Source organism: Rana temporaria, chromosome 4 (genome assembly GCF_905171775.1).
Source record: "Rana temporaria chromosome 4, aRanTem1.1, whole genome shotgun sequence".
Taxonomy (NCBI): domain Eukaryota; kingdom Metazoa; phylum Chordata; class Amphibia; order Anura; family Ranidae; genus Rana; species Rana temporaria.
Genome location: NC_053492.1, coordinates 38,974,363 through 39,034,441, shown reverse-complemented (window position 1 = coordinate 39,034,441; position 60,079 = coordinate 38,974,363). Strand labels below are relative to the sequence as shown.

General features: G+C 43.2%; 1 protein-coding gene across 2 annotated transcripts; it reads left to right on the top strand.

Moving 5' to 3' along the window:
• Window positions 1–9,902: 9,902 nt before the first annotated feature.
• Window positions 9,903–56,462, top strand: LOC120936139 (cytochrome P450 2C5-like). Of its 2 annotated transcripts, none has more exons than XM_040348275.1 (10): window positions 9,903–10,010; window positions 24,011–24,204; window positions 27,066–27,228; window positions 30,367–30,516; window positions 33,848–34,008; window positions 34,466–34,642; window positions 37,112–37,253; window positions 46,211–46,395; window positions 51,045–51,186; window positions 56,085–56,462. In XM_040348275.1, exons 2-10 carry the CDS (start codon window positions 24,025–24,027, stop codon window positions 56,261–56,263), a joined length of 1,479 nt encoding a protein of 492 aa, XP_040204209.1. In that variant the 5' UTR covers window positions 9,903–10,010; window positions 24,011–24,024; the 3' UTR covers window positions 56,264–56,462. The 2 variants fall into 2 exon arrangements, with proteins under 2 accessions (XP_040204209.1, XP_040204208.1); XM_040348274.1 differs by lacking the exon at window positions 9,903–10,010 and adding an exon at window positions 12,816–12,939.
• The last annotated feature ends 3,617 nt before the right edge of the window (window positions 56,463–60,079 follow it).

Genomic DNA, 60,079 nt, shown 5'->3' with positions numbered 1-60,079 from the left:
TTTCTAAATAAAGTTGAGATAAATTGGAGCACTGTAAAGGATTTGTAAATCCTTCAGATCTATACAGTAATGCCGCGTACACACGATCATTTTTCCGGTTGTAAAAAATGACGTTTTTTTTTATTGTCATTTAAAACGATCGTGTGTGGACTTCAGAGCATTTTTCGGGTTCTGAAAAACGGGCAAAAAAAAATTCGAACATGCTCTATTTTTTCACTACAATTTTAACGTTGTCGTTTTTAAGGTTGTAAAAAATGGTCGTGTGTGGGCTTTAACATCGTGAAAAATCTGTGCATGCTCAGAAGCAAGTTATGAGGCGGGAGTGCTCGTTCTGGTAAAACTAGCGTTCGTGATGGAGTAAGCACATTCATCATGCTGTAACAGACAGAAAAGCGCGATTGTCTTTTACTAACACAAAATCAGCTAAAGCTGCCAAAAGGGTGGCGGCATCCGAATGGAACTTCCCCTTTATAGTGCCGTAGTATGTCACTGCGCTTTGCTAGACGATCGTGTGTAGGCAAGGCCGTTTTAATGATCAGTTAAAAAAAAAAACGTTTTTTCTAGACCCTTAAAAACGTTGTTTTTTACAACCCGAAAAATTATCGTGTGTACGCAGCATAAGTAAAACTTACACTTATTCATGTGTATAATGAATTGTGCTGCGCTGTTTTTAGACTGTAATGTAACCTACTAGAACTGTGCACAAGATGGCAGTAGAAACAAAACCTTCAAACTGCAACTGTGATGAACGATATCCAAGGCGAATGAAGAACTTACATAGCAAGTATTGAGTGATGAATCAATCAGTGCTCATAAACATCAACATATCATTAACCACTTAAGCCCTGGACCATTATGCAGCTAAAGGACCAGGCACCTTTTTGCGATTCGGCACTGCGTCGCTTTAACTGACAATTGCGCGGTCGTGCGACGTGGCTCCCAAATGTCCTTTTTTTCTTACAAATAGAGCTTTCTTTTGGTGGTATTTGATCACCTCTGCAGTTTTTTTTTTTTGCGCTATAAACAAAAATAAAGCGACAATTTTGAAAAAAATTCTATATTTTTTACTTTTTCCTATAATAAATATTCCTCAAAAATATATATAAAAAAAATTTTCCTCAGTTTAGGCCGATACGTATTCTTCTACATATTTTTGGTTTGCGCAAAAGTTTGTGCAAAAGTTATAGCGTTTACAAAATGGGGGATAGTTTTATGTCATTTTTATTAATAATTTTCTTTTACTAGTAATGGCGGCGATCAGCGATTTTTATCGTGACTGCAACATTGAGGCGGACACATCGGACACTTTTGACACGATTTTGCGACCATTGTCATTTTTACAGCAAACAGTGCTATAAAAATTCACTGATTACTGTGTAAGTGACACTGGCAGGGAAGGTGTTAAACACTAGAGGGTGCTGAAGGGGTTAAGTGTGTCCTAGGGAGTGATTCTTACTGTGTGGGGGGTGGGCTAGCAGTGACACGACACTGATCACTGGCAGTGAAGGGGTTAACATGTAGGGGGCGCTAAAGGGGTTAAGTGTTCCCTAATGTGTGTTTCTTACTGTAGGGGGGGCGTGGCTGGGCGTGTGACATCACTGATCATCGTTCCCTATGACAGGGAACAGACGATCAGTGACAGGCTCACTAGGAAGCACAGGGAGAGGTTTGTTTACACTTACCTCTCCCTGTTCTTCAGCTCGTGGGACACCGACGACGATTGGGTCCGCGGGTCCTGCAGATGTGGTCACGGAGCACAGAATCGGGTTGTGAGCACGCCGGCGGCGGCGGCGAGCTCGCGACCCACACCTGGGCTTCTTAAAGGGGACGTACCTGTACGTCCATGTGCCCAGCCATGCCAGTCTGCCAACATATTTAGTCGTGCGGCGGTTAATATAGTGGGAAATCCATGTAATCCTGGGATAGCAGGTGTAAGGGGTGAAAAGGGGTGCTCCAATCTTAACCGTGTAGACTTTGAAATAAATAACAGGTGTCTCTTCATTCCATGCAGTGACACCTCTATGTGAAGTGGCCTCTCACATTACTGCTGTAAGGTAACATCATGGGAAAAAATCGATAATTCCAATATCCTCTGTAGGTCTTTGCATGGATAGCTGATGACTTCTATATGCCCTCTGTTTTCTTTTAAGGGTCCTCCTTCCAATGCTTTAGAGATCGATACTTGGTGGTGGATGGTGGCTCCTCTATACTGGGCTTTCACATTCGCCCAGAGCGGGATGCAGAGGGAAGAAGGGGAATGCGTATTGTAAAATGTATTATTAAAACCAACATAAATGACAGATAGAAAAGGGGAAGGGGGCACCATATGGTGACCCACAGGTCGGACTTTAAAGGCACAATGGAAAGTATACAAAAATACACAATATTTATTTAGAGTAGTACATGGTACATAGAAAACATATATAAAAATAAAAAAACACATATGTAGAATATATGATAAAGTGTGAGCCCCTGTGCCTCAACGCGTTTCACTGTTTGGTTTCGTCAGGACACATTCAGGGATCGTTGGAAAAGGAAAACCGGGTCTCACTATCTTATGGGAAGAAAGTAGTCTTATCCATAGGATTACAAAAGGATTGTATCCAAAGTGTTTAGGATATTCAAAGGAGCCAGTAGCTCATATATTCCACACAGCAGATGCTGTGGCTGAAATTACTCCAAAGGGTGTAGAGAAGGAGGGTATCAGATGAGAAGGGGAAACAAGGAAATGTATTTCAAATGGTAACCGATACAAAGTTCATTATATCCTTTGAATTAGAGGTCAGATTTATATGTATGGCCACTGGAGCGAAGGTACACTGCATACAAATAGAGAGACGGCATAGAGTCTATACGGGTCTAACCACTTAAGGCCATTGAGACTGGCAAACACACCCGTTATACCCCCTCTTTTTGTAGAAGAGATGCACGCTCATCACTGTCTCTCTATTTTTATGAAGTGTACCCCCTTTTTCTCTATATATTTAACTTTCTATAGATGTGGCCATGCGAGTGCTTTCCTTCAATTTACAACATAAATGACACTCACATTGAGCAAGATGATTGCATTTTCCCAAAGTGTTTCCTTAGATTGGCGGCCATTTTCCCAGGGATGATAGAGAAAATGCATACACATATAGGGTTGGGAATCACAAACAACTGTAAAAAGGGTAATAAAGCTGAGACAGTCATCTAAAACACTGCTGAATGAAGCAGAAGGTGGAGAATAAATTAAAAAAAGGGCTATTATTACACTTATCCCTGCCATCCCTCTAACATAGAAGAGGTATGTAGGGGTAGGGAAAAAAGGAATTTGTATTCAAAGGGGTAGATCCACATACCTCCGCTGCGCCCGGCGCAGATGTGAGATACGCTACACCGCTGTAACTTACCTGGCTTTGGTTTGAATCCTCAATGAATTTGCGCCGTAAGTTACGGCGGCGTAGTGTATCTCTCGCGGCGGATTTCAAATTGGGTGGGTAGGGGGTGTGTTTCATTTAAATGAAGCGCGTCCCCGGGCCGAACGAACTGTGCATGCGCCGTCCCTAAAATTTCCCACCGTGCATTGCGCTAAATGACGTCGCAAGGACGTCATTGTTTTCAACGTGAACGTAAATGGCGTCCAGCCCCATTCACGGACGACTTACGCAAACAACGTAAAATTTTCAAAATCAGACGCGGGAACGACGGCAAAAATACTTAACACTGAGTACGCCACCAGATAGCAGCTTTAACTATACGCCGGAAAAAGCCGAATGGAAACGACGTAAAAAAAATGCGACGGCCGCTCGTACGTTCGTGGATTGTCGGAAATAGCTAATTTGCATACTCGACGCGGATTACGACGTGAACACCACCTAGTGGACGCCGAAAAATTGCATCTAAGATCCGACGGCGTACAAAGACGTACGCCTGTCGGATCTAACACAGATGCCGTCGTATCTTGTTTTATGGATACTAAAACAAAGATACGACGTGCACAATTTGAAATTAGGCGGCGTGTCAAGAGATACGCCGCGTCATTTCTTTGAGGATCTGCCCCAAATGGTTTTACCTCTATTGGTGAGATGCTCCAATACTGCTGGCAGGCTGCAAACCTCTGTCAGATGAGGCCAATTATATGTGAGGTTGGTTTAACTGAGGGGGTTTTAGGACAGGAAGTGTGTTAGGAATACAGAACACTTCTTCTCCCTTCATCCAATGACACAAGGAGGAGGTGATCTGCAGTCGAAAAAGATGTAGCAAGGTCCTGTGGCCCAAGAAGCCTAATGGTGACCTCAAGGGTTAGGGAGAGCTGACACCCTCCCTTGTAGAGTGGGTTATCAGGCATGGTGGATGTGATGCAAGAGGAATGATGGGCGCCAGTCACTTTTAGAATGCAAATAAGAGATTTATTGTCTCTTAACAGAATTGGGGAGAGAGGGTTAGGGCCAGGACACCCTTGAGTAGAGGCAATGGTAATTGTCAGACTCCGGGACTTCTATAGGTAGTCAGTGCAAGACCTGAAAGCCAGATAACACTTCTGTATAGGTAGGACCGCTGTCTCCTATGGCAACTAATCTTGTAACAGTCACTAACAGTAGTTATCCATAACTCTTGGTAACACGGAACAGTCTTTTTACTTATCTCACAATATCCCACTGTAGATCTTCACTTACTGAGCTCCCAGTCTCTCACTAGATTTCCAGATCCCAGTCATCACTGGATCCCTTGAGCTCTTCCACAGCTATCCCGCTGTATACTCCTCAAGCGTCACCCCTGCTATCCTGCTGGGTCCCTGGCTTTGCACCTCTTGATGCTTTGCCAATTCTTCACCGTCCAGAGCCCATCCTAGGCAGGGTGCACGGGGTGCTCCGCACCCAGGCACCGCAGAGGTGGGGGCGCCGAAGCTCCAAAGTGCTCCCCTCCCTCCCTCCTTGTCTGTGTCCAGAGGTGGAGCGCATGTAGATGGTGCTGCGGTTCCCCATCCCGCTTGCTCTATCCGCTGGCAACTGACAAGAGCGCATACCCAGAATCCGGGCTGGGTACCACAGCGGAGCCTAGTACCGGTACTAGGCTCCACTAATTAATTCTGTCCAGTGCGCATGGAGCAGTCTCCTGTCTGCCCCACCCCCTCTGTGTGTGTCGGCTCTTCTCCCATAGGCGGTGTGGTGAGAGGCTTCTGGGTTGGCCAGAGCTTCTACCAATCATCCCATGCACTCCCAGAGATGCTCTCCGAGTGCCACCCTCCAAGTAACCAAAGATGCCACATATGCCCCGCCCCCTTGCAATGTGCTTCTTCTCTTAGCGCGCCCAAGCTACAGGGATCTATTGGACAAGTAGTCTAGTACTGATCTATGGGGACACCTGATGTGGGGGGCTCTGATGGGGGACACCTGCTGGGGGGGGGCTCTGATGGGGGACACTAATGAAGACTTCTTAGGGGAGCATCTCTGTGTCGTAGCCATAGAAACATTTGTAAAGGGGAGGAGTTAGTAAGATGGCCACACCCATGTGGAGGGGCGGCAGAAATATTTCTGCACCCAGGCGTCTGTGACCCTAGGAGCGGCCCTGTCACCGTCCCCGGCTGGTGAGAAGACTGCTCTGGTACTTACTTCAGCTTACTCACAGTAGTCTACGGTAACAAGGTAGATGGTCCCTTAAGGGTGACAGCTTCCTCCTGGTTCCTTGTCCGGCTAAACCTTCTCAACTCGGTTGGACTCCAATCCTGCAGTCCCAACCCTATGCTGCTTCTCCTGCTCCTGGATAGGCCTCAGGCAGCCCAGCAGATAGGTGTCCCTGGGATAGGCCTCAGGCTTCCAGCCCAGCAGCCTAGGGCGACATAACATAGTCCACCCAGACAGATGTCCAGGTGGCACAGAACCCAGATCACATGACTCCACACCAAATTAATAGGCTCTCCCAGCGGCCCAAGGAGTTTGAAGAGACCCTTGCCCATTGGCTGAGACACCTCGTCCATTCATGTAAGAAGATGTCCACTGCTGCCTTTGTGTTCTGTCAGATTGAGAAACCTATTGGAACGCATAGTGGCCATGTTGGAATGCATGGCGCATGCGCAGTAAGCATTTTTTTTGCTCAGAACGTCACTTCTGTTACAATATTTACTCCAGCTTGGTGAGGTCTCCATTTATGGGGTAAAGGTAAGGGGAATTGTAGCTGGGGTTGGCCTGACAGATAGATGGTAAATATGGAGCACCTGTTATACAATAGTCATGTGAAGTTACAATGTAGTATCTTTTTATGGAAACTGCTAATTAAAAAGTGTATACATAGATTCTTGCAAATCAACTTAAGGGAGCACTTTTATATTGACTATCAAAGTAGGGTGTCATTTCTTAAGTGACCACCTATGTATTGGCGGAAGTTTACGTTGACCACCAGTGTAAATAGATATTTCTCCACTGACCATTAATGTAAAGGGGCATTTCTGCATTGACACCTGCACCTTTTTACTGACTTCCAATGTAAGGGGTAATTTCTTGAGTGATCACCTGTATTGGGGTAAGTTTTCATTCACCATCAGTGTAAGGGGGCATTTCTCCACTTATCACCAATGTAAAGGGGTCTACTGACCACCATTGTAAAGGGGCATTTCACCACTGACCACCAATGTAAGGAAGCATTTCTCAACTGACTACCAGCATAAGGGGGAACTTTTTTTTACTAACTACCAGCATAAGGGGGCACTTTTTTACTAACTACCAGCATAAGGGGCACTTTTTTTTACTAACTACCAGCATAAGGGGGCACTTTTTTACTAACTATCAGCATACGGGGCACTGTTTTACTAACTACCAGCATAAGGGGGCACTGTTTTACTAACTACCAGCATAAGGGGCACTGTTTTACTGACTACCAGCATAAGGGGGCACTTTTTTTACTAACTATCAGCATACGGGGCACTGTTTTACTAACTACCAGCATAAGGGGGCACTTTTTTACTAACTACCAGCATAAGGGGGCACTTTTTTTTACTAACTCCCAATATAGGGGGTTCATTTCATGGGTGACCACTTGTATTTAGGCAAGACTCCATTTTGCACCTAATGTAAGTGGCATTTTTCTACTCACCACCAATGTAAGGGAGTATTTCTCCACTAAACACCAATGTAAGGGGAAATTTCTCTGCTGAACATCAATGTATGGGGATAATTTTTGACGGTCCGCCATCATAATGGATGACTTCTCCACTGACCACCATCATAAGGGAGCACTTTTATAGACTGCCAATGCAAGGGGTTATTGCTTTCATGATCACCTCTGAATTGGAAAAAGTCTCCATCACCCACCAGTGTAAGGGGGCATTTCTCAACTAACCAACTAACCCACTTCAAAATGTGTTCATCCTTATTTGCATCTCAGTGCTACTGGTCTCCCCCAGCCTCTTTTAGCAACCTCCTATCTTCATGTACTCGCTCCAGCCAGTTTACTGATAGAAAGCTCAGTGAACCATGTCTACTCAATTAGCAAGATTCAGAGAGACGGGCGCATCTTTAGTTAGGCGTAGCGCATCTGATATGCGCTACGCCGACGTAACATTGAAAGGCAAGTACTGTATTTACAAAGCACTTGCTCCCATATGTACGCCGGCGTAACGTAAATGGGCCTGCGTAAGCCCGCCTAATTCAAAGTAGCAAGGCAGTGGGCGTGTTGTATTCAAATGAATCGTGACCCCATGTGAATGCATGGCCGAATGAACGGCGCATGCGCGCGCATGCTCAGAATCACGTCGCAAATACTCCCTACGATACGACGGCTCAATGCGTACGTGAACCTAACTTACGCCCAGCCCCATTCACGTATGATTTACGCAAACAACGTAAAATCCGACGGCACTTCCAATGTCCGTACCCTAAACGAGTTAGACCAGCTTTTTGGTGGTTTAACTTTACGCTGGAAAAAAGCCTTACGTAAACGACGTAGATTACAGCGACGGGCGCAAGTACTTTTCGTGAATCGGCGTATCTAGCTCATTTACATATTAGACGTGTAAATCAACGGAAGCGCCCCTTGCGGCCAGTGTAAATATGCACCCAAGATATGACGGCGTAGGAGAATTACGTCGGTCGTATCTTGGCAAAATTCAGGCGTATCTCATTTTAAGAATAAGCGCATAGATACGACGGCGCACATTCGGACTTACGATGGCGTATCTACTGATACGTTGGCGTAAGTCTCTCTGAATCTGGCTAATAGTGTTTAAAAACTACCGATACAGGTCTTTATGGGGGTAGCATGTGACCCAGTGACAATGCAGCAGCATTTATGTTGATCCTATGATTAAGTGACGTTGGTTGTCACGATACGCGTGAGGAAGAAGGAGGGTGCTGGTGACGTCATCCGCTCGTGGCCTCAGAGCAGAGACACATGCTGCAGTTACATGCTGTTCATTACAGCTTAATTTTGTGAGTGATACTTGTTTTTATTTATTAAAATGCCATTGATTTTACACTATGGAGGCTTCCTTATTCTCCTTTTGAGTGCCTGTACTGGGACCTTGTGAGCCTTCTATTTTGGGATCAGATCTGCTGGCTGACGCTGGGACATGCATTGAGCAGTATTCCTATAGTCTTGTTATAAGCCTTTTTAAGGTAAGGTGCTAGTGAATACACTCATCTGACACTGTGGAAAGCTTGGCGTTTGTTGTTTCAATCACGTGTGCATGCTTGGTATCTTGCACTGAAGTATCTATGGACTTTTTGGAGAACATTTGCACTTAGAAAATCTTGATGATCAAATTAATTCTTTCTTGTGTTCAAGATTATTTTTCTGCACTGGACACGCTGTTTATTTATTTATTTTTCCATGACATTTTTCTGTGTCTGATCCTGTCATGGTCTTACCTCCTTGCAGGCTTCTTATCACTGACATGTGCTAGCAGCCATCTTGCTTCCTGGGGTTCTTATAACTTACCACACCCTGCGGCTCCTCCTTCCCACTGGGAGGAGCTGGATGCCTTGCATATATATATGAGGGCTGCTGCTGCATTTCCTTGCTTGGTCCTCTTGTTTACACATGCTCCTGAGATTGTGCTGCTGCTCTTGGTTACCGACCCGGCTCCCACGGACGATCATTCTGGCTCCTGATCCCCGGCTTCATCTCACCAATTCTCTCTTGTATATGGACTCCGGCTTGGCTGACTCTCAACGGTCATTCCTGGCTATCGACCCTGGCTCCGGTGGAAGACTCTGCTGACTGTTGATCATCCAATTGGACTTTAACCTTGCTGTTTGGTTTTTAATAAAGCCTTCCTATTTCATGTATCTGTTGTTGTACGTCTGATTCATGCTTCCGTGACAGATCCCTTGTGGATTATATTGGGACATGTTTTCACTGCATTAATTATTATTGATTGGGTTCTTATTCCCCCTATGCATGTTATTGGACATTTCTGTTTTAAGGAATTTTGCCTACACATTTTTATTGGACTTTATTCATTATTTATTCTATTTATTTTTTCACTATGCACTTTTTTGGATTTAGCACTTTATAGATTTCTACATATTTATGTATTATTATTTTTTGAGGTCTATGAATTTTTATTCTGACCACATTTAAACTGTGCTTACGTTGGCACGTTGGGTTACCTATTAGGTAATTTTATTATTAATTCACTCTCATTACCCTCCACATGAACTTATTGATGTTGGGCGGTATTCTTGATTTTAGTGGAACACATTTAGACACACAGCAAATGGTGGATATACTCACTTGAAATTGAATTTTATCACTTGGAAGATCATTATTTATTTATTAACATGAATTGTTATTAGTATTATTTATATGTTATTCACTTTATTATTTGCAAGCACCATTACACCCCCCCCCCCCTATTATATTTATGTTGTATAGGTTTCTCATGTGCTGTAACTTTAGACTTCCCTGCCGAGAATGTGCCCTTTTGCTCTACTACAGGTTATACATATATTTCCTTATCACTTCACATACATTGAAATGGAGTCATTGTGAGTTACTTGGAGGTTGAAGTGTGTCTCACCGGTAGCATTAAGGTAAGACTCTCACATCGCTTATGTAATTTACAGGTAGAATTTCACTTTATTTTTTATGCTTTTTATATGTTCATTTTATGATTTTACAACAACCAATTGGGATGAATGAACTGATCCATGTAGGTCAAAGTAGATCCAAACTGAGCAGATTTGCAATGAGAGAGAGGACATTTGTGAAAAACTGCTGATCTGTTTTTTTTCTTTGAAGTCCAACTTACACAGCCTTACATTAGGGCTGTATGTACATTGCAAGGATTAACCACTTAAGACCCGGACCAAAATGCAGCTAAAGGACCCGGCCAGTTTTTGCGATTTGGCACTGCGTCGCTTTAACAGACAATTGCGCCGTGGCTCCCAAACAAAATTGGCGTCCTTTTTTCCCCACAAATAGAGCTTTCTTTTGGTGGTATTTGATCACCTCTGCATTTTTTTTTTTTTGCGCTATAAACAAAATAGAGCGACAATTTTGAAAAAAATGCAATATTTTTTACTTTTTGCTATAATAAAAATCCCCCAAAAATATATAAAAAAACATATTTTTTCCTCAGTTTAGGCCGATACGTATTCTTCTACCTATTTTTGGTAAAAAAAATCGCAATAAGCGCTTATCGGTTGGTTTACGCAAAATTTATAGCGTTTACAAAATAGGGGATAGGTTTATTGCATTTTTATTAATAATTTTTTTTTTTACTACTAATGGCGGCAATCAGCGTTTTTTTTTCGTGACTGCGACATTATGGCGGACACTTCGGACAATTTTGACAAATTTTTGGGACTATTGTCATTTTCACAGCAAAAAATGCATTTAAATTGCATTGTTTACTGTGAAAATGACAGTTGCAGTTTGGGAGTTAACCACAGGGGGCGCTGAAGGGGTTATGTGTGACCTAAAATGTGTTTACAACTGTAGGGGGTGTGGCTGTAGGTGTGACGTCATTGATTGTGTCACCCTATAAAAAGGATCACATGATTGATGACGCCGCCACAGTGAAGGACGGGGAAGCTGTGTTTACATACAGCTTCCTCACAAGAAGTCATTCTTACAGTGGTGCTGTTTTATCCTGTTTGCGGGGCCTGCCTTGATCCCCTCCTACCATTTGGGACTTTTTTTTATTATTTATACCCCTATTATGCTACTAGTATTGGGGTTCAGTGACTTTGTTTCTCTTTATTAAGCACTGGCACTGTGTTGCTGGTTTGTTTCATTGGCGCAATTTATTTTGGTACTATGTTATCTGTGTTTATCGCTTTTAATTGCTGCCTTTGATCTTTATTGATGTCATTTATATTTGTTTAGCGCAGTCTTTTTTTCCTTATCATATTTAAGAGAACCTGTCATGCTTTTTTCTATTACAAGGAATGTTTACATTCCTTATAATAGGATTAAAAGTCACCCAAATTTTAGTTTTTTTTTTTAACAGTGTCAAAATAAATAAAATACAGTAAAATAAATAATAAAAAAATGAAATCGCCCCGTACCGGCAAACTTGCGCGCAGAAGCGAACACATACGTGAGCAGCGCCCGCATATTAAAACGGTGTTCAAACCACACATGTGAGGTATATCTGCCATCGTTAGATCGTTAGGGCAATAATTCTAGCTCTAGACCTCCTCTGTAACTCAAAACATGCAACCTGTAGAATTTTTTAAACAGCGCCTATGGAGATTTTTAAGGCTGCATTCAGGCTGCATTCACACCTGAATGCGGCGTATTTTACCGCGATTTGCCGTGACAAATTGCAGCGTTTTGTCCCGCGATTTGCTGCGACAAAACGCGGCGTTTTGTAAGTCTAACATACGCCGGAGGGGTGATTAACATTGTCGGCTATGCCGAACGCCGAAAGCCGACAGAAAAAAGGGTCTGGGACTTGTTTTGAGCTTCAGGCGTACGGCGTTTCGGCGTGGAGATGTGAACCATCTCCATAGCCGACAATGTTAAATCACCCCTCCAGCGTATGTCAGGCTGCAATAGCGTCACGCTACAGACGACAAAACGCCTAGGTGTGAATGGAGCCGTACACCTGAGCGTTTTGTCGCTCAAATACGCTAGAGGGAAAAAAATACATTATACCCTATGGAGATGGTTCACATCTGCACGCCGATACGCCTGATGCCGAACGACTGAAGCTCAAACAAGTTCCGGACCCTTTTTTGTCGCGCGTATCGGGCGGTTTGGGCGTATTTGAGCGTTTCCATTTCCCATAGAAAGTACTGGAAACGCTCGATTCAAGCGACTAGCGCGACAACGACGAAAAAAACGACCGAACGACCGACGCTCAGGTGTGAATGCAGCCTCAGGGTAGTAGTTTGTTGCCATTCCACGAACGGGCGCAACTTTGAAGCGTGACATTTTAGGTATCAATTTACTCGGCATAACATTATCTTTCACAACATAAAAAAAAATGGGCTAACTTTACTGTTGTCTTATTTTTTAATTCAAAAAGGTGATTTTCTTTTGCAAAAAAGCACGCTTTTAAGACCGCTGCGCAAATACAATGTGACAAAAAGTTTAGCAACAACCACCATTTTATTCTCTAGGGTGTTAGAAAAATAATAATATAATGTTCGGGGGTTCTAAGTAATTTTCTAGCAAAAAAAATGTTTTTAACTTGTAAACGCCAAATCTCAGAAAGAGGCTCGGTCCTTAAGTGGTTAACTATCAATCAAAATCCACTTTACGATTTGTGGCGTAGCTTGTCGACTAATCAATCAGAAGAGATAGATCGGAAAAGAAATTGATAACAGTTGTGTGCAGACCGAAGACTGAGCAGTACACGCACTACAATGACGTAAGAGGAGGGAGGGAGGGGGGACAGCTGCTGAATCCAGCACACAGAGGCCTCTAACATGCCGGAAGTGCTAGAAAACCTTCAATGATTGTAAAGAGAAAAAAAAGGAAAGTCGCTTGGATTAACACGCTGACAAAGACGTGAGTACACAACATACACTACTACTGCGGACTGACTGTAGATAAGAGATTTATTAATAGCATGCAATGCCAAATTGCAGTGTCTAGAGTGAGCAGGATACTGTCCCATATTAAAAGTGATATAGATTCGCCCTTGTACAAAGTATTATTAGGACCTCATCTAGAGCACACCGATAAAGGCTAGGTTCACCTTTTCCAGAATATAGCCAATGCAAAAAAAAATGCTCAGCTTTGTAAGGACGGGTTCACACATGTGCAGCCGCGGTTCCCAGCATGGGGTCCGATGGGTTCCTGTTCACTGGTTCGGGTGCAAATCAGGTCCGAATTGTTTTGCCTGAATTCGCACCTAAACCAGACCCAAACATGCACAGGACCCTTTTGGAATACGGACCGTGGCTGCTAGGGTAGGGTGACCAGACATCCCCAGTTTCAGGGGACAGTCCCCTGATTGAGGACATTGTCCCCGGACCAAGTCTGTCCCTGGTTTTGTCCCCAGATTGGATTTAATAGGGGGCAGGGGCAATTTCAAAGACACTGGGGTGGATTCAGTAAGCAATTGCGTCTGCGTAACCATAGTTACGCAGCGCAATTGCTTAGTTGCGCTGGTGTAACGACTTTTCTGTATTCAGAAAGCTTGTTACGCCGACTGCAGCCTAAGATATGACTGGCATAAGGCTCTTATGCCGTCGTATCGTAGGCTGCATTCTTACGATGGCCGCTAGGTGGCGTTCCCGTAGTGGTCAGCGTAGATTATGCAAATTGGATACGCCGATCCACAACCCTACGCGCGCCCTGCGTATGCATTTTACGTCGTTTGCGTTCGTCGGGTTCCGCGTAAGGCTGCTCCTGCTATTAGCAGGGGCAGCCAATGCTAAGTCTACCTGTCGTTCCCGCGTCGCGATGTTTGAAAATTACGTAGTTTGCGTAAGTGAATCCAGCGCCATTCACGTTCACGTTAAAGCATATGACGTCCTTGCGACGTCATTTGCCGCAATGCACGTCGGGAAAGTTTCCCGACGGAGCATGCGCACTACGTTCGGCGCGGGAACGCGCCTAATTTAAATGATCCACGCCCCCTACGGGATCATTTAAATTACGCGCCCTTACGCCGGGCAGTTTTAGGGAGTGCCCACACAAATTACGGAGCTACTACTACTTTGTGCTACTACGGAGCACAAATTAACGGAGGTGCAGCGTTAAAACGGTACACTGCGCCTCCGTAAGAGGACGCAAGTCGTACCTGAATCCACCCCAGTCAGTGCAGAATTAAAATAAAAAAAATTGAATTACACCCCCCCGCTCCGCCGTGCCTATAGGGGGGTTGTATTTTTCTCATTATCTGTGCCCCTTTCTGATGATCATGTGCTGGTCGGAGCGGAAGGAATATTTATTCAGTTTGGGCGCATGCCCATTCAGCTCCACTCGCATGTTCTTCTGCCTTGGCTCAAATCCTGGCCAGCCCCCTGCCTATCTCCTTGCCTTCCCTGGCGGACTGATCTTCCTCCACTCCCCATCCAGTAGTAGCCGGGGCCCGAAGAGTAAGACTTGAGAGGCTGTGAGGTGGGTGGCGACGGGCAGAGAGTCGTTGATTGCCGCCATTACTAGTAAAGAAAAAATATGTCCCCGGATTTCATTTTAAAAGTCTGGTCACCTTATGCTAGGGTGACCACGTGTCCCGGATTGCCTGGGACAGTCACGCATTTTGCAGGTCTGTCCCGGGCACCTTCATTTCAGGACAATACAGTGTCCTGGAATGAAATGGACACAGCCACCCCCCAAGCCAAACTAATGCCCCCAAAAAAGGCTACCACACAGGGCTCAAGTCCTGCGGGAACGTGCACTTTTTTCACAGCAGGAACGCAGTTCCCTTTGCAGGACTAGAGCAGCCGAGCCAATCCTTCACTAAGCGGCGATGCCCAGCTCGAGTCACTGTCAGGGGCAGGCGAACCTTAGGCCTCGTACACACGGGCGGACAATCCGATGAAAACGGTCCGCCGGACCGTTTTCATCGGACATGTCCGCTGCCGGATTTTGACCAAATTCCGCGTGGACAGCGAACGCGGTGACATGGCCGTGCCGTCGCCGCGACGATGACCCTGGAAGGTCAATGCTTCCACGCATGCGTCGAATCACTTTGACGCATGCGAGGGCCTTCGGCCGAGCGGACATGTCCGGTAAGTCGTACAGACGACCGAACATGTCCGACGGACAGGCTTCCAGCGGACATGTTTCTTAGCATGCTAAGAAACATTTGTCCGCTGGAAACCTGTCCGATCCGCCGGAAAATTGTCCGGTCGGCCGTACACACGACCGAACATGTCCGCGGACCAGTTTCAGCAGACATGTTCGGTCGTGTGTACGAGGCCTTAGTAATCCTTTATGTTACTGGCCGCTTCCTGTATATGGATTAATCGGGTATAGAGTCATCGGGTTTTCCGTCACTTCCTCGATGCCGCAATGTCTCCTGGGAGCTTTTGTCATTGTTCCCAGGAGACATTGCGGAGGTCTGCCGCGAGTTATCACAGGATTTAGAAAGAACTTGCTTAAAGTTCTTTCTAAATCCTGCGATAACTTGCGGCAGACCTCCACAATGTCTCCTGGGAACAATGACAAACATGCGGTTTAGTAATTATGCATATGAGCGTATCATTTTTATTTTTTTTGGTGGGGAAGTGGATCTTGGGTGGGAGTTCCCACACTTTTTTCCCAGGACTTGACCCCTGCTACCACATCACTGCTTTACTCACTAACAGTACTTGTCCTGGCCGGGAATGCCTGGAGGAGCACAGTCCCCGCCCCCTGCTTGTGATTGGAGAAATCATAAATCCGGCCTCTTGTGTCCAATCACTGTGCTGTGATTCGCTACAGCACAAGCTGATTTTTGGGAAGGGGGGTGTCCCTGAATGGTAGTTTGGAAATGTGGTCACCCTAGTTGTCACCTTTTTCTTCAAGTCAAACCCGAAAACTTTAGCGGCATGCAGATATTTTTTTTTAGAGTATAAACTATACGTATATTTTGCAATTAACCACATGCCAACCAGCGCATGATGATGTACGCAGGCACAATGGCTCGGCTGGGCAAATAGGCGTACAGATACGTCCCCTTTAGATCGCGGCACTGTGGGCTTGTGCCCGCTGCGGTCTCCGTGACCGTTCCCACGGGACCCGCAAACTTGATGTCCACCGGTGTCCCACGATCAGGCCACAGAGAGGCAGAACGGGGGGATGCATCTCCCTGTTCTGCCTAGTGACAGGACACTGATCGTCTGCTCCCTGTCATCGGGAACAGTGATCAGTGTCGTGTCACTGCTAGCTAGGGTGACCACATGTCCTGGATTGCCCGGGACAGTCCCGCATTTTGCAGGTCTGTCCCGGGCACCTTCATTCCAGGACAATACAGTGTCCCGGAATGAAACTGAAACAGCCACCCCCGGGCCAATCTGATACTCCCAAAAAAGGCTGCCACATCACCACTTGTCCTGGCCAGGAATACCTGAAGGAGCACAATCCCCGCCCCCTGTTTGTGATTGGAGAAATCATAAATCCAGCCTCTTGTGTCCAATCACTGTGCTGTGATAAGTTACAGCACAAGCTGATTTTTGGGAAGGGTGGGGTGTCCCTGAATTGTAGTTTGGAAATGTGGTCACCCTACTGCTAGCCCATCCCCCACACAGTTAGAAACACTCCTTAGGACACACTTAACCCCTTTAGCGCCCCCTAGTGTTTAACCCCTTCCCTGCCAGTGTCATTTACACAGTAATCAGTGCATTTTTATAGCCTTGATCGCTATATAAATGACAATGGTCCCAAAATAGCATCAAAAGTGTCCGATATGTCCGCCATAATGTTGCAGTCACGTTAAAAATCGCAGATCGCTGCCATTACCAGTAGAAAAAAATAGTAGTTAAAATGCTATAAAACTATCTCCTATTTTGTAGGCGCTATAACTTTTGCGCAAACCACTCAATATAAACTTATTGTTTTGTTTTGTTTTTTACCAAAAATATGTAGAAGAATACATATCGACCTGAACTGTGGAAAAAAAACATTTTTTTTTTATATTTCTGGGGAATATTTATTTTAGCAAAAAGTAAAAAATATAGCTTTTTTCAAAATTGTCGCTCTATTTTTGTTTATAGCACAAAAAATTAAAACCGCAGAGGTGATACCACCAAAAAAAACCTCTATTTGTGAAAAAAAAAAGGACGCCAATTTTGTATGGGAGCTACGTCGCACGATCACGCAATTGTCAGTTAAATCAACGCAGTGCCAAATCGCAAAAAATGCTCTGGTCAGGGAAGGGGGTAAATTCTTCTGGGGCTGAAGTGATTAAGTAACATTTCTAATCATATGAAGTTAATCACATTAGTCCCCCTTTACACCAGAGTCCACAGAGTTACCCTTTTACATCTGAATCCACACAGTTATCTTATACTGTAAGGGACTCTGAAGTAAGGGATGCTCTGGGAACCCTGATTTAAGGGGAAACACAGAGAACTTGGATGTACGAAGGGGACTCTGATGTAAGGGGGAACACTGTGGTTTCGGATGTAAAGGGGAACTCTGATGTAAGGGGTGCTCTGAGAACTCTGATTTTCCTTAGTGTACTCATTCAGAGGCAGGAGAGAGAAAGGGGGAGATTTCAGTCATATAAAGGGATGGATGGTGACCGCATTCACCCCTTGGCAGTCAGCATCTCTAATCAGATGTATCTGAGGCTACTGGACTTCAAATTTCCCACCCCACTTTCTGAGCCACAGCGCCAAAGATTAGAGTGTTGGCAGACAACTGCAGCCAACAACCCTGCTGGCAAGCCATAGCCCAGTCTGAATAATGTGTCGGGGTTTCAGGCAGTTTGAAACCCAGACACATGATTTCAAACCCGAACTGTCTGGGTGAATCCCGGACAGTGGCAACCCTAGTGGCTACCCCGTGTGAAAGCACTCAGGCTTTCACACACGGGAGGCATGAGAGGCAGTTTTCAGGTGCTTTACAGGTGCTATTTCTAGCGCTAATTTGCCTGAAAACTGCCTTCGGTGTGAAAGGGGTCTAACATAATGAAATGAGCCTAGGGTGTACATGTGTACTGTATGTAAACAATTGCCTATTTTGGGTAAAAATTTCAACTACAGCCCTTTAATTGTATAAAATCTCTAAATTCAGAAAATACTGTATATATATTGTTCTGGGAGTATTCAGCAATTTTATAGCAAAAATGCTCATTTAATACAAAATGAAAAGTTTGCTCCAGAGGGGAAGTGGTTACTTGGCAAAGTCACCGCTGTCATTGTTCAGTGAAATCTGAGGCTGCTTAACCTTTGTCCCTGCACTTTCCTGGAGAGCAGCATTGGCAGCAAGTACTGGGGCATGGGGTGGGACCAACAAGTGCTCCAAGGTATAATAAACTTCTAGCTTCTAGCACACTAACAGATATATATTGGTAAATATACAAATAAAACAAGTGCTACGCTTAACCACTTGCCGACCGGCTCACGCCGATATACTTTGGCAGAATGGCGCAGACAGGCATATCAACGTACCTGAACGTCGCCTTTAAGATGCGGCATTGAGGGCATGTGCACGCTGCACCGCCCCACGAGCTCCATGAGTGTGATCGCGGTTCCCGCAGACTCCATGTCTGCGGGGATACCCGCGATCGTCTCAAGGAGAGGAAGAACAAGGAAATGCTATTGTAAACAAGCATTTCTCCATTCTTTCTAGTGACAGGACACTGATCACAGCTCCCTGTAATCGGGAGCGGTGATCAGGGTCATGACACACGTAGCCCACCCCCCCCTACAGTTAGAACACTTCCATAGGACACACCTAACCCCTTCAGTGCCCCCTCCTGGTCAACCCCTTCACTGCCAATCACATTTACACAGTAATCAGTGCATATTTATAGCACTGATCGCTGTGTAAATGTGAATGGTCCCAAAATAGCGCCAAGAGTGTCCAGTGTGTCCTCCATAATGTCGCAGTCACGATACAAATCGATGATCGCCGCCATTACTAGTAAAAAGAAAATATTAATAAAAATGCCATAAAACTATCCCTTATTCTGTATGGCCCAGATTCACATACCGCGGCGCATAGTTATGCCGGCGTAGCGTATTGAATCTACGCTACGCTGATGTAGCGCAGAGCGGGGAGCACAGTATTCACAAAGCACTTGCTCCCAAATGTACGCTGGGTTCCCTCGGCATAACTCGTCGTAAGTGGCAGTGGGCGTGAGCCATGCTAATGGGGCGTGACCCCATGTAAATGATGGGCCGAGCGCCATCAAGATACGAATAACGAACGGCGCATGCGCCGGCTCATGGACGTGTCCCAGTGCGCATGCTCAGAATCATGTCGGAACGAACGCCTAAGATACGTCGAATCACTGCCTATGACGTGAACGTAACCTACGCCCATCCCTATTCACGTACTACTATGTAAACGACGTAAAATACGACGGCTGTTCCCTGGTCCATACCTTTGCATGAGTTGCGCCTCATAGATGGGGAATAACTATACGCCGGACGTTAGCCTTACGTAAACCGCGTATATTAATGTGCCGGGCGCAAGTACGTTCGTGAATCGGTGTATCTCACTCATTTGCATATTCAAATCGTAAATCAATGGCAGCGCCCCTTGCGGCCAGCGTAAATATGCGCCCACGATACGACGGCGTAAGAAACTTACGTCGGTCGTAGGAAGCCTATTTTCTAGTTCTGTGGGCATGGCGCACAGATACGACGGCGCACATTTACACTTACCCGGCGTATCTCGAGATACGTCGGCGTAAGTGCTACGTGAATCCGGGCCTTTAACTTTTGCGCAAACCGATCAGTAAACGCTTATTACGATTTTTTTACCAAAAATATGTAGAAGAATCGGCCTAAACTGAGGAAAAAAGTTTTTTTTTTTATATATATATATATTTTTGGAGGATATTTATAATAGTAAAAAGTTAAAAATATTGCTTTTTTTTTCAAAATTGTCGATTTTTGTTTATAGTGCAAAAAAAATAAAAAACAGAGGTGATCAAATACCACCAAAAGAAAGCTCTATTTGTGGGGAAAAAAGGACATCAATTTAGTTTGGGAACCACGTCGCACGACCGCGCAATTGTCAGTTAAAGCGATGCAGTGCCGAATTGCAAAAAGTGCTCTTTACCCATTGGGTTAAATAGGGCAGTATTAGTCATATGTCACATCGATCGAGAAACATGACTATACTCGCTTGCTTCTAACAGTCATTTGTTATTATTATTATTGAAAATGAGAGCATAAGGCCTCGTACACACGATAGGTTAACCAGAGCACAACGGTCTGATGGACCGTTTTCATCGGTCCAAATCGATCGTGTGTGGGCCCCATAGGTTATTTAACCTTCGGTTAAAAAAAAGCCAACTTGCTTTAAAATTTAACCGATGGATTGCTAACCGATAGGTCAAAACCGATTGTTAGTAGGCACAACCATCGTGTAAAAATCCACGCATGCTCAGAATCAAGTCGACGCATGCTTGGAAGCATTGAACTTCATTTTTTTTCAGCATGTCGTTTTGTTTTACGTCACCGCGTTCTGACACGATCGTTTTTTTAACCGATGGTGTGTAGGCGCGACGGACCATCAGTCAGCTTCATCGGTTAACCTATGACAACGGTCCGTCGTTCCGTTCTCATCGGATGGACTGATCGTGTGTACGCGGCTTAAGTTTTTTCTTTGTATTCAATTCTGTAACCTCAATAAAAAAAATATTAAAGTTGAAAAAAAAAAAGAAAACAGACACAAGTCCATCTAGTTCAACCAATAAAAAAAAAAAAAAAAACATATAATTTCATATACACAATCCTTCACCCACAGTTTTTCCAGAAGAAGGTGAAAAACCCCAGCAGAGCATGATCCAATTTGCTACAGGAGGGGAAAAAATCCTTCCTTATTCCTCCGAGAGGCAATCGGATTTGCCCTGGATCAACTTTACCTATAAATGTTAGTACCCAGTTATATTCTGTACATTTAGGTAATAATTCAGACCTTTTTTAAAGCAATCTACTGAGCTGACCAGAACCACCTCTGGAGGGAGTCTATTGCACATTTTCACAGCTCTTACTGTGAAAAAAACATTCCGTATTTGGAGGTGAAATCTCCTTTCCTCTGGACGTAAAGAGTGCCCCCTTGTCCTCTGTGATAACCTTAAAGTGAATAACTCAACACCAAGTTCACTATATAGACCCCTTATATATTTGTACATGTTGATCATATTCCCCCTTATTCTCCTCTTCTCAAGAGAGAATACATTCAGTTCCTCTGATGCTTCCCTATATGTGAGTTTCTCCATGCCTCTTATCAAGTGAAAAACTAGCAATCATAAATCACAAAGTGAAAATATGAAATGTCCAAAAATAGTGTAGTTATGCAAAAGTCCACCATCCAAATTGGAATGAGTGGTATTGAGAAAAAATAATTACCAACTACAATGGGGTGCAGATCTTCCCACTTAGAGATACCACACCACAGTGATCCTCTACTGTATGCGCAATAAATACACTTCCAGAATGATTTGACCCTCTGATTAAGAGAAGTCAATATGTGGTGGTCCACATGCAGAAGAACATCATATGTGACGAACTGCGTAGGGTGGAGCCAACATTTGTGACGTCATAAAGCACCTAAGGCCCCGTACAGACGAGCGGACAGTCCGATGAAAACGGTCGGCCGGACTGTTTTTAATCGGACATGTACGCTGGGAGATTTCGGTCTGATGGCTGTAAACACCATCAAACCGAAATCCGCGCGGACAGAGAACGCGGTGACGTAGACCACACCGACGTTCTCTATTGCGCGAGATCAATGCTTCCACGCATGCGTCGAATCAATTCGATGCATGTGCTGGATTTCTGTCCGCTGGTTAGACGTACTAACCAGCGGACATGTCCACCGGACAGCTTCCCAGCGGACATGTTTCTTAGCATGCTAAGAAACATTTGTCTGCTGGAAATCTGTCCGCTAGCCTGTACACACGATCGGATCTGTCCGCTGACACTGGTCGGCGGACCAGTTTCAGCGGACATGTCCGGTCGTGTGTACAGGGCCTTAGAGTGTGGTAGCAGCCCGTTTGATTCCCAAAACTGGCTTTTACTTTTTGAAGGCATTACTGTATTTGGTTTATACTTGTCAGTATCTTGGATATTTTAAATAACATTTTTTTAGTCTAAACAGACCCCTGATGTCTCATGTTTGAGACAAAGTAAGTGACTGAGGACAGATTCATCAGTCCCGTCTCTGCAGCCTCAGTTGCACAGAATGAATAAACAGGAAAGCTCTGTACAAAGCTTCCCGTTAATTCATAAACTGAAGTTTATTTAAACACAGTTTATTATGCCTCGGCTATGAATGAATAAAAAACAAAACAAAAAAGTCAGTGATTGGTACCGATCACTGATTCAATTCATTAAGACAAGGAAGGGGCTAGTAAATGACAAATCTACCGCACCCCTTGCTGTGGGGGTGGGGGGGCCAGGGAAGCATGTCATATAGAGGGAGCGGTGCCTAAATGTAGCCACTGAATACCCGCTTCTCCTCCTCTTCCTCCCGCAGACATTCAGCAGCTACATAGAGAGATCAGTTCCTCTACATGATGCTGCCCCGCCACCCTCCTATCCAGGTGTACAGGGAGGCTACGTGGGTCTGGGGCCAGGTCGCAGTGGCAACCTCTGTACATACGCCCCTGGGCATCATATAATTGTCTACTCTCCATTCATTGTGATAACAATGGGCCAGATTCTCAGAAGAGATACGACGGTGTATCTCAGGAAACACCGTCGTATCTCTGTTTTTGACCCCGGGTATCTATGCGTATGATTCCTAGAATCATTTTCGCATAGATACGGCGTAGATCCGACAGGTGTAAGTCACTTACACCGTCGGATCTTAGATGTAATTTGACGCTGGCCGCTAGGTGGCGTTTACGTTCAGTTCTCATTTGACTATGCAAATGAGCCTGATACGCCAAATCCTGAACAAATTTGCGCCGCGTCGTCGTCGTTTACGTTGTTTCCGTAAGCGTAATGTTATCCCTGCTATATGAGGGGTAACCTTACGCCAGTCCGCCGTATGCCATGTTAAGTATGGCGTCGGGTCAGCGTCGTCTTTTTCCGTCGGTTACGCCGTTTTTCTAAGTCGTCCGCGAATACGACTTTACATTAATGACGCTCACGTCGGCGTCATTGACGTTTTCCGTCGTGAGCTGGAGCATGCGCATTGGGCTATTTCCCCCCCCGGCGCATGCGCAGTTCGATCGGCACGGGGGCACGCTTAATTTGAATACAAGCCGCCCCCTTTGAATTACACGGCCATACGCCGGGCCATTTACACTACGCCGCCGCAAATTACGGAGCAAGTGCTTGGAGAATACGGCACTTGCTCCAGTAAGTTGCGGTGGCGTGGTGTAAATGGCTTACACTACGCTGCCACCGATTCTATGAGAATCTGGCCCAATGTCTTAAAGTCCTAACTTCATTATGTAGAGCAACAATTCTTTTTATCCGATCCTCAGAGAGTTCTTTGCCATGAGGTTCCGTGTTGAACTTCCAGTGACCAGTATGAGAGAGTGAGAGCGATAACACCAAATTTAACACACCTGCTCCCCATTCACACCTGAGACCTTTTAACACTAACAAGTCACGTGACCCAGGGAAGGGAAAATGGCTAATTGTGCCCAATTTGAACCTTTATACTTAGGGGTGTACTTACTTTTGTTGCCAGCGGTTTAGACATTAATGGCTGTGTGTTGAGTTATTTTGAGGGGACAGCAAATTTACACTGTTATACAAGCTGTGCACTCACTACTTTACATTGTAGCAAAGTGTCATTTCTTCAGTGTTGTCACATGAAAAGAAATAATAAAATATTTTCAGAAATGTGAGGGGTGTACTCACTTTTGTGAGATACTGTATATTTGGCTGGTTATCTGGAATTCAGCTTCAGAAACCCTTGTTTGTTGTGCTGCATCAAACAAATCAATGTCTTGTTTAATGAGTTGATAAATTGAAAATCTTATTTTTATTTTTTTTATCCCAACCAGACCTTACTGGCAAAATGCAGATCGCTGATCCAGTTACATTTTTTCTATCAATTATTCTCTGTGTATTGCTGGCCATTGCCTTATTTGGATGGAAAAGAAGGACCCCCAACTTTCCTCCTGGACCCACTCCTTTACCGATCATTGGAAATATGCACATCCTGGACTCGGAGCAGCCGTATAAAACCATGCATGAGGTAATGCTGACTCCCACAAAAGATGCAGAAATAACAGATAGGTAGAATCCCGAAATATAAAAGGAAAAAGAAGAGATGTGACCTGACTCAACTGCAGTGACAATCCTCCATCCCTAATATACATACCGTATTTTTCGCTCCATAAGACACACTTTTCCCCCACCAAAAATGGGGAAAAGTGCCCCTGCGTCTTATGGAGCTAATATTGAGCAGGAGTCGCTGCCGCCGCTCGCTCCGGGCACACACACAGGACACACCACCTACTCGGGCTGCCCTCTCTCACTCCAGCTGACCAGAAGACGGCCCACCCAAGGCAATGCCGCGTCGCCTCCATTTACGGCGCTGCTAGCATGACGTGGGGTGACGCAAGAGTCCGTACGGCCATACTCGCCCATACTCATGATGTTTCTGGGAACGCCTCCTCCCGGGCTGCTACAAGCCAATGGTGGCAGAGGGAGGCAGGGCCAACTGCCAGAATGAATGGGATGGGCAATGAGATGGAGAAGAGGCGTGTGTGGTATAATGCTGAAATATGCGGTATGTACATTATGGGAGGATTTTTATCAGAGTATTTATGTGGAGATCGTGCTAGGTACTTGGATAGATGGAACAAGACACGGCTAACTACACTGTTTCTCACCTTTTCTTAGTTCAATAACTTTGCTTGTATTATGACAAAGGTGTGTGCATACTGTCCTATATATCCATAGGAACATGGGAGACATCCTGCTATAGATCTACACTGTATGGCCTCATCAGATTATACTCACATAAACACTGATGTATCTTTATTTATTATAGGAATACCACTGGCTAACATACTGTCCACTGGCTAATGTACATTTTATTTGCCAGTCTTCTGTATGGGTCAGAATTTTTTTTTCTTTGTTTCCTCCTCCAAAACCTAGGTGCGTCTTATAGTCAGGTGCATCTTATGGTGCGAAAAATACGGTATATGCAAAAAAAAAAAGAAGAAGAATGGGACTTTAATTGAGGAGCATCGCTGCAAAAGATAGTACATAGAGTATAAAATAAATTTTACGATCAAAATCGAACAGTTCAAAATCATGAAATGCTTGATACAATTTTTTTTATAATAACACCATATGTAAAGGAGCTGACACATAAAAATACAAATAAACATGATTGGTAAAATAAATGTATATAATACTCATACATAATCATATATACACATGCAGATACGTAATAGATGTAGATTGTGGGAGCCGAACTGTCTTGGCAGCCTAAAAAACTTGATCCTGTCAACTCATCAGAAGTATGATGCAAGAATTAACTGTAAGTTCAGGTAGATAAACAAAAAATAATATATAATAATAACTAATATCCTTTGTGGGGACAGGGCATGCTGGAGGAACTTAAGGCCCCATGCACACGAGAAGCAATTACAAACACCTCTAAACTCACGTTTTCAAAGGCAAAAACCGGCGTTTAAAACGCCTGGTTTTGCCGCGAATTGTGCGGCGTTTTGCGGCGTTTTACCGCGTTTGCGGCTGTCAGTGCTTATCTCAAAGACATTGTAGACCCTCCCAAAGTTTAAAACGCAAAAATAAAACGCTTCTGAACCCAAAATTTTGCATCTGAAAAAACGGACATAAACCCAACTGCTTTAAAATGCCAAAAAACGTGATTGTGTGCATGGACACATAGGATAACATTAAATGTATTCAGGGGCAGTTGAAAAAAATGCCCAAATGCCTCTGAACTCGAGTTTGTGCATGGGGCCTTAAAGAATCAGCAGAATACTCCAGGCTTATTTAAGTTTAAAATCCTAATAGCTGACGGGAATCTGACCCACGAGAGTAGAAGGAAACAATAGACAAAAGAACTCAAACTGTACAAGACTACAGGATTGTTTAACCTCCTTTAACTCCCTGTTCCTGGTACACCGGCCCTCACAACTGTACTCATCATACCAGATGGACACTGTCCATCTGGATTCATGCCCCAATAGCACCATTATTATAACACACTCAATGGCAAGAGATCCAAGTCCTGGCCAACTGACCAATACCACCCTTACCCACCCCTTCCTCTTTTTATTTTTTTTTCCACATTACCCCCTCCCTCCAATTTGAAAGAACCTTTGACAGACCCATCATTGTTGTTTCACCCACAGGACTGGGTTTAGTCCCTCCCCAAGAAGGATTTTTTTGACGTTATTTGACTCTTGTTGTATTTGAGCCACTTACCGAAACACCCTTAAGCCCCATACACACGAGAGGATCCATCCGCTGAAAAATCTCAGCGGATCGGTTTCAGCGGATAGATCCCCTGGTGTGTACGTTCCAGTGGATATTTATCCGCGGATATTTCCGAATTCCAGCAGATAAAAATTTGTAGACATGTCTACAAATCTATCCGCTGGAATCGGCACCAGCGGATCGATCCGGTGGTCTGTACAGACTCACCGGATCGATCCGTCCGAACACATCCCTTGCATGCGTCGTAATGATTTGACGCATGCGTGGATATCCTTATATGACAGCGTCGCGCACATCGCCGCGTCATCATTGCGGCGACGGCGCAACACGTCACCGCGATGGGAATTCGGTGCGAATTTCAATCCGATGGTGTGTACACTCCATCGAATTAAAATCCGCAAAGGACCGTATCCGCGGATAAATCCTATCGTGTGTACCAGGCCTCACCTGTTTCAACCACTCTGGACGACATTCTGCATTATGTTTGATGTATTCTATGTTTTGCCGTTAACTACTGTTGATACTCTTTAACAATAAAGATCATTGTATCATCTTTATGATTGTATTTTTAAAACCTTTGATAAAATTATTTAAAACAATGTAAATTATTTATACTATTTCCATTTGGTCTAATTGCAGCTCTCTAAGAAGTATGGTCCAGTATACAGTATCAAGATAGGAGAGGAAACAATGGTGATCCTTTGTGGTTATGAGACAATAAAAGATGCATTGGTAAATCACGCTGATGAGTTTTCCGGAAGGCCAATAATACCACTCTTCCAAGAAATCACCAAAGGACATGGTAATCTGAAACTTTCAAAACTTTATTTGCATCTACCTGTTTTTATTTACGCCTACCACGACGATTACTTATGAAAATGCTCCCGATACATGAAACTGATACTTTGCTGTGTGAAAGTTTACATAGGAGCTGTGCGGGAAACCTCCCTGTATGACGGGTTACACTTAAATCGACTCCCTATCCGACTGTGGACATCTGCGGCTGTGGCTTGGGCTCCTTCTGCCTCTCCCATGGCTTCTTTTTCCGCATTTCTAGCGGCTCTCTCTTCCCAGCCTCCAGCGGTTAGAGTCATCTCCTTGTAGTGCTGACAGTACGGACTACAGTGATTCTAATTGGTCAGCACCTTTACATGAATGGCGCTGATCAATCAGAAGCTGTCTAGCCCGTACTGTCAAGAGAGGAGAGAAAGCGACAAGGATTTCAAATGCCAGGACCCATGAAGTGGCTTTTCAGAGCCTGACAGTGTTGGATGGCAACAATCTGAGAGCAGCTGGAAATACAGTGAACAAAGCCATGGAAGAGGCAAGAGGTGCCCAAGCCACAGCCGCACATGTCCACAGTTGGATCGGGAGCCATGCAGGCCTCGTGTCTGTTTATCTGTAACAGGCGCCGTTGCGCTGCCTGTTCTCTGTTATAGCAGGCGCTTTCAGCGCTATAATGCGTTCTGTGCTGGAACGCATATGGTGCTTGCGCAATGACGTCATCGCCCAACGCCGTGGTGCGTTCCAGCTTGGAACGCGGAAGTGCGCCGCTAATCACGGCGGTTCCCTTGATTTCAGTGCTGATGCACTGCAGCTGTTACCGGCCTATAAAGGCATTCAAGCTACAGTCAAGCCCTGTTCTATTATTGTCAGCCGTATCGTACAGGCCACGCTACAACAAGGGGCAATATTATGGCCAGCTAGCAAAGACCTTCACTGCGTCCAACCTGCCATCGCTGAGGACAACCTAAGTTCTTCCTTGCTGATGCCCTACACTATGGAGTCCCTTGCTGCTAAACACTGAAGCCCTGCAAACGGATAAGTAGCAATTGTATCACTTGTAGTTCTACAGAAAGATCTGCTGCATACTTTTCACCTAAAACAATTGCTGTCATTTATGGCTTTTGGCTATTAACATACTACTTGGGATAGACTGTTGTGTCTACGACTCTTTGCAAAGGAATATCTTAAAGGAACATTTACTCTATTATTACCTCAGCAATAATTGCCTGTCATATGCAACTATTAGTTGTCTCTACAACACCTATTTACTACGAGCTATACTCCTATTTACTACGTGTACTATCAAAGTACCTGTGTTATAATTTCCTCCCAGATGCAACTATTAGTTGTCGCTACAACTCCTATTTACTACGTGTACTCTCAAAGTACCTGAACTATAATTGCCTCTCATATGTAATTATTAATTGTCTCAACAATGCCTATTTATTACGTGCTTGACATAAGTGCTACCTGTTTATGGGCCTATGCCCTAAGTTGCGGAACATGTTCGCCTAAACTTTTCTATGCTGAGGGTTGACGCATTTCATACCTTCTCCCTTAGTGGCCTAATGCACGACGCTATGTAATACTGATAATCGCTTGCATAAAGTTGTGCATTGGAATCTTTAAGTGCATACTATAATTTTAAACGCTAAGCTCTGGTTGCATGTTGTAATGCATCCAAGCTCAGTAGCTCAACGCCTTTCTTTATGTGAGTGACGCCTGGGGCCTAATACTGAATTTTCACATAAAGAAGAACATTAAAAACCTTGCTACTGCAGTTGTGGTTCACTCCCGTTCCCTAGAGCTGTTACATTATTCTGCCACAGGGCCCAAGGATGGGTCAGGCAGCGTCTAAATCTACTATTGCATGTTGGATTCGAGTCATTATTTAGGCCTATGGTTTCGAAAAGAAGATTCCTCGACTAAAGCAGTTGGTTCTTCATGGGCTGTGCATCACCAGGTCTCCATGGCTCTGATCTGTAAGGCCCCGTACACACGGCCGAGGAACTCGACGTGCCAAACACATCGAGTTTCTCGGCCAGTTCAGCCTTGAAGCCGCCGAGGAGCTCGGCGGGCCGAGAGCTCACATAGAACAACGAGGAAATAGAGAACATGTTCTCTATTTCCTCAACGAGTTCCTCGGCGGCTCCATCGGGCCGAAAGTGTACAGACGACAGAGTTTCTCGGCAGAATCAGGCTCTGACCGAGTTTCTCGCTGAATTCTGCCGAGAAACTCTGCCGTGTGTACAGGGCCTCAGGCTGCTACTTGGTCTTCGGTCCATACATTTACTAAGTTCTTTTTTAACACAGCTTACCTGTAAAATCCTTTTCTTGGGAATACATCACAGGACACAGAAAAGCCACCCCTATTCAGAGTTAAAAGTGGGACACGCTTTGCTACAAAACTAAGTTACTCTCCATTTGGGAGGGGTTACATAGGGGAGAAACTCAATTCTAATTGGGTTTGCCAGTGTCCAGTCACCTGTGGTGACTACATAACCCAATAAGTAATTAAGGCTCCGTGTCCCGTGATGTATTCCCAAGAAAAGGATTTTACAGGTAAGCTGTATTAAAAAATCCTATTATTGGTGCATCCCTAATATATACAGTATATATGTGTGAATCAAGAGAGAAAGGACCCAGCCCTATTCTCCTCTTCTTCAAATAGAAATAGACCCAACAGGATTTTTAGTCTACAGGAGCAATTGTCAATCTTAGGTCTAGTTCTGGGCTTTTTTTCTAAAGTGGAGTGCCACCCAAAAGGTTCAGTTTAAAAAAAAAAAAAAAAATAATAATAATACATATGTCATACTTACCTGCTCTGTGCAATGGTTTTGCACAAAGCAGCTCCGATCCTCCTCTTCTCGGGGCTTCTGCCCCTGTGGTCATTGGAAAGAATTTCCCGCTTACAGATAGCTAAAAAGATCAATGGTGTCAGTGGTAACTTATCTGAGAGGCAAAAATTGCTCATTGCTCACAGAACCCATAGCAACCTCTGGAAGAACCCTAGTTGAGAAACCCTGAATTAGTGTGTATTACTTACAGGAGGTACGTTGGTATTGAAGAACATCACCTGGACTCATTTAGAATGTACAGTAACATTTATTAGTCATGGATGGACTTAACAAATTTACAATTTTTTCCTGTCCAGGCATGACTTTTTCCAGTGGTGAAAACTGGAAAGTGATGAGAAGATTCACCATTTCGTCCCTAAAAGATTTCGGAATGGGGAGGAAGACAATTGAAGACAGAATTTTGGAAGAATGTGATTGTTTGGTGAAGGAGATTAAATCATTCAAAGGTTTTTCTTCTTTAATGCTTGTATTTTTTCAAATAAACCTGTAAGTTATTCTCATAGACTTAGGTCAGCTTTTATAGTAAAATCAAAGACACATGAATGTAGTGAGGATCACGAGGACCTCTAGTGTGCATGGAACCTTTATGCCCTGTACACACGATCGGTTCATCTGATGAAAACGAACCGATGGATTTTTTCATCAGATATCCGATGAAGCTGACTTTCATCAGTCTTGCCTACACACCATTGGTTAAAAATCCGATCGTGTCCAACGCGGTGATGTAAAACACTATGGCCCGGATTCAGAAACATCTGCCTATCTTTAGGCGGGCGTAGCGTATCTCAGATACACTATGCCGCCGTAACTTAGAGCGGTAGGTCCCGTATTCAGAAACAACTTGCGCTCTAAGTTACGGCGGCGTAGTGTATCTGACATGGCGTAAGCCTGCCTAATTCAAACTAGGCTGATAAGGGGCGTGTTGTATGTAAATGTTTGGTGACCCCACGGAAATGACACTCTTTTCGAACGGCGCATGCTCAGTATCACGACAAATTTTTTAAGTAAATTACGCCCGCTCAATGCTTAGTCGACGTGAACGTAACCTACGCACAGCCCCATTCACGGACGACTTACGCAAACGACGTAAAATACGACGCTGTTCGTATGTTTCTGACGTCCATACCTAACATGACTTACCCCTGCTTTATGAGGGGTAACTTTACGCCGGTCCGACGCCTTACGTAAACAACGTATCTTGATACGCCGGGCACACGTACGTTCGTGAATCAGCGTATCTAGCTAATTTGCATATTCAATGCGGAAATCAACGGAAGCGCCACCCAGCGGCCAGCGTAAAATTGCACACAATTATACGCCGGCGTATATTAGTTACGTCAGTGGAGGAAGCCTATTTTTTCAACGTATCTGCCTTTGAGAATAGGCATAAAGATACGCCGGCGCAGATTTGAAATTACGGCGGCGTATCTGGAGATTCGACGCCGTAAGTTGTATCTGAATCCGGGCCTATGACATGCTGAGAAAAATGAAGTTCAATGCTTCGGAGCATGCGTCGACTTGAATCTGAACATGTGTGGATTTTTGACCGATGGATTTCCCCATAGACGATCGTTTTTTTCTATCGTTTTTTTAACCATACGAACATTTTAAAACAGGTTCTATTTTTTTTCACCGATGGGGAAAAAAACTGATGGGGCCCACACACGATCGGTACGTCCGAGAGTTTTTTTTTAGATCCTTTCTGTAAAAGAAGATTTTTGTCATTTAAACTCTATGGCTAAGGCCTCATACACACGATAGGTTAAACAGAGGACAACGTTCTGATGGGCCCCATAGGTTATTTAACCATCGGTTAAAAAAAAGCCAACTTGCTTTAAATTTAACCGATGGATTCCTAACCAATAGGTCAAAACCGATCGTTAGTAGGCACGACCATCGGTTAACAATCCACGCATGCTCAAAATCAAGTCGACGCATGCTTGGAAGTATTACGCAAGCATTGAACTTCATTTTTTTTTGCACATCGTCGTGTTTTACGTCACCGCGTTCTGACACGATCGGTTATTTAACCGATGGTGTGTGGGCACGACGGACCATCAGTCAGCTTCATCGGTTAACCGATGACAACTGTCCTTCAGACCGTTCTCATCGAATGGACTGATCGTGTGTACGAGGCTTAACACTACATGGAAACCGTAAAAAAAAAGATTGAGTCCAGGAACACAAAGCCAGGTCCAAAAAGACATTGTTGGTGAGTTTGGGGTGGAAGAACTGAAGCTGCTTTCACACAGACCTACTGAACACCTTTGGGATGAATTAGAAAATAATGTGAGATTTTCGCAAACAGCTTCCATCGACAAACGCTCTACATTTTTACCGGCTGTATCAACTAACATAAAACAAGAGGGAAAGCAAATGCACGCAATAACAAGCTGTAGAGGTTCAGCACAATGACTTGATGACATAAAGCAATAACAGAAAAATACATAAAAGGTGGGACACAACATTTACAGTATACAAAATTCAGAGGAGACTTTTTTCATTACCTTTTTTTATGGCTATTATTAGTACTTTTTTATTTCATGATTACTGAAAATAATATTGATGTATAGAGGAGGGATCGGTGTGCTTAAATAATAATCTTTACCCCCTTGATTACACCTTGATGTAAACATCACTCTTGAGTGATTTACTAAATGCAGCTAAAGCCGGTATCCCACTTTACCAGAAACAAACTTCTTCACCTCCATTAAATTTGTGGTTGAACAAAATTAATGTTATTTGAACCATGAAGGACATTATTACAACCTCCTTACCCCGAGCCATAGGTTTATGAACCTCCATACGAAAGAATTTGGTTTGATGTGGGCAAGTCACAATTTGGAATTCTTTAATTTACCCTTTAACCACTTACGGACCACCCGCCACAGTTTTATGTCCTCTGTTTGAAGAGGAATATGATTGTTATGGTAGCAGCTAGCTACCATAACCCCCAGTATCCTCTTCTTTAGCAGGCGGTCCGCTACAAGATAAAAGTGGTCTCTGCAACGGATACGCCGCAAGATTACGTTTATCAGCGGTGGGAGGGGGTGGAAACAGACATGTTTCCATAGAGCAGATTCGAAGGTCAGATCGGGTCCACCTGAAAAACTGACAGGTGCACCCAATTGGCCCGCTAGTATGAAAGGGGTCTAACTCTTATACCCTGTACACACGATCGGTTTGTCTGATGAAAACAAACCGATGGATTTTTTCATCAGATATCCGATAAAGCTGACTTTCATTAGTCTTACCTACACACCATTGCTTAAAAATTTAATTGTGTCCAACGCGGAGACGTAAAACACAACGAAGTGCCGAGAAAAATGAAGTTCAATGCTTCCGAGCATGCGTCGACTTGATTCTGAGCATGCGTGGATTTTTGACAGATGGATTTCCCCACAGACGATCGTTTTTTGTCTATAGTTTTTTTAACAATAAGAAAATTATAAAACAGGTTCTATTTTTGGGGGGATTCGTTCCCCATTCTTCTGGTGGAGCGGATCGGATGGTAATGAAGTGTAAACGGACAGGCAATCCATTTACATCAGACCTCCCATAGAGGAGAGCAGACCGTGTCTGCATAAGCAGAGTGGATACGGACCAGCCATACACCTGCTCAAGGGGTATCAGCAGGCCGATCGCCTGCTAAGCAAGTGGACACCAACAGAGCCCGCCCCATGTGGAAGGGGCCTTATGATTTAGGAAAAGCTAAACCCACATACACTATGGATTTTCATTTCAGTAACATCCATTTTCTTTGTGTCCTAATTGTAGGAGAACCATTTGATCACACCATGACTATGAACGCTGCGGTGGCCAACATAGTTGTTTCCATATTGCTGAGCCATCGATTTGATTATGAAGATTCAACATATCTGAGGCTTTTGAATATATACATGGAAAATATCCAAATCCTTGGCAGTCCAGCAGCTATGGTAAGCAACTAAATTCAATTCTTGATATAGGCCATTCTAGAATTTGCAGAAGCAACCAATCAGGTCTACACTTTGTAGTGGCAATTGATGTACACAGTGTTGGCAACTGGTGGGCACTGTAGCTGCATTTGATGGCACAGTGGCGGCAATTTATGGGCACAGTGGCTGTGCTCAACGTTTTTTTTTTCAGTTTGTTTGCGCCCCCCCCCCAAAATGTTGAGCACCAGCCGCTATTGACTTACAGGTCTTGTTCTTCGCCAAACCCTTGTGCTGCTTTTCCCTCCCTATGAACTCTGCTGTGCTGGTACTGCAAGCAAGGTCAAATTCAGGTACTTCATTTTATTTTGAAGTTTAACTGACAGATATAATATTTCTCAAATTAAGTCCATTAATGTGCTCATTAATAATATTTTAGTGTGCAGTACTGTATATTTCATGTTCCTTTTTGTTTTGGCAGCTGTATAATGCATTTCCATCAATATTACGTTGGTTGCCTGGAACTCACAGGAAGGTCATTAAAAACCAAATAGAAATGCATACGTTTATTAGGGAGACCTTTACCACCCAAAGGATAGAACTGGATGTCAATGACCAGAGGAATCTTGTTGATGCATTCTTGGTAAAACAGCAAGAGGTAAAGTGACACTTCGGGAAACTGAAAAATTCAAAAGAGAAGCAATTACTTAAAAGAAATGCAATGTAAAACTGTTGTATTGGTATGTCGTTTTTTGCTTGACAATCTCTTTAAAGTGGAGGTTTTCCTAAAAATAAACTTTTAACATTGCATTTATGAGATTAATGACTATTACAATCGGCTGGTTTTTATAAAAAAATACGTCCTTACATACCGTTTCCTATATGTGTTCTCACCGCCGCTTCCGGGTATGATGGTCGGGACTGGGCGTTCCTACTTGATTGACAGGCATCCGACCGATGCATACAGCGCGTCACGAGATGCCGAAAGAAGCCGAACGTCGGCACGGCTCTATACGGCGCCTGCGCACCGACGTTCGGCTACTTTCGGAAAATCGTGACGCGATAGATGCGACCGTCGGAAGCCTGTCAATCAAGAAGGAACACCCAGTGCCGAAGACCATACCCGGAAGCGGCGGAGAAGATGTATCTCTAAAACAGTAAGTACTGCTTCGTTTTTAAAAAAAATTGGCCGATTCCCCTAGACAAAATGAGCATCAATCTAATCGTAAACATTTTTTTGAGGGGGAACTACCGCTTTAAGGTTAAAAATGGTCATTGCAAGGTTGGAAGAAAAGACATTCAAAGTAGTATTAAAGTCTAATTTTTTTTATACCTTAATGTAGGGGTCTCCAAACTTTTCAAACAAAGGGCCAGTTTATTGTCTTTCAGACTTTAGAAGGGCCAGACTGTGGCCAGCGGGGGCAGAAAATGTCCTGGGCTTGGCATCAGTGAGAATAAATATGGCCTCATGGTTGGTGGTCAGTAGGAGGAGGAGTAGTGCCCCTATTAGTAGGAGGAATTGTATCCCATCATTGGCATCAGTGGAATAAATAGTGCCTCCTTGTTGGTGTCGGTGAAAGAAATAGTACCTCACACCAGTGAGAGGGATAGTGCCCGAGGGCCGGATAAAGGCTAGCAAAGGGCCACATATGGCCCTTGGGCCGGAGTTTGAAGACCCCTGCCTTAATGTATTCTCTGCATTAAGAAATGCTTTACTGCACATCCTACCCCATCCTCGCCCCCCTCCTTCCCCCGTCCATAAGCACTTACCTAGCTTTATATCACTGCCACTGAATCCAGGGTATTTCCCCTCACTTCCTGGTTTTGCAGGAAAAACTGACACCGGAGCCATAGGTTTATCAGCGTGTTTCTTTCTTGTCCAGTCGTCAGGATGGCAGCAGATTCTAGAGCAAACTGTGTAGTGCCCTCCTAGGTAGACTACTAGGTAAATTTCATTTTTTGGCTCATTCTGTAATCAAGGGAACAGAGATTGTTTGGCCTGGTCTGTTTGTGGTTTCAGAGGCTGAGAGTTTCATTGCTTCACCCTTCCTCTAGAGGACTTTCTAGAGCTTAGGAAGGGAAATTTAAATAACTAGCCTGAATAATTGTCAGGGCCTAGCCAATCCCTGAGAAAGTGTGCCCAGATGGTGGCTCAAAAACAGACAAATAGTCTACAGCTCTGGAGAGAAGGAGAGTTCCAAGTTCCAAGTCTCAGGGGGCTATTGCCCCTGAGGTGGCCTGTGGACTGTGTTGCTGTTGTGTGATGTCTCAGTGGTGGCAGAGCTGGGACCTTGAAGTAATCTGGGACTGACAGCAAGACTTTACCAAAGATGGTCTAGAGAAGGACAGACTCTCTCACTGGAATGTGTCTGGAGGAAGCTGAAAGGTGGCAGCTGTTGTGGGGTCTTGTGAGTAATGACCCTGACTTTATTCTTGGTGATGGTGTGCTTTTGGCATATACAGTTAAGTGCCAGAGGCAACTTGGACTGAGTCACCTCTCATAGGTTCTCAGATACTGGCCATTCTCCACCCTCACCCTCACCCTCACTTGACTATGAGCTTAGAGAAGAGTGCCTTCCGGTACTGTGATTGCACTGGGTACCAATAGCTGTGCAATGGTGCAGGGTAACCTGCTGCTAAAGAGACTTGCCTCATGGTCCCCAGATGTGAGGCCTTATACTGTCCAATAATCACAGTTACAAGAAGACTGTCCTCCAGTTATGTGCTAGATGATTTGGAGTATGTCATGGCCCCTAACCCCTTTCCTGTTACATGTTTATTGGAGCTGAAGTGAATAGGCTGTTGCTTGGGTGGATGGTGGCCTCTGTACTGTTTTGGGGGAGAGCCAGTTAAAATCAGTGGCCCCTGCGGTGGTAGCACTGCATGTGTTTTACAAACTGAATAGCAGAAGAGTGGGGTTTTAGACCACTCAAGTAGAGTTAAAAAACCCTCTGGCAGGTAATAATATGTAATCGGTAGGTAGTTCAGCTATATACAGTAAATAGGTGTTTGCCTAATGTTTGGCTCAAAGGTGTAGAGTGGAAAAGACAATTTTTTGGGACAACAGCTAATAAGAATACATGGTCACAAAGTCTTCATCACAAAGTTCAAAAACCTTGTCTTGCAGGAGAAGCCCAATGAAAAATTATTTTTCACCAATGAAAACCTGACAATGCTTGTAACTGATCTCTTTTCTGCTGGAATGGAGACCACCTCGACCACACTTCGCTGGGGAATTCTGCTGATGATAACACACCCAGACATCCAAAGTAAGAGAGAAGCAAGGCTTTTGTATGGTCTATTGGAAATGCCTTACAACTATGTTATTAGTATAGTATACAAAAAGACAAACCTAGTGCTCATAGGCACAGCATAACCCCTCAGGATTTTTAGGACAGTCCAGGTGAGTATTTAAAAAGTATTGTTTATTGGAAACATTTGATAATCTATACCAGTGGTCTCAAAGTATCGGCCCGCGGGCCATTTGCGGCCCGCGGACCAGTTATAAAAGGCCCGCAGGCAGGGCTGAAGTGGGGGGAGCAAAGAGGGATTTTTTTTTTTTGTTTTGTGAGCTGGCGCTATCTGGTGGTGAGCCGTTGGTATTACAAGTTATTACCACCAGATGTGAGCTGGCGCCATCTGGTGGTGGCCGTTGGTATTACAAGTTAAGCATTACAAGTTAAACAGCAATTCTAATGTCATTTTACACTATTTTCACTGCCATCTTCTTCCCTCTAATTAGAACCCCCAAACAATATATATATATTTTTTATTCTAACACCCTAGAGAATAAAATGGCGATCGTTGCAATACTTTCTGTTACGCCGTATTTGCGCAGTGGTCTTACAAGCGCAATTTTTTGGGAAAAAAATTACACTTTTTTTAATTAAAAAATAAGACAACAGTAAAGTTATCCCCAATTTTTTTTTTAATATTATGAAAGATAATGTTATGCCGAGTAAATTCATACCCAACATGTCACGCTTCAAAATTGTGTCCGCTTATGGAATGCTGACAAACTTTTTTACCCTTTAAAATCTTCATAGGCGACGTTTTAAAAAAATCTACAGGTTGCATGTTTTAAGTTACAGAGGAGGTCTAGTGCTAGAATTATTGCTCTCGCTCTACCAATCGCGGCGATACCTCATGTGTGGTTTGAACACCGTTTACATATGCGGGCGCTGCTCGCGTATGTGTTCGCTTCTGCCCGCAAGCTCGTCGGGACGGGGTGCGTTTTCTGGCTCCTAACTTTTTTAGCTGGCTCCTTGATTCCAAGCAATTTTATCAAACCCTGACTTACACCAGTGCTGGTGGTAATAATGTGCTCGCTGACACCAGTACTGTTGTTTTTGAAGTTTGAAAGTTTGCATGCGGCCCCCCATGGCATATGAAAACTTGTCTTGTGGCCCTCAGGTAATTTGAGTTTGAGACCCCTGATCTATACAGTAGAAAAAAATCAATTGCAGTACAAAAATACACTAATACTAATGCTCAAATATGTTCACTTTATAGACGTATGTATGATTTAGATGACATTCAGCCTATAAAGAAGGAACTGGGGGTCTAAAACATGTCAGGCGTCATCTCCTACAGCTACGTGCAATAGCCCTTCACCCCAGAAGGCATTTATATTTATACCTGTATTTTTGTACTGCAATTGATTTTTTTCTACTGTATAGATTATCAAATCCAATAAACAATACTTTTTAAATACTCACCTGGTCTGTCCTAAAAATCCTGAGGGGTTATGCTGTGCCTATGAGCACTAGGTTTGTCTTTTCGTTTATTGGATTGGCCAGACCAGGCCATACACCTACTGTCAATCTTCTATCTTTTTGTATTATACTATACTAATTAGTGCTGTCAATTAAACGCGCTATTAACGGCGTTAACGCAAACCCACGTTAACGCCGTCAATTTTTTTATCGCGCGATTAACGAGGCGGCGTTCGGGGGTCATACCGGGATGATGCCTGCAGCCGCAGGCATCATCCCGGTACCGTTGTTTAGAGCGGGCGATCGGCTATCCAAACATAACAACCGATGCGGCTAAAAGCCGCTCGGTTGTTATGCCGGAGGAGCGGGAGGGGACATCCCCCCCCTCCCGCCGCCTTTCGCCGCTCTGACCGGGCCTCCCGTCCCACCGGGAGACCCGATCCTCCATCCGGCGCCTTCTGTGTCCAGGCGGAGACTGACACTAAGCCGTAAGCGGCTTTGATTCAGTCTCCGCATTGAAACCACGGAAGCGACGTCATGACGTCACTTCCGGGTTTCTTGGCTGCCAATGGCGCCGGATTTAAAAAAGTACACAGTATTCAGAGTGATAGCGCTAGTATTAACTAGTGCTGAGTGAGTACAGTGTGAATATTAATAATATTAATCATACACAGTGAATGTAAAAAGCAACACTTATGAAAAATACTATATCCAATGAGATGATGAAATGAGTTCCTTATGGGTTAAAACCCATATGCAGCCCTATGGTAATCAGCTGGCGTTTCCTCCTCAATGCTTCTCATTAGACAGACAACGACCTTTCCCAAAAGGATCCAAGCAGAAATGCTCCAATATAAAGGAAAAAAGAAAAAGAAAGAGGACAAGCCTCATAGTACAATACTGTATAGCAAAGGACAATGGACAAGAGACTACACCGACGGTGTATGAACTCACAAAACCGCCGATTGACACAGGCTCTGAGTTAGATTGCCGCTCAGTGTGATGGTCTCCTCACTAGGATCGTAGTCCCGTCACATAGGCTCCTCCCCCACGCGTTCCGTCACTAGGCACGTGACTTAGTCATGGGTCTCTGAATGACTATGGGAGACGGCTGAGCTTATAACAGAGACGTTGCGTGTCATTCAAACAGGAAGTGAAACCACAGAAAAAAGAGGGGGCTGACATCTACATCATTGCAGGCAAAACTCGAGCACTGTGCAATGCAAAGCAGATTATAGCACTCGCTACATTTAAAAAACATTGTGCAATACAATAGTGTTTTAATACAGGGAAAAATATATATAATCTATCAACACAGACTGAATTAGACTATCTTGTTGATATAAAACAGAATATTTAAAATAATTAATCATTAAAAAAAACGAATCATTAAAAAAAGGAGGACCTGCCTTCTTTGTAGGTTTAAAAAGCAACCACATCGCCCCCTTCATGTGATTAATACATACTACATGAAAAAGATATAATATAGAGACGTACATACATACTCTATACATTCATGCATCTTGAAGGGGTATATAAAGATAAAAATGTGCTGCATAGTATTAAATCCACATTGGGAAACCATATAGTTATTAAATGCAATTTATACAAAATATATATATATATATATATATATATATATATATACGTTGAAAAAATAATAAAAAATCCAAAAGCAAAAAATAAATTGCAAATGGTGAATTCCTGTGTCTATACAACATACTCCCATACCAACATAAAAGCATAAGCCTTTAAAAAGGAGGAGAAAGGGGAGAAGGAAGACGCCCATTCAAGATGCAAGATGATAACCAAAAAATGCACAAAATATTTGCAAAAAATATTTTTGCAAAAAAATCTTCTTATCCCTGGATCAATCCGATCACTACACAATCGAAAAATAGAAATAAAAAACTAAAAATCTGAGATGAAGCAATTCAAATCAAATTCTACATTGAGCCCATTTGGCACTAAAGAGCGCATTTTGTGTATCCATCTGGATTCGCTTTTACTAAGCTCGCGGATTTTATGGCTGCCTCTACAGTGAGGGGTATATTTCTCCATGGCCCAGAACTTTAATTGTTTAGGATCTTTATTATGACACAATGCGAAATGACGCGAGACATTATGATCGGGGTACCCCTTTTCAATATTTTGCACATGTTCTCTTATGCGTTTCCACATTGGTCTTTTTGTGCGACCTATATATTGGAGTGAACAGGAACACTGTAGAGCATACACCACGCCTTCTGTTCGACATGTAATAAGGTCTTTGATCTCATATTCTTTTTGAGTAACATGGGACACAAATTTTGAACATTTCTGTCCGTTGAGGTTCGTTTTTTTTGCAGGCGTAACACCGCTTGCAGGGGAAAAACCCCTTTCCCTGATAGAAGGTTAATTGATTATGTTTTGTTGGGGGGTCCGGAACATTTTTCGCTACCAGATCCCGTAGGGTAGGAGCTCTTCTGTATATCATCTTTGGAATACTTGGAAGTATGCCTTGTAATTGCCTGTCAGCTTGTAAAATAGGCCAGTGTTTTCGAAAAATCTTTTCTAACTGTTTATGCTGGACACTATAATTAAAAATAATGGGTAATTCCATTCCAACTTCATGATTTTTAATCTTATCCTGTATGAGGGATTCTCTAGGTGTATCATATACTTTTGAGATTTGTGTTTGGATAAAGTCTTCATCATACCCCTTATTCACAAATTTTTTCCCCAGCATATTAGCTTGTTCTAAGAAGATATTAGGGTCTGAACAATTTCTCCGGATCCTTGTCATTTGTCCTTTAGGGATATTAATCAACCAAGGATCATGGTGACAGCCATATAGAGGTATTTAAGAGGTATTTAATAAAATGGTACTAAGAGATTTAGACCAATTGAAAATCAAAAAAATGCCGGATCCTAAAGCCATCCATAAGGGGATTAAAGAGCTTGAGGAAAATAAACAAATTATTATCAGGCTGGCTGATAAGGGGGGGGCCATTGTAGTATTGTCTAAAGAGTATTATCATGAAGAATTGCAAAATCAGCTTAATGATGTTAACACTTATATCAAGCTCAGGGGAAACCCCACGAGTGAATATAAAGAACTTTCTGAACTAATCTATCGCGGAAGAGAAAGAGGTATTCTCAACAAAAGAGAAGAAAAATACCTGATTCCAGAAGTATGTAGGGTTCCAATCATATACACAATACCCAAAATTCATAAGGATCAAATCAGACCACCGGGGAGACCCATTATAAATGGGATACAATCAATCAACTCCCGTCTGGGAGAATATGTTGATAAGTTTATTCAGCCCCTAGTGCCTCTTACCAAGGCTTATCTGAGAGATACTAAGCATCTTATTCAGATCCTTGATGAATTAGTGATAAATACAAATGAGAAATATTTGTTAGCCACAGCGGATGTGGCATCACTTTATACCATAATTAATCACGAAGAGGCAATTGGGGCAACTAAGTGGGCCCTAAACAAGTATGGTCTTTTAATTTCCAAACAGAAACGGTTTGTCTTGAGGTGCTTGGCCTATGGCCTTCAGCACAATTATTTCTGGTATAAATCCGATTTTTATCGGCAATTAAATGGAATAGGGATGGGCGCAAAATACGCGCCAAGTGTCGCAAATGTGTTCATGTCCGAATGGGAGGAAATGGCTGTCTATGAAAATATGCCGCATCACCTAGTTCTGTACAGAAGATACATAGATGATTGCATCATCATCTGGAGTGGTGATGAAGCCTCCCTTATACAATTTTTTAATAATTTAAACCAGAATCAGAAGAACATCAACCTTTCGCACTCAATTAGTGATAAATTGATTCAATTTCTGGATTTGGAAATCACTTTGGAACCCCAAAAAATAACTACAAAAACATATTTCAAACCAGTAGAAAGAAACAGCTATATACCAACAGATAGCTGTCACCATGATCCTTGGTTGATTAATATCCCTAAAGGACAAATGACAAGGATCCGGAGAAATTGTTCAGACCCTAATATCTTCTTAGAACAAGCTAATATGCTGGGGAAGAAATTTGTGAATAAGGGGTATGATGAAGACTTTATCCAAACACAAATCTCAAAAGTATATGATACACCTAGAGAATCCCTCATACAGGATAAGATTAAAAATCATGAAGTTGGAATGGAACTACCCATTATTTTTAATTATAGTGTCCAGCATAAACAGTTAGAAAAGATTTTTCGAAAACACTGGCCTATTTTACAAGCTGACAGGCAATTACAAGGCATACCTCCAAGTATTCCAAAGATGATATACAGAAGAGCTCCTACCCTACGGGATCTGGTAGCGAAAAATGTTCCGGACCCCCCAACAAAACATAATCAATTAACCTTCTATCAGGGAAAGGGGTTTTTCCCCTGCAAGCGGTGTTACGCCTGCAAAAAAACGAACCTCAACGGACAGAAATGTTAAAAATTTGTGTCCCATGTTACTCAAAAAGAATATGAGATCAAAGACCTTATTACATGTCGAACAGAAGGCGTGGTGTATGCTCTACAGTGTTCTTGTTCACTCCAATATATAGGTCGCACAAAAAGACCAATGTGGAAATGCATAAGAGAACATGTGCAAAATATTGAAAAGGGGTACCCCGATCATAATGTCTCGCGTCATTTCGCATTGTGTCATAATAAAGATCCTAAACAATTAAAGTTCTGGGCCATGGAGAAATATACCCCTCACTGGAGAGGCAGCCATAAAATCCGCGAGCTTAGTAAAAGCGAATCCAGATGGATACACGAAATGCGCTCTTTAGTGCCAAATGGGCTCAATGTAGAATTTGATTTGAATTGCTTCATCTCAGATTTTTAGTTTTTTATTTCTATTTTTCGATTGTGTAGTGATCGGATTGATCCAGGGATAAGAAGATTTTTTTGCAAAAATATTTTGTGCAAATATTTTGTGCATTTTTTGGTTATCATCTTGCATCTTGAATGGGCGTCTTCCTTCTCCCCTTTCTCCTCCTTTTTAAAGGCTTATGCTTTTATGTTGGTATGGGAGTATGTTGTATAAACACAGGAATTCACCATTTGCAATTTATTTTTTGCTTTTGGATTTTTTATAATTTTTTCAACGTATATATATATATATTTTTTGTATAAATTGCATTTAATAACTATATGGTTTCCCAATGTGGATTTAATACTATGCAGCACATTTTTATCTTTATATACCCCTTCAAGATGCATGAATGTATAGAGTATGTATGTACGTCTCTATATTATATCTTTTTCATGTAGTATGTATTAATCACATGAAGGGGGCGATGTGGTTGCTTTTTAAACCTACAAAGAAGGCAGGTCCTCCTTTTTTTAATGATTCGTTTTTTTAATGATTAATTATTTTAAATATTCTGTTTTATATCAACAAGATAGTCTAATTCAGTCTGTGTTGATAGATTATATATATTTTTCCCTGTATTAAAACACTATTGTATTGCACAATGTTTTTTAAATGTAGCGAGTGCTATAATCTGCTTTGCATTGCACAGTGCTCGAGTTTTGCCTGCAATGATGTAGATGTCAGCCCCCTCTTTTTTCTGTGGTTTCACTTCCTGTTTGAATGACACGCAACGGCTCTGTTATAAGCTCAGCCGTCTCCCATAGTCATTCAGAGACCCATGACTAAGTCACGTGCCTAGTGACGGAACGCGTGGGGGAGGAGCCTATGTGACGGGACTACGATCCTAGTGAGGAGACCATCACACTGAGCGGCAATCTAACTCAGAGCCTGTGTCAATCGGCGGTTTTGTGAGTTCATACACCGTCGGTGTAGTCTCTTGTCCATTGTCCTTTGCTATACAGTATTGTACTATGAGGCTTGTCCTCTTTCTTTTTCTTTTTTCCTTTATATTGGAGCATTTCTGCTTGGATCCTTTTGGGAAAGGTCGTTGTCTGTCTAATGAGAAGCATTGAGGAGGAAACGCCAGCTGATTACCATAGGGCTGCATATGGGTTTTAACCCATAAGGAACTCATTTCATCATCTCATTGGATATAGTATTTTTCATAAGTGTTGCTTTTTACATTCACTGTGTATGATTAATATTATTAATATTCACACTGTACTCACTCAGCACTAGTTAATACTAGCGCTATCACTCATTCATTTCATATCAATTTGGTTTTGTTCACCTATTAGATACGCAGCTCTTATTATTTGATATTTTTTGCTGTTTATTCCACTTTTTGTTTTATATATGGTAGCGCAGTAGTACCATTCTTCTTTACACAGTATTCAGAATCGCCGTTTTCGGCGATCTGAATACTTTGAAGTGCAAAGGAGGGCTCGGAGGTCTTTTAGACCCCCGATCCCTCCATAAAGAGTACCTGTCACCACCTATTGCTGTCACAAGGGATGTTTACATTCCTTGTGACAGCAATAAAAGTGATCAAAATGTAAAAAAATTAAAAAAACACAATTTAATATTATAAAAAAATAAAAAATAAATAAGAAAACAAAAAAATAAATTTTGGCGCGATTAATCGTGAATTAACTATGACATTAATGCGATTAATCGCGATTAAAAATTTTAATCGCTTGACAGCACTAATACTAATATGTACTTATTAGTACAGTATAATACAAAAAAGGCTGCGCTAACCTAACAAATAAGCAAATTAGGCAATGATATACCAGAAGGCTGCAATTAGGTGGTATAAACACAAATAATATAAGTAAAGAAAAAAACTGCGCCAGCAAAAATTTACTAGCAAAGAGAGGCTGGATAAAAATAAAAATAAAGATAAATGTGGATTTCAAACACATAAACACATAAATGAATTAAATAAATAATGTCCAAAATTGTGCTGATTCAATTTCATTGGTGTCCGCAATCAAGACAAACAGCACCACAGTGAGCTTCAAACATCCGTGAGAAAACCACCACCACATGGAAAGCCGCTTACCAAAATGACAGGTTGCAGGAGATGCTGCTTGCAGGAGATTTTTTTGTCTCCCGCCAGCGCATCGCCTCAGTGTGAAAGCCCTCGGGCTTTCACATTGAGAATGCTGAGCAGGAGTTTTTCAGGCGGTATTTAGGCGCTATTTTTAGCGCTATACCACCTGAAAAACTCCTCAGTATGAAAGGGGCCTTAGAGAGTGCATAGTTTTGTAAAAATGTTGGTTGGTCAGCTTTTCATAGGAAAAGTATCAAATATACTGTATATTTAGCCATAATCAATGAACAAAACATTTTTTTTCTATGTGCCACTTTTTGCCAGCAGTTGGAGCGCCATGCAATTGCCTTTCCTCCAAGACACAACCAAGCATCATGTGGCTAATGTTAGGTTTAAACCTTATAGTAAATTGTTATATGTATAATAAAGATTCCATATAAACAATTACAAAATTGTGCAAATCAATTATGCAAATCTGTTAAAATTTTAAATATGTATCAGCAAGGTTTAAAGTAAGAATATATTGGAACTGAACATTTTACTTGACGCTTCAGCTTTAATTTTTGTATTGGAACCAGGAAAAGTTCAAAAAGAAATTGAAAAAGTGGTTGGATCATCTCCTCCACAGGCAAGTCATCGTAAGGACATGCCGTACACAGATGCTGTTATTCACGAGGTTCAAAGATTTGGAAATATCGTTCCAACTAATGTCCCACACGCCACTACTCAAGATGTCTACTTCCGAGGATACTTTCTTCCAAAAGTAAGCAGCGAGTTAGCACTGTGCTCTTTTATTTAATTCTTCACACAGTAAAATTGGTTACTATTATTTTTACAAGTAGCACATCCAAACAAGTTGTCAGTCCTCTGTCCTAAACTTGTCTGATGATAATTTTTTTTTTTTATCTTTTTTTTTCCCCTTTGAGGTCCCATAGTACCATTGCACAGCATCATGGGTAATACAACACAGCAATTCTAATTAAATAGCCAGGAAAATCTTTAGTAACTAATGCCACGTACACACGATAATTTTTCGGCATGAAAAAAAAAAACAATGTTTTTCGGCATGTAGAAAAAACAAATTTTTTCCAACTTCATCATTAAAACGACGTTGCCCCCACGTCATTTTAAAAAAAATGCTCTAGCAAAGCGCGGTGACGTACAACACGTACGACGGCACTATAAAGGGAAAATTCCATGCGGATGACACCACCTTTGGGGCTGCTTTAGCTGATTTCGTGTTAGTAAAGGACGATTCGCGCTTTTCTGTCTGTTACAGCGTGATGAATGTGCTTACTCCATTACGAATGGTAGTTTTACCAGAACGAGCGCTCCCGTCTCATAACTTGCTTCTGAGCATGCGTGGGTTTTTAACGTTTTAGCCCACACACGATAATTTTTTACAACCCGAAAAACGACATTGTTAAAAATGTAGTTAAAAAATGCAACATGTTCGTATTATTTTGGGGGCGTTTTTCAGAACCCCAAAAAATGATGTGAAGCCCACACACCATCATTTTAAATGACATTTTTTTTAAAACAATGTTTTTTTCATGCCGAAAAATGATCGTGGCACATGGCATTAGTCATTCTACCCCAATTACAAGCGATTAATTTTTTTTCTTTCAAATAATCTTTATTAAACTTTTATTTTTTCCTTTTTACACAAAACATACATACAATTTATTAAACAAAACTATTGTCTTTAGTTATCTTAATAGTTAGACATACCATTAACATACAGTTAATAATTAAATATCTATAAACAATAATCTAAATCTCCAAATGTGTGTGTGTATATATATATATATACACTACTGTATATTACCAAAAGTTTTGGGACACCTGCCTTTACACGCACATGAACTTTAATGGTATCCCAGTCTTAGTCCGTAGAGTTCAATATTAAGTTGGCCCACCCTTTGCAGCTATAACACCAACTCTTCTGGGAAGGCTGTCCACAAGGTTTAGGAGTGTGTCTGTGGGAATGTTTGAGCATTCTTCCAGAACCATACTTGTGAGGTCAGGCACTGATTTTGGACAAGAAGGTCTGGCTCGCAGTCTCCGCTCTAATTTATCCCAAAGGTGTTCTATCTGGTTGAGGTCAGGACTCTATGCAGGCCAGTCAAGTTCATGCACCCCAAATTTGCTCATCCATGTCTTTATGGACCTTGCTTTGTGCACTGGTGTGCAGTCATGTTTGAACCGGAAGGGGCCATTCTCAAACTTGACAAATAGCATGGCAGAGCTGCAAATATTGAAAAAAACCTTCAGTGGCCAAGCCAAATTTCTCCTGTGTGAAATACTTTCAAAAGTTGACCATCATAAAATTGCAGGATGCACACTAAACCTCGCTCTGACCAATAATTAAATTCCTGAAAAATTCTGCTGTAATCAGTATACCCATTCTATTGAAAAGTGATCTTTAACCACTTCGTTACCGGGCCTATTTTGGCACTTTTCTCCTTTATGTAAAAATCACAATTTTTTTGCTAGAAAATTAATCAGAACCCCCAAACATTATATATTTTTTTTTAGCAGACACCCTAGGGAATAAAATGGCGGTCATTGCAACTTTTTTTCTCGCATGGTATTTGCGCAATAATTTTTCAAACGCCTTTTTTTAGGGAAAAAAACAGTTTCATGAATTAAAAAATAACAAAACAGTAAAGTTAGCCCAATTTTTTTGTATAATGTGAAAGACAATGTTACGCTGAGTAAATAGATACCTAACATGTCACGCTTTAAAATTGCGCACACACTCATGGAATGGCGCCAAACTTCGGTACTTAAAAATCTCCATAGGCAACGCTTTAATTTTTTTTACAGGTTACTATTTTTGAGTTACAGAGTAGGTCTAGTACTAGAATTGTTGCACACGCTCTAATGCACGCGATGATACCTCACATGTGGGGTTTGAACAGTGTTTACATATGTGGGTGGGACTTGCATTTGCGTTCGCTTCTGCACGCGAGCGACCGAGACAGGGGCGTTTTAATTTTTTTTTTTTACTTCATTTTTTTATTTTTACACTTTTTTTGACATTTTTGTTTTTGATCACTTTTATTCCTATTACAAGGAATGTAAACATCCCTTGTAATAGGAATCAGTGTGACAGGTCCTCTTTATGGAGAGATGTGGGGTCAATAAGACCCCACATCTCTCCTACAGGCTTACAAGCATGAAATCGGTGAAAAAAATGTCACCGATTAAATGCCGACAGCCGCGATAGCGGCTTTGTTTACTTCCGGGTACCGGGCGTGACGTCATAACGTCGCGCCCGGCCCTCCGACGGTCATAGAGATGACTGTGACCGTCTGGTCACCAGTCATCTCTATGGTTCACGAACGAGCGCCGGCCGATTCGCTCTCCGGGCCCCCGATGGCACGGGAGAGCCCGGAGAAGCAACGGATGGCGGCGGGAGGGGGGGACGTCCCCTCCCGCTGCCTAGAAGAACGATCGAGCGGCGGAACCGCCGCTTTGATCGTTCTTCTGGTGCACAGAATTGCCAGCTGAAGACAGCGATATCTGAATGATGCCTGCAGCTGCAGGCATCATTCAGATATCACCGCTCAAAGTGGAGGACGTCCCAGGACGTCCTACGGATCTGAAGTGGTTAAAGGGGTTGTATAGGTTCGTTTTTTTTTTTTTAAATAACAAACTTGTCATACTTACCTCCACTGTGCAGTTTGTTTTGCACAGAATGGCTGAGCGGCTGTCTTGGCTCCTCCCCGCTAAAGCTAACCCCCTCTGGGAAGGTCTTTTCCAAGGGGGTTAGCTTGCGGACACAGGTGTTTTTTCACCTTAATGCATAGGATGCATTAAGGTGAAAAAAACACAAACTTTTACAACCCCTTTAATTCTGTTCCATATCTTATCTATCTTAACTAATGTGGGGTAATGTCTAGCTATTCTAAATTCACCTAAAAAAATTGTAGATAATATTTTCCTAATTGGATCGGTGCTCAGATCCTCATCCCACCCCGTTAAATGCTGGGAACATTTCTATGGAATCGGGCTGACAGATAGTATAAAAATGGGTTGGGAACAGTGAATTATTTTTTTTTATATGAACCCAAATAACTAACTTCTTTTGTTGGGTCTGTTGAATATACAATTGGAAGTGTTTTGTTATATCTGTTTGCAAATCAAAGAAAAATTATTGTTGACAATCTCAGAAATATTCTAAGCTCATAACTTCCCATGCCCTTAGCCTGTACTGTGCTCCTTGGCCACCAAAGAGCATTGGCTTTGTACACAGTGGGCTAGATTCAGGTACGAGATACGGCGGCGTATCTCCAGATACGCCATCGTATCTCTGAGTTGCGGCGTCGTATCTATGCGACTGATTCATAGAATCAGTTACGCATAGATTTCCCTAAGATCCGACCGGCGTAAGTGTCTTACACCGTCGTATCGTAGGCTGCATATTTACGCTGGCCGCTAGGTGGCGCTTCCGTATATTTACGCGAGGAATATGCAAATTAGGTAGTTACGCCGATTCAGAAACATACGTCCACCCGGCGCAATTTTTTACGTTGTTTACGTTAGACTTTTTCCGGCGTAAAGTTACCCCTTCTATATGAGGTGTATCCTATGTTAAGTATGGACGTCGTTCCCGCGTCTAATTTTGAAAATTTTACGTCGTTTGCGTAAGTCGTTCGCGAATAGGGCTGGATGTAATTTACGTTCACGTCAAAAGCAATGACGATTTGCGGCGGAATTTCGAGCATGTGCACTGGGATTCTTTCACGAACGGTGCATGCGTAAAAAACGTAAAATACGCGGGGTCACCATTCATTTAAATAAAACACGCCCACATCATCCCCATTTGAATTAGGCGGGCTTACGCCGGCCCACATACGTTACGCCGCCGTAACTTAGGGTGCAAGTTCTTTCTGAATACGGAACTTGAGATACGTTACGCCCGCAAAAAGATACGCTTATCTTTCTGAATCTAGCCCAGTATGTATTTGGACATTAATGTCATGGTGTGGCACTTTAGTGCTATACAAATTAGGCTTGATTTACTAAAGGTAGATAGGCTGTTCACTTTGCAAGGGAATTTTCCCCAGAACTTAGTGAATGAGATGAAGCTTTGCTGACTTCTATCATCCAATCATGTTTTTTTTTTTAATTTTCCCTGCATGTGATTGGGTATTCTTTGCTTTTCGTTTTTCGTTTTCGTTTTTATAGTTTAATACACCTTTAAACATCTCCAAAAATACCCTAATTTAGCTTTCTCTTTTGACTCTAATGCATTTAACTAAACTGGCAACATTTCAACAAATTCCCAGATTCTCACCCTTAATTTGGCTGATCCACACTAATAAGGCCATCAATTAAAAACACTTTTTTTTTTCCAAACTATATTGTACTGCTATATCAATGACATTTTTTGATCTTTTTGAGGACACACATGTGATTCCATTGCTGACATCTGTGATGTTGGATGAAGCTCACTTTGAAAAACCAGAGGAGTTTTATCCCGAACATTTTCTGGATGCTAGAGGAAATTTTGTGAAGAAAGAAGCCTTCATCCCATTTTCAGCTGGTGAGTTAAATGTCACATGCGTGGTCCCATGATATAATCCCTGTTCATGGGTGAGTCATTTATGAAAATGTTCTATACAGAATTTTGAAATATAACTCTATTGACATTTTTTTTTGTTTAAGATAGTATGTGAAAAGGTTAGAACCTCTGTCTGGTTTCAATACTGTTTATATGCCATTGAGGAGATTTTGGTTTTATCTGACACAAAAAAACCTGGACACAAATTTCAGAAATATATATACCGAATGCAAACACTGACCGCTGTAAGAACTGGCAAAGGTTAAACCTTCTGTACTCTACATTAAAACTCTTATTGCCGTTTTCTGTCTTTGTCAGAGAGATATTTCCTTACTTCCTGTTTGACAACCATAAAATATAAGGAGAAATTTCCCAAATGTTCAGAGAAGCAGCAATATTTTGCAATATTGCTATGCCCACAGCTATGTATATGCTTTACTCCGTGTTTACTTGGCGTTCTATTACAAGCAGTAGTAAAAATGTAAATTGGCTTGGGCAGGAAGAAGGGAAAGTGCCTGGTATTGGAGTGGTTAAGAAGCTAATAACAGACACTCTCCATCCAATCAGACAGAGCTTGAGAAATTTTGCAAAAAAAGAATGGGCAATAATTTGACTCTCTAGATGTACAAAGCTGGTAGAGACATCCCCAAAAAGACTTGCAGCTGTAATTGCCACAAAAGGTGGTTCTACAAAGAATTGACTCAGGGGGCTGAAAAAAATGCACACCCCACTTTTCACATATTTAATTGTAAAAGATTTGGAAAACTATTTATCAATTTCCTTCCACTTCACAATTGTGTGCCACTTTGTGTTGGTCTATCACAGGGGTCTCTAAACTTTCCAAACAAAGGGCCAGTTTGTTGGCCTTCAGACTTTAGGGGGGCCGGACTATGGCCAGTGGTAGTGGAAATTTTGCTGGCATCAGTGGGAGTAAACATTACCACATTTAGTATTAGGGGGAGCAGCAGCGCACCATCATTGGGAGGAATAGTACCACATTATTGGTGTCAGTGGGAGATATTGTGCTTTATTGTTGGTACAGTAGGTGAACCCGATTTTGTGTCAATCTCGCTCTCTTTCTCGGCGAGATTGAGCACCTACGAGCCCCATCGCGGGAGCCAGCGCCGAGCTGGCTTGCCGCGATGGAGACAGAGCCGTCATAGAAGCGACGGGAGATCCGACTTGGATTCCCGCCAATTCTACACGTGTGCTGCGTTTGTTATGAATCCTGAGGGGGAAGTCCCCGCCGGATTTTAAATAAAAATCCGGCATGGGTTCCCCCCTCAGGAGCATACCGGGCCCTTAGGTCTGTTATGGGTTGTAAGGAGAGCCCCCCCTACGCCGAAAAAAACGGCGTAGGGGGTCCCCCTACAATCCATACCAGACCTGTATCCAAAGCACGCTACCCGGCCAGCCAGGAAGGGAGTGGGGACGAGTGAGCGCTCCCCCCCTCCTGAGCCGTACCAGGCTGCATGCCCTCAACATGGGGGGGTTGGGTGCTCTGGGGCAGGGGGGCGCACTGCGGCCCCCCCCACCTCAGAGCACCCTGTCCCCATGTTGATGAGGACAGGGCCCCTTCCCGACAACCCTGGCCGTTGGTTGTCGGGGTATGCGGGCGGGAGGCTTATCGGAATCTGGGAGCCCCCTTTAATAAGGGGGCCCCCAGATACCGGCCCCCCACCCTAAGTGAATGAGTATGGGGTACATCGTACCCCTACCCATTCACCTGCAAGAAAAGTGGTAAAAACACAAATAAACCACACAGGGTATTAAAATATTTTATTTTTCTGCTCCGGAGGCCTCCCCTGTCTTCTTTATTAGCTCTTTTACCAGGGGGAGCTTCTTCTTTGACGTCTTCGGGTGGGTGGGGGCCGCCGTCTGGTAGGTATCACATGGGTAGGTACAGAGCATGATGGGACTGTGAGGCCTATATAGGTCCGATGCAAGGCGCGCATCAGTCATTTCAGCGAGAAGAGCCGGCGTGTCAACATCGGGAGAAGAAGAGAAGTGAAGAACATGACGTCACAGCACGGAAGAAGAACTCACAGCACGGAAGGAGAAGAAGACGTACAGCACGGAAGAAGGCACCGGACAGCGAGACGAAGAACCGGGGTGCGCCGAGTCAACAGCGGAGAGCGGCGAACATAGAAGGAGACCCCCGGAGAGTTGAGAAGACCCCCCGGATAGCGGAGAAGACCCGTCGGGATAGCGGAAGAAGAAGCCCCCCCGCCGAAGACGCCGGAGGAAACCCGCCGGGGGGTGGGGGCTTTTTTAAAAGCGACCCCCCCCGGCGGTGGAAGAGAACCAGACGGCGGCCCCCACCCACCCGAAGACGTCAAAGAAGAAGCTCCCCCTGGTAAAAGAGCTAATAAAGAAGACAGGGGAGGCCTCCGGAGCAGACTAATAAAATATTTTAATACCCTGTGTGGTTTATTTGTGTTTTTACCACTTTTCTTGCAGGTGAATGGGTAGGGGTACGATGTACCCCATACTCATTCACTTAGGGTGGGGGGCCGGTATCTGGGGGCCCCCTTATTAAAGGGGGCTCCCAGATTCCGATAAGCCTCCCGCCCGCATACCCCGACAACCAACGGCCAGGGTTGTCGGGAAGGGGCCCTGTCCTCATCAACATGGGGACAGGGTGCTCTGAGGTGGGGGGGCCGCAGTGCGCCCCCCTGCCCCAGAGCACCCAACCCCCCCATGTTGAGGGCATGCAGCCTGGTACGGCTCAGGAGGGGGGGCGCTCGCTCATCCCCACTCCCTTCCTGGCTGGCCGTGTAGCGTGCTTTGGATACAGGTCTGGTATGGATTGTAGGGGGACCCCCTACGCCGTTTTTTTCGGCGTAGGGGGGGCTCTCCTTACAACCCATAACAGACCTAAGGGCCCGGTATGCTCCTGAGGGGGGAACCCATGACGGATTTTTATTTAAAATCCGGCGGGGACTTCCCCCTCAGGATTCATAACAAACGCCGCACACGTGTAGAATTGGCGGGAATCCAAGTCGGATCTCCCGTCGCTTCTATGACGCGCTTGCTGGGATGTGCTGTCACTATTCCAGTGAGTGCGAGATCTCGGCACCATGTCGCCGAGAATCAGCGCGATTCTGTCGTGCTAAAAACACAATATCACAAACACCTACTGTATCAGTTGGCATAATAATGTCTCGTATCAGTGGGAGGAGTAGTGTCCCAAGGGTCAGATAAAAGCAGGAAAAGGGCCGCATTTGGCCCTAGGACCGCAGTTTGGAGACCACTGGTCTTTCACATAAAATCCCAATAAAATAAATGTATGTTTTTGGTTGTAACATAACAAAATGTGGAAAATTTCAAGGGGTATGAATACTTTTTCAAGGCACTGTAATACAGTGTCACTTCCTGAATCAGTTCCTCAAAACAACTTTTAATTCATCAGTAATTTATCCAAATTGTTGACAAAGTCAGCTGTTTGGGATCAGATATAAGCCAAAAAGCCTGTCCAGCCAAAGCTTTTTTTTTAGTTTTGGATAGATTGTGAAAGGTATATATTTTGGGTTTGTATTGCTTATATCCTTATTTGGAAGAGTTTCACTAATTTCCTTCCAAAGCAGGTATAGAATCTCAATTCTAATAACCTGATAATTAGGGCTGCGGAAATTAACAAATTATTCCTTGATTAATCGTTAATTTCTTTGATCGATCAAAATAATTTTGATCGAGTACGAGATCCACGGATTGAGCTCCGCGGTCTCGCCCATAGGAAAGGCCGTGGCTTCGGCCTAGCTCCGGAGCCGTGGTCATCTTGGTACACCCGGCGGCGGCCTATTAGCGGTGCGCTGACGTCATCGTCTGCTGCCTGCTGTGAGTGTGCTTTCTATTCTGGGAGATGTGGACATTACGGGGAATTGTGTTGACATTACTGGGGGAGATATGTGGACATTACTGAGGAAGATGTGTAGACATTATTGGGGGAGATTTGTAGACATTACTGCGGTAGATGTGTGGACATTACTGGGGGAGATGTGAACATTACTAGGGGAGATGTGTGGACATAACTGGGTTAGATGTGTGGACATTACTGGGGGAGATGTGTAAACATTACTGGGGGAGATGTGTAGACATTACTGGGAGAGATGTGTGGACATTACTGGGGAGATGTGTGGACATTACTGGGGGAGATGTGTAGACATTACTGGGGGAGACATGTAGACATTACTGGGGGAGATGTGTAGACACAACTGGGGGAGATGTGAGGACATTACTGGGGGAGATGTGAGGACATTACTGGGGGAGATGTGAGGACATTACAGGGGGAGATGTGTGGACATTACTGTGGGAGATGTGTGGACATTACTGGGGGAGATGTGTGGACATTACTGTGGGAGATGTGTGGACATTACTGGGGGAGATGTGTGGACATTACTGAGGGAGATGTGTGGACGCTACTGGGGGAGATGTGTGGACGCTACTGGGGGAGATGTGTGGACGCTACTGGGGGAGATGTGTAGACATTACTGGGGGAGATGTGTGGACATTACTGGGGGAGATGTGTGGACATTACTGGGGGAGATGTGTAGACATTACTGGGGGAGATGTGTGGACATTACTGGGGGAGATGTGGACATTACTGGGGGAGATGTGTGGACATTACTGGGGGAGATGTGTGGAAATTACTGGGGGAGATGTGTGGACATTACTGGGGGAGATGTGTGGACATTACGGGGGGAGATGTGTGGACATTACTGGGGGAGATGTGTGGACATTACTGGGGGAGATATGTGGACATTATGGTTATAATTAATCAAAATTAGTCGATTAATCAATTTAAAAAAAATCGATTAATCGAACACGAAAATTTTAATCAGTAACAGCCCTACTGATAATATATCTCTTATGTTTTCTAGGTAAAAGAAGCTGTGTTGGTGAGACATTGGCCAAAATGGAATTGTTTATGTTCTTTGTAAGTCTTCTACAAAACTTCAGTTTCCAGGCACCTCCAGGAACTCAACTGGACCTTAAAACAGCAGTTGGTTTCACACGGGGTCCTGTGAGTCATAAAATTTGTGCTTTGTCTCGTGTGTAATGCTGAACCATGACAATGTGGAAATGACTTTGTATGGTATTCATACTGTATGCTGACAATATGAATGTATTCTAAATATGTTTTGTGTTGAATGCAAACCTCACCTTGCTCCTTTAAAACATCAAACTATTCTGTGTGCAATTATTAAAAGTGTATTTCTACAATCTTTCTAAATAAAATGCACATTTTTTGGCAGTCAGGCTTTTTGGTCGGATGTCCCATGATGCCTCTGTCCCAGAACTTGTCTCCCACTATACCACCCATAACTATGGTAATTAGCTATGGACGGTGTGTTGGAAGTATAATGTAATTTATTCTGCACCTCACACTCCCGCCCCAACTCTATCCTCCATCTGAAGTATCTGTCAGAGACTGTATCTACCATCGATTGCCATAAAGAAAGTAGGGGCCAGATTCACAAAAGGGATACGCAGGCGTATCTGCTGATACGCCATTGTATCCCTGTTTCTATCTATGCGGCTGATTCATAGAATCAGTTACGCATAGATATCCCTAAGATCCGACATGTGTAATTGTTTTACACTGTCGGATCTTAGGATGCAGTACCGCGGCCACCGCTGGGGGCATTTCTCGTCATAATCCAGCGTTGGGTATGCAAATTAGCACTTACGGAGATCCACAAAGCTTTTTCCCTTTGTTAAGTCGCCGTAAGTGTTAGTTTGCTGTCGCTAGATAGGGTACCTTTTACAAAGTGTAAAGTTAGTACACCATGTAAAAGTGTACCCGTCTTTCTTGCGTCGCTGTCAAATTTTTTTACATTTTTTTTTTTCCCGGCGCAACTCTTTTTTTCCCGACGCAACTTTTTTTTACCCGTCGCGATTCACAAAACCTCAGCGCATCGTAACTTCGCGCAAAGCACGTCGGGAAAATAGCGTCGGGAGCATGCGCAGTATGTCCGGCGCGGGAGCACGCCTAATTTAAATGGGACTCGCCCCATTTGAATTGGCCCGCCTTGCGCCGGACTGATTTAGGATACACTGCCGCAAATTTCCAGGTAAGTGCTTTGTGGATCGGGCACTAACTTGTGTAATTTGCGGCGGTGTAACTTAAATCAGAAAAGTTACGTTGCGCCCGCTGGCTGTGAATCTGGCCCTAGGAGTCCAGCACCAACACAGTATAACAGGGGTGTCAAACTTAATTTCATTCTTCTGTAATACTAAACTGATGACCTATAGTGGTCTTTTAAAGCGTCACCTATAGAAAATATAGCATACTGAAGTTTGTCGCTATTTCACATGCATACACAAATTTAAGGTTTGACATTCTGGGCATCTATTTACTCAGTGAAATATTTTATTTTTTACCAAAACATTTGTTCATTTATTGTGTTTGTGTGCCCTAGAAATAATTTTAGTGTATTTTGTGTTTCCAGACTTTTGCAGTAATATACTGTAGTATAACACATTAGAACTACCACTATTTTATTCTCTAGGGTGTTTGCTTTCAGAAAACATATAGGGGTAGACCCACAAAGAAATTACGCCGGCGTATATATTGATACGCCGGCGTAATTTCAAAATTCCCGCGTCGTATCTTTGTTTTGAATCCTCAAAACAAGATACGACGGCATCCCGGCTAGATCCAACAGGCATACGTCTTTGTATGCCGTCGGATCTTAGATGCAATTTTTTTAGCTGTTTACGGCGATCCACGAACGTACGTCGGCCCGGCGCATTTTTTTCGTCGTTTGCGTTTGGCTTTTTCCGGCGTATAGTTAAAGCTACTATACTGAGGCGTACTCAATGTTAAGTATGGCCGTCCTTCCCGAGTACAATTTTGAATTTGTTACGTCATTTGCCTAAGTCGTTTGCGAATAGGAATTTGCGTAGAATGACATCACCGTCGTAAGCATTGGCGGGTTCCGGTTTAATTTCGAGCATGCGCACTGGGATAATCCCAGGGACGGCGCATTCGCGCAGTTCCAAAAAAATGTTGTTTACGTCGGGTCACGACGTATTAACATAAAACACGCCCCCATCACAGCCATTTGAATTCCGCGCCCTTACGCCGCGAGAGATAAACTACGCCGCCGTAACTTACGGCGCGGATTCATTGTGGATTCCAACTAAAAAAGATAAGTTATGGCGGCGTAGCGTAACTTAGATACGCTGCGCCCGGCGCAGATGTATGTGGATCTGCCCCATAATGTTTTGGTGGTTTATGCAATCTTCAGGCCTAAAATTACTTTTAAACAAATGTGCAAAAGAGGCTTAAACATCTTTAGTAGCGAAAGTGTTAAAGCATAACATGTTTTGTATCCATAACATCATCTTTTATGTTTTACCAAAAACGGGTATTATATTGTGTTCATTAAAATTCATTAAAGTGTATTTTTTTGCCAAATCTCATTCCGAATTGCATGCCAAATCTCTGCAATGTGAACCAGGGCTAACATCACTGAAAAATGTTTGCATGCCTCCAATATAATGTTTGGCATGGCTTCCCTACAAGTGAATTTGTCAGATTTTAACCACTTAACAACCGCCTTACGTCTATTAACGGCAGCACTTTAAAGATGGATATCTCGGTAACGGCAGCAGCTGCTGCCACAACCGAGGTATCCATCTTTAGTGCCAACGGTCCTGTAAACGATAACGGCGGTCTCCGCGGCGGATTCACCGCGAGATCGCCGTTATCGGTGGCGGGAGAGGGCCCCCCCTCCCGCCGCTCTCCCGCGCCCTCCGCCGCTTACCGGAGCCGTCGGTAGCGGCGGAGGCGATCGGGTCCGTTCGGCACCTGTGTGGGGATGCGACTGAGGGAAAAATTGTCCCCCACCCGTCCCCATATCTCTGCTGGGCGGAAGTGACGTCAAAACGTCAGTCCCACCCAGCGTCTTAAAGCAACATTTTTTTTTCTGTCATTTGAAAAAATTACAGTTTAATTTTTTTTTCTTTTTTTGCATTTAAGCCTAAATATGAGATCTGAGGTCTTTTTGACCCCAGATCTCATATTTAAGAGGACATGTCATGCTTTTTTCTATTACAAGGGATGTTTACATTCCTTGTAATAGGAATCAAAGTGATAATTTTTTTATTTTTTTTATTTCAGTGTAAAAAATTATAAAAATAAATAAGAAAACAAAAAATTATTTTTTTAAAAAAGCCCCGTCCCGACGAGCTCGCGCACAGAAGCGAACGCATACGCGAGTAGCGCCTGCATATGAAAACAGTGTTCAAACCACACAAGTGTGGTATTGCCGCGATCGTTAGAGCAAGAGCAATAATTCTAGCCCTACACCTACTCTGTAGCTCAAAAAATGCAACCTGTAGAATTTTTAAACGTCGCCTATCGAGATTTTTAAGGGTAAAAGTTTGACGCCATGCCACGGGCGGGCGCAATTTTTAAGCGTGTCATGTTGGGTATCATTTTACTCGGCGTAACATTATCTTTCACAATATATATTGGGCAAAAATTATTGTTGTCTTATTTTTTAATTCAAAAAAATGATTTTTTCCCAAAAAAAGTGCGCTTGTAAGACCGCTGCGCAAATACGGTGTGACAAAAAGTATTGCAATGACTGCCATTTTATTCCCTAGGATGTCTGCTAAAAAAAATATATAATGTTTGGGGGTTCTGATTAATTTTCTAGCAAAAAAATTGTGATTTTTACATGAAGGAGAGAAGTGCCAAAATAGGCCCGGTTGTCAAGTGGTTAATTAGGTTAGGACCACTATTGAAAAAAAAAACATATATATATATATATATATATATATTCTTATTATTCTATGGGGGTCATACACATGTTTATGAGTTGATATTTTATGGAGAGCACAGGATGTTTTAATATTGGACATT

What these genes read in the sequence shown, in the direction of transcription:
- LOC120936139 (XM_040348275.1), top strand. Translation starts at nt 24,025, where the DNA reads ATGCAGATCGCTGATCCAGTTACATTTTTTCTATCAATTATTCTCTGT. An exon ending in GAGGATACTTTCTTCCAAAA is followed by an intron (nt 46,396 to 51,044) that starts GTAAGCAGCGAG and finishes GATCTTTTTGAG; the next exon opens with GACACACATGTGATTCCATT. An exon ending in CTTCATCCCATTTTCAGCTG is followed by an intron (nt 51,187 to 56,084) that starts GTGAGTTAAATG and finishes TATGTTTTCTAG; the next exon opens with GTAAAAGAAGCTGTGTTGGT.